The sequence below is a fragment of the Gavia stellata genome, chromosome 2 (genome assembly GCF_030936135.1).
Source record: "Gavia stellata isolate bGavSte3 chromosome 2, bGavSte3.hap2, whole genome shotgun sequence".
In the NCBI taxonomy this organism is placed as follows: domain Eukaryota; kingdom Metazoa; phylum Chordata; class Aves; order Gaviiformes; family Gaviidae; genus Gavia; species Gavia stellata.
The window spans coordinates 34,253,040-34,325,128 of NC_082595.1; the positions used below are offsets into that span (position 1 = coordinate 34,253,040).

At 40.9% G+C, this 72,089-nt stretch overlaps 3 protein-coding genes across 3 annotated transcripts in view; 2 read left to right on the forward strand and 1 right to left on the reverse strand.

Annotated features, from left to right (window-relative positions):
- UNC93A (unc-93 homolog A) overlaps window positions 1–7,908 on the forward strand; it is an 18,784-nt gene extending 10,876 nt beyond the window's left edge. The window contains exons 6-8 of the mRNA XM_009808724.2: window positions 197–332; window positions 1,940–2,071; window positions 7,643–7,908. Of these exons, the coding sequence (XP_009807026.1) occupies window positions 197–332; window positions 1,940–2,071; window positions 7,643–7,908 (534 nt within the window). The remainder of the gene's footprint in view (window positions 1–196; window positions 333–1,939; window positions 2,072–7,642) is intronic.
- Window positions 7,909–16,267: 8,359 nt separating this feature from the next.
- TTLL2 (tubulin tyrosine ligase like 2) lies at window positions 16,268–17,926 on the forward strand. The gene has a single exon (XM_009814073.2). The coding sequence runs from the start codon at window positions 16,268–16,270 to the stop codon at window positions 17,924–17,926; it is 1,659 nt and encodes a 552-aa protein (XP_009812375.2).
- Window positions 17,927–21,577: 3,651 nt separating this feature from the next.
- LOC104258867 (centromere protein J) lies at window positions 21,578–60,043 on the reverse strand. The gene is given in 20 exon segments (XM_059828003.1): window positions 21,578–21,767; window positions 22,553–22,673; window positions 23,039–23,123; window positions 23,834–23,974; window positions 26,444–26,542; window positions 27,385–27,539; window positions 27,801–27,905; window positions 28,350–28,461; window positions 29,286–29,444; window positions 35,886–36,032; window positions 37,755–37,970; window positions 41,285–41,450; window positions 45,968–46,091; window positions 47,267–48,689; window positions 49,575–49,683; window positions 51,455–51,596; window positions 53,023–53,268; window positions 54,703–54,775; window positions 57,057–57,248; window positions 59,591–60,043. Coding segments are annotated over 20 exon segments (4,458 nt in total).
- Between the last annotated feature and the right edge of the window lie 12,046 nt (window positions 60,044–72,089).

Here is a 72,089-nt window from a genome sequence, read left to right on the forward strand (position 1 = left end):
GGGAACTGGGTTAGGAATATCGCTGGTGAAGGCCAACTATGTCAGTACACCAGAGACTTGTCAGCAAACTCTGTAACTGTGCTCCTTTGTTCTCATCCATGCTGGCTGTTTACCGAATACTCAGGCTAAGACCCTTGATCCTTAGCTGCATATTTTCACTGAAGAAAATGTGTCACTACTGTCTCTTCTCTTCTAGACGTATGTGACCTGTGCCCTGGGGATACATTACATTGGTTATGTGATGATCTGCTTTTCAGCTGTAAATTCCCTCTGCTCTCTGCTCTTTGGAAAGATCTCTCAGTTCACGGGTAGAAAACTTCTATTTGCATTAGGTACGTAAAGGTCACTTGGAAGGACTGATCACCACATGTAATATATCAAACCCAGTGCTCCCCCCCTTTGCATGCACTACAAAGGGAGAGCTCGCTATCAGCTATCAATTAAAACCAAAGTCAGTCTTGAGGCAACTTCATTCATGAGAAGAGAGGCTGTATTGTATAACCACTGTATTGAGGTCATTGCCTTGCATCACTTTGCTGGTGGTGTAGTTCACCCTGCTTTTGAGGGTGCTATCTACTCAGAAAGTGCCCTACAGCTTTGATGCTTTATAGGTCTAATGCAACCAGTGATAAATGATCTTACAATATAGATGTTGAGGCCTACACTACACCTGAGACGGATTTCTCCACTGGGGTGAAACCTCCTCACCTTTATGGAGCAAAAGCAACTGAGAACCTCACAAGATACACTGTTGATTTGAGTCTCAGGGGACAGTGAACTTGGAAATTTAAGCAACCAGTCTGGGAATTTCAGGAAAATTTTTAAAGGTTGGCCTGCTGTCCTTTCCACTACTTGTTCTATAGGGAGAAAAATAAAAGAAAGTCATATGCCAGCATGTCAGGCTAGAATAAATTGAGGGCTTGTGTATGGAACTGTAACTTTCAGGTTGCCATGAGAAGAGATTTGTATATGTAAGAACATTTCCCTCTCCAGAGAACACTGTTCCAATAAGTAACAGAGTAATGGAGGCAGAAAAATACCAAGAAATATTTCAATTGTGTCCCTGTATCCACTAAGCTATTCATACTGAAGTGTACTAATACCTTACTTCCACTACACAGTAACCGGTGTTATTAGAAATGTCACTGACTGAGTCAATGTGCATCTAGACATTCCAGGCATTTCCTCCAATGGAAATTTTAAACCTGAGCAAAGAGGAAGAAATTTAGAGTCCTTTATGCTACAGTCACTAGTTCAGAGATTCTTCTGTATGTGTCTATCCTAGGTGTACGTCTCACTCTACGAAACTAATTCTAGATTTTAAAAACCACATAATAATAATATTGATATTGATATTATTATTATTAAAACCCTATAGTGTTAGTAATGCAAGACCTCTGAACCTCTCAGTTCTGTTTTTGTACTCAGCCTGTGACGGTGGGTCTTTGGGGGGAGGAATCAGTGACTCATTTACAAACCACTTTTAAAAAGAAAGACAAAAAGTCACCAGTCCCTCTACATAACCTTAGCTGTCTCCTCTGGCCCTGAAAGGAAATTTATGTTTAAGGACTAGGTAAGGAGAGCGGAAGGGTGCTTCCCCCCGCTTCCCACATGCCTCACATGATGACTGCAAGTCTTTCAGCAGACCCTTCTCCTATTCAGTGGCAGTTCTTGTCCTTTGGGCTAACAGCCATATCAATGCCAAGGATTTCTCAGCTCAGGACACTGCTCAGAATTATTAATTGAAGACTGTCAAAGGACTGCATTGTCTTGTATTTCATGTGATATCAACTCAGTCAGTGCAAATATCAGTGAACCAGCAAGATTTTAAGATTGCCTTGTGCTCTAGTTGGGGGAAGAATTTGAAAGTGCTATCTACCACTATCTGTCCTGTTTGTAATTGTATTTCTATTTCTCTTCTTTCTTTCTAAATCAACAGCCACAGTTACAAACACCGCCTGCATAATAGCACTACTGCTCTGGAAACCTCATCCTAAGCAGCTTGCTGTGTTTTTCATATTCCCCGCTCTTTGGGGCCTATCTGATGCCATTTGGCAGACACAAACTAATGGTAAGTCCTGGCGATAATGAAATGTATTCCCTTGAGATACAAAAATCTGCAGGTTTGTATTTATAAGAAAAGGCATGCATAAAAATGATAATGGGTTTAAGACAGCATCTAAAAGAAATATGTTAGCTCACTGGAAAGTAGAAGAAATAAGAAAGTAAAATACTCATTAAACAAATTTTTCCAAGATGAAGAGAGAAGAACACTGCAGAAGATGATGCTGGATATTCAGAATAAATATTCTGGAGGAGTATAAGTATTTCGAAGGAAATTAGAAAACTAAGAAGAATGATACATTTAGTCTGTCTTTTGCAATAAAGGAGAGCACTCTGGATAAAAAAATCAAGTCAAAGCTCAGCAACAAAAGAAGGAGCAAATTGGCTGTTAGGAGTTATTAGAAAAAAATTGAAGGAGAAAACCACAGAGACCAACATCATGCAACCAAGTAAATCCATGCAGTTCTGATTTGTTCCATTTCAAAAATCATAATCCAGTGTGATAAGGCATAAGAAGGCAATAAAAATGAGCAGAGTCATGCGAGACTTGCACTTGAAAGAAGACTAACAAACTAGAACACTTCAGCCTAGACAAGTGATAGGTAAGGAAAGCAGTCAGTAAGATAATTAATAGTATGGAGAAAGTGATTAGAAATCCACTATTTCTCTTAACAACAGAACTAGTGGCACTAAATAAAGTTATTAGGCAGCAAGTTTTATAGAAATAAAAAGAAATGCTTTTTTTACGCAATGCATAATCGAAGTATGGAATTCATTGCCAAAAATGTAAATGTTTTTAAGCTGGAATTACATCACTTCAGGGGAAAATGGTCTTGGGGGCTATTAAAGCCTGGTTGTCCAGAGGAAATCTCCAACTCACAAAGTCCCTACGTCTTTGATTGCCAGAGTCAGGAGGGCAATAGCGGGGCAAAGATCACTGTATACTTGCCTTATTTCTTACACTCTTATCCTGGGAGTCTGTTACTGGAAGTATACTGCTGGACTTGCTATCTGATGCATTATGGTTGTTCTTATAATCTTTTATGTTCTTCGGCTTTGTGATACAGTGCAATTATTATGTACTGACAGTTCAGATAATGAGCTGATACAAACTGGCTTCCGTAAGGGATTATTTAAATTTATCTCTTAATCAAAACTAGAGGAAGTTCAGTCTCTTATAGAGACTAAAGACAGACTCTAAAATGCTGGAGAGGGCAAAAAAGAGCTATAGTCTGTGATGACTTGAAGTCCAGTCTGCTCATGACTGTCAGTCACACTCTTTTTAAATCAATGCCATAGTCTGTGTCAGTAAGACAGTTAAATGCTCTCCCATCTGCTCCCATATTTTGCCTCTTATTTTATTAATATTGTTTTCCTCTGTCTCAAGTTCATATTTGGCAGATGCCACAAGAATGTACATGTGACAGAGCTAGTTCATCTGGGTCCACATCAGGTTATGTGTCTTGGCCTCCCTCCCTCTGGTCCTTCTGGTTGCTTCAGTAGCTTAGATGATTTCACCCACTAAATTACCATGTTCCTCTGAGAGAGCCGAAGGGAAAACACCAGTCCTTTGCCCGGCACTGACAGTGATCTCCTTTCAAGCACATGTAGAGTCCCCACCTCTACACACAAGGAAGTGACCAACCAGACTTCTTCTCTGTTCCTCCACCAGGTCCACCTCATATCCCTTAGAGGACAGCTCACACATACATCAAGGAATACCCTCTCATCTTCTTTCATCCCAACCCACGGCCTTGTGCCTTTGGTACAATTTTAAATCAGTGCTCTCATTATTCACATTCATGGAAGGACAACATCAGTGAGGATTTGCTCTCTCTGAAGTAAAGCTGTTCATTTGTTTCCTGCTTCCTCAGCCACAGTCTTCCTCATTGTTCATCAGGCTTCTTCCCAACACTCTTGAGAGCTGTATCTTAGTCTTCTACTGGGATAAGGGACCTGCCCTTTATCCTGTTTTCTCTCTTTTCCAGAAACCCTTGCCTTTTTTCAGAATCACAGCAGGGTTGAGGTTGGAAGGGACCTCTGGATGTCACCTGGTCCAACCCCCTTGCTCAAGCAGGGCCACCCAGGCAGACCCAGTTACTCAGGACCGTGTCCAGTCAGCTTTTGACTATCTCCGGAGAGGAAGACTCCACCCCCTCCCTGGGCAACCTGTGCCAGTGTTCAGTCACCCTCACAGTGAAAAAGTTTTTCCAGATGTTCAGAGGAAACCTCCCGTGTTTCAGGTTGTGCCCATCACCTCTTGTCCACTTTTCTTGGACACCACTGAAAAAAGCCTGGCTCCATCATCTTTTCACCCTCTTTTCATGGATTAACATACATTTCAGATGGCCTTTGAGAAGGACATCTCCTCAGTAAGGTCCCTGCATGCCTGACCTGATGCCCTTGTTAGGAAAAAAGGGGTAAGTACAGAGGACCTAAGTGTCAGAGAAGGTGGCTGGGAAGTGACTGCAGTTCCTAACCCCCAGATGAGGCATAGATGGTGGACAACACTTCATGCTTATTTGATGCTGAGTGAGCTCTGCAGGGCTGTGACAAGACTGACCTCTATTACAGCACTGTAACAGGTCATCTCCATTCCCAGATTCCTGCAGGATACTTGTGAAAATGTCATGTTGGTGTTATCTGGGAAAAAACCAAATGTTCCTTATGCTTGCACAGTATCTTTTTTTGCCTGTACTTTCTTCAGCTATTCCACAGCTCCCAGTTATAAAATTATACAGAGTTTGCTGTGTCACATTGTCACACTGAAGCACCGAGTGATGACATGAAACCTTAATGGAGAGGTGCAGTGACATTACCCCATAATGCTGCATCCCAGAACAGGATCTTTAGTTTGACATGTGCATTTAGGACTAAATCTCTTCTCCCTTTCATCAGTTTTATACAGATATACATCACATGAGAAATTCCCAGCTCCAAAGGCTATGAGGTGAGATAAGACCTCTAAAACAGCATTGGGGACTAAGGTCTGTGGTCCTTCCTTTGGCAAGCTCCCATGACTGCTGCTTGGGCCACAGCAGATTAACCATGGAATAAATACAATGCCATTGTGCTACATACTTAAGGTATTCTATGGTAATCAAAGATGGCTTACTTTGTCCTGCTGTGGATAGCTAATACTGGAGTTCCCCCTAGAGGATGTATAGGCTCACAGTAGATCAGTCACTTCATCATATAAAGGTTTCCTAACATGTCTGCGTATGTGTGTGGACACTCTCCTTTGTTTCCAATGAAAGCTGCCTCATTTCAGAGTGTCTAGTGCCCTCTCTTATCTAACCTGAACACAGATGCTATTATTACCCCCCGGCAATAACTGCACTTGGGGCATAACAATTGTGTAGCACAGACCTATCGGATAGACTGCAGTAAAATAAAGTTCTTTCCAGGCTGACATGCGTCTTTAGAAAGGATGTGAATCAGTCTGGAAAGTTTATAAACCTGGACTCAAATACTTTCCAGCAGTCCTGTTATATACCCATGCCTACTAGTACCAGGGGAAGGAGTGGGAAAACGGGCAGTGGTAAACAGGGGGGATCATTTCCATGGAAGTGAGCTGCAAGAATTCAGACCTAGCAGCCTCTCCACTCAGCCAGCCCAGCAGGTCCTGCTAAAGCTTCAGCCAGGCAACTTGTGCCACACTGCACTTGACAGTGTTTGTGATAAGGACAAATGTTTAGGTTTGAGGAAAGAACACTATTGTGCTCCTATGTACCTGCTAGCTAATACCACATATGCATCCTGGAAACAAGAACTTTCCTGCCAAGTCACCCCTTCCTATAGCTGAAGCTTGGACTAGATCCTCACTCAATTCTCCCATTGTTTTGACTGAAAAAGAAAGCTTCAAAATAGCAAGGGAAAACAGGTACAAGCTGAAAGCCAGAATCCTTACACATAGAGTTGTCGTGGCATCAGAAACCTTCCTATATTAAACTCTCCTCACTAACCCCTTTCCAGAAGATAGCACAGGGAATATCAGCAAAGTTATATGAACAACTTGTACTTGTTCATTTATTAGGCAAAACTATGAAGGATTATCAAATAATTCACACTACACTCAGCCAGATTAATGAACTAAGTACATCTTGTGATGCACTTGTCCAGATTTTCCATCATGTCTAAATTGAAACATTCAGTAAATGTCCTCTTATAGTCATCAGGATGCTGTAAGGTTTTACATACATATGATGTCTCCCTGCTTCTTAACAAAACTGAAGGGTTAGTTGAGCCTACCCAGACTTCTAGGGAACTTTGTACTCCTCTGTGCCTTTTGGGTGAATGTGCATATTTCAAACATATGTGTTGTTAGATAGAGAAGTGGATGAGAAGAGTCAAGGTTCATGATATTCCTCCCCTTCCCTCCCTGCACACCACAGCTGAGTCAGTGGAAACGCCTGCTTCTTTTGTCATCTCACTGATGCTAGCTCAGCACCCAGAGGAAAGCAAGGTCGCTCCCCTTCCCTGTGTGCCTGACTAGTCAGACCTGGAGGCTGACTTCCTGACTCCCAGTTGTGGGTGTGCAGCTGACTGAACTCAGTGGGAGCTTTCCAGTGAACATGACTGCATTAGGATGATCAGTTTAACTAACTCTCTAAGTCAAGCATGTTTTCCAGTTGCTGCCCAGAGGTTCTGTATGCATCAAGGATATTATTTTGCCAACCCATCCAGGAGCTGAAAATTTGAAAACCCGTTTATCTCAGAGAGCCAAATTTCCTCTGCATATTAAATCTGAGCCCAGTTGTAGCGCTCTCTTCCACTTTCTGATTTAAGTGTTCTGGGTCAGTTTGTTTCTCTTAACTTGGCAAGTATGAATAGCACACATTACTACCATCGGCAACACAGTGCAAGCTTCACCTGGGGGCTCCCTGAGGCCAAGTTGTGGTGAAAACAAGGGACATGCATTTTACATGAACAGTCTCTGCATGTTCTTAGGTGGGTGAAACAAATGGTTTGAAGAACAGGTAGACAGTGCATGCAGGGTCCATGCAGGTTGCCCCCAAAAGTGGTGAAGGGTGGCAGCAGGGAGGTCTCTGGTTCTTTGATCCTTTCTACCCCACACTGAAAGAGCAACTTGGTCCCTAAGGACTATGTTGTCCCTAGACAAAAGCGCCTGTTCGGTGAAAGCCTGTAAGGACTTGGTATAACCTTCTCAATAGTTATACATGGAGAGTCTACAGTGTCGAGGGCCACTTCTGGCCATCTCCTCTTCCTCCTTACTTACTTGCTCATCAGTGCAAGAACTTTCCTTTTTGTTGCTGATATAGTTTGAAAAATAAACTTCCTGCCATCTCACTTCAATAGAGCCCATCGTTTCTTCCTTTCTCCCATTTTCTTTCCCTTTTTCTCTGATATTCTCTATTTTGCCTTTTTTTGCTCTGTTATTTCACGTATAACAATTCACAGGAGCACAAAAGTGTTTTAAGACAAAGCTTGTCTTTTCCTTTCTCTGACATTTATGAGGCAGGGTCTATCTTCCCCATTGTGGTCTGGTTTTTCCCTTTGCAGAAAATACATGGTTACAGACTTAATCTTCACAAGCCGTGCCTCTCCTTCCTTCTAGGACTCTATGGCTTTTTGTTTGAGAAACACAAGGAGGCTGCCTTTGCCAATTACCGCCTCTGGGAATCACTTGGATTTGTCATCGCCTTTGGTTACAGCACCAAATTGCAAGTCTACATCAAACTGTACATTTTATTGTCTGTGCTTGTGTTGTCTATGGTGACGTATGGAGCGGTTGAATACCTCGAAGCTAAGAGCTCCCCTGGGACACCTACTGCTACGAAGAAGGAAAATGTAGGACACCTCACACAGGAAACACCCATGTAATCCAACAGGGTCAGAGTGATGCAGGCAAAGCAAACTGGCCAGCTCCTACAGGCATGTCTCCAAGGGTGTTCCAATGTGTACTGTCTCCAGTGCTAAAAGATGCTAAAGGAATAGATTTCAAGGCTAGTACAATGCAAATGTCTTAGGACTAAAAATCTCTTTTGACATCTCAGCTTTATAAGGGAGGATTATCTGACTTCACCCTTTCATATGCATGACCAACTAAATGTTTTCTCTTTTTTTTAATTAATAAAGTCTTAATAAATGTAAACAAGACTTTTAAAGTTCTCACATTCTTGTATATGTGGATCAGAACTAGTACCATAGCTTTACAATCAAACCTGAAAAGCCCGCATGCGAAATCAGAAGATGACAGCAACTGGGGTTGCTCAGCTGATTGCAGACAACACACATCATTTCATGGAACCACAAATTACAAAGATTTATATTGGTTTTATCCTGTATTCTTTAACACTGGCTGTAAATAACATCAAGCTATAAACTGGCTATATCTACAGTTCATATCTGAACACCACAAAATCCACTAACTGCTGAGTCCACCAACTTGTCTTAGGTCAGCAGACAACTGTGTTTCTGCCCATGTCATCCCTCTATCCCAGCACTCTTTCCCTTTTGGTTTGTCTTTCTCCAATTTTCCCATCACCACTTACAGCAGCTTTCTCCCAAAAGAGATGCCTTCCACATGACCAAATACTTCAGTCATGATGAACTTTCCCCACTTAGCCATTCACAGACAGAGCTGTTTTCAAGATAAGCAGCCAGGGCATGTTGGGGAATGCAGCCATGAAGAGGATGCAGATAACAGTGCCAGTCACAGAGTGAGAAGGAGAAAAGGAGAATGGGCCTATGCTGTAATATTTTCTTGAGACCTGTATGCATCTAGCAGTGGCTCAGATGAGGATTCCCCTCATCTCATTTCAACTTCTGTTTAGTTTTATCCATACTATATTGTTAATACAGCTTTGGATTTTTGTGGTTTCACTGCAAGGAGAGGATTGCTACAGTGCAATTACTGGGCAGCATCCCTACATCTTGATGAAAAAGCACTGTACAGATATCATGATCATTACTGGTAATGACACTATGATCAGATCCTCTGTGTGAGGCAGACAGCATAAAAGAAATTGAAGACAAATGCTGTTCATCTCCAAGATTAGTGCTGCCCCTGGAAATAAACTACATGCTTAGTTAAGTTGCTGCATGCCATGGAGCTAACATTTGAAACTACTTCTTCTCATTTCCTAACCATAACAGGAGGATGAGGCACTGTATGGTGTGACAACCTGGTAGAAATCAATAATACAATTTATGTGGGAAAAAATCCCCGAATTATTAGGGCTTTTAAATAACAGCACCTTTCATACTACTTTAGTATCTCTCTAACATTTCTCGTTCCCAAGCAACTGGACTCTCCTGCAGACTTCACTTGTGTTGCTTCATGACTTTTCATATAAACTTTTTTTCCAGGTCTCATACAATTAAGTAGAGTACATTATGTCCTGCAGAAAAGAAGGCGACAGGTGGGCTGCCTCACAGATCCACCTTTCTTTTGTGCCTTTGCCCTGTCAGCTCAAAGGCATGCCGTTAATCTCTGTTGGAAATACAAATGGCAAAAATATTGTGGCTGCAGAATCCTGACGAGCTCCCAGCTGCCCAGAGATTTCAGATGGATTTGCTAGGCTGCTGCTGATTCTCACTCTGCCCTGCTTCCATCTAATATAGAAACTTGATTTCAGCTTGATAACAGGCAGTGAAACACATCTCCGAATCCTCCTCTGTCTTCCCAAGCAACCACTAGGCACGCTGAGGTCCTGCTTTCCAGGAAGTGGCTGGACACCTGCTTGCTGATGAGAACTAGTGAATGAATTCTTTATTTTGCTTTGCTTGCACAGACAGTTTTGCTTCACCTATTAAACTGTCTTTATTTTAACCCATGAGTTTTATCACTTTTGCTCTTCTTATTCTCTCCCCATCCAGTTGGTGGGGGGAGTGAGTGAGCAACTAGGCGGGTGCTTTTTTGGTGACTAAGGTCAACCCAGCACACCTCCTTAATTGTTTTGTACTCTGTGTGCCCAGTATTTGTCTGCAGTAAAATTCAGCAATGGCATCCCAGCAAATGGGTCGCCACTCCACAGATTCGAGCTGAAACTGTGAGGAGCTACCAAGGAGCAAGAAAAAGGTGCTCTGGCCTTGGAGAAAACCTCAGCATCACTGACACAGAGTCAGCATGGGAGACAGGACCTTGTGGCCTGTGTTTTGGGGAGCTGTTTTCCACTCTTGAATTTGTCACAGAACTTTACTGTAGTCATTTTCCCAATTGCAAAATAAGGGAAAAACAACTCTTCCACCCCACAGGTAGCGTGAGGAAAAACTCCATTACCTTGGGAACGAAAGCCACAGCTACACATGGCGATGCAGTGAACATGCTTACCCCTGGGACAGAGTGAGGATAAAGGTGCCCACCTGTCTTGGACATGATCTAAACAGAAATTGCCATTCAGGATATCATTATGCATGGACAGTACACAGTTATAAAATTTATGTGGTTTTGTTTACTATAAAGGCAGTAGTGATTTTGCAGCATAGCATATCAAACAAACTTCAGACAGAAGTTCAGCTAGGAACACCTCTTCACTGAAATGCAAGAAAAAAAAAGATGGTTGAGGTCGCTGTGGTGTGAGGCCTCTGCCCTTTCACGGCCAAGGAAGACTCCACAAGCCCTGCTTCAGTCTAGCAGGCAGCAGGCAGCACAGGTCTGTCTGTGCTGAGGCCTCAACCAGCAGCAGGGTGCAGGTAGACTCACCCTTCTTCACCCCATGTTTTACTGCCATATAAGCTCTTATCTCACCCACAGCAACAACAGTGTTCATCCTGCAATGAAACGACAGCTTTTATCAGTCTGACTCTGACTATGTGAGGTTAACGAGAGCAGGTGTAGCCATCTCGATGGACACTAGCTTTGGGGTTTGAAGTTGTAGCCAGATGAATCCCTCCCCAGTCATGTGCCTGAAACCTTCAAGAGCTATAAACCTGGCAATGGGTAATAATCCTGCTAATGCTCATCTACTGAATGCCCTGTGTTCCCTGCTATCCTCAGTCCTGAACTGTGGTTCCCTAGAGGTACAGGAAGAGAGTGAGGCCTTCACACAAGAGAACCATGAGACAATGCAGGTAATGAGGACACCGAGTGAGGAGCCACCAACGCCAGACAGGAGGAGAGGCCCTGAGAAAGGACAGCCGAGCCATTTCTTCCAGAGGCTTCAGGGACTGATGCTGGGTCACACACCAATCTCTGTTGAGGACATAGGGGTTGGGGAACCTGTGGATTACGGCATTCATCTGCAACGTCAGATAGTCAGGTTCAAGTAATTAATATTGATACATTAAGTAATTGCTTTCATGAGGCACATAGCATCATGGTGTCTTACGGCATGAGCCAAAGGTCCAAGCAGCTGGAAGGTCTCAGATGCACGCGCAGGAGGTGGGAGGTGTGCAGGGGCCCAACTGGCATCTGCAGCTCCCAGGACACCTACGCCTCTGCCTGTGCATGGCCCCGTGAAGCTGGCTCCCTCCATGAGGCCTGCGAGGATGGAGGTCTATCCTGGGCAGGTGGTGGGGCTGAGCCGGCACGCTCTGACCCTCGAGGGAGAAGAGAGCACTGTGAAAAAAGGCAGCGGGTAAGGAGCGACACAGGAGAAGGGGGAGCTGCAGGTGACGGGTCTTCTCCCTTCTGGGCACCCTGGGTGTGCGTCTTCCCTGGGAGGCTCGGGTGAAAGGGCTGTGGGCGGTTAAAGCAGCGAACAGCCCCAGCCCCTGCAAGGGAGGAGCCGGGGCAGCCGAGGTGAACTCTGCCGAGACCCGCCGCCTGGGCTGCCGGCCTCGGCCTGAGGGAGGGCCCGCCTCCGCCCTTCCCCATCGCCAAGCAACGGCCCGCGGCCGCCCGCCGGCGCTTCCCCCGGCGCCAGCAGGCCCCGCAGCTCCCCGCGCCCGCCCGCCCGCCTCGGCTGGCTACTGCGGCCGGGGGTGGGCCGGGGCAGGCGGCGGGGCAGGCAGCGGGCCGGGCAGCGGCAGGCCCCGCCGGGCCCAGGTACGATGTGCGGCCGGGGGGGCTCAGCCGGGCCCCGACCCCAGCGTAGCCAGCGACTACGGCTTTGAATACTAATGCTTTTGCTAATATGAGCGCGACGTGCACCAGTTCGGCCTTGCTCCAGTGACTGCAAGGACGTTTGTTTGATGCTGGTGGCAGTACCTTACCGCTGACAGACTGCCTGCCATTAGAGCGCCCGAGGGTGTTCTTCCAGAGGAGGCCCCTGCGGGTGAGCAGCCCTGTGCCCTGACTGCAGCCCTACCCAGTCATCCCAAGAGTCGAGGCAGGAAGCTGCGTAGGCTGGGACAGACGGGGTGAACCTGGACGGTGTACCAGACAGAAACCATCACCTCAAGAAATAATTAAAATGGTTATTTCTGAAACTAAATCCCAAGGCAGGCAGCTTCCAGATCCATGTTACGATCTGTCACCCTGAGGAATTAAAGACTTGGTAGGAAAGACCTCCACTCAGTCTGCTGAGTTTAATTAGACAGAGACATTCTGCATTAACTCGGCAAACAAACACTTTTAACACCTAACCATTAAGGATCGTATTTCCTCCTGTAGGTGTAAAACCGAGCAACTGGCACGAGTGAACTGCTGGAATCAACCATGGCCAGCACGAAGCCCAAGCTCACCTGAACGCTTCCCCGGGGATGCCGACATCGGGTCTGCTGCCGCGGCATCGGCACAACTGCGCAGCCCTGGAGCCATGAGATTGGAGAAGTCAACGTCCTGCTGTCCTCAGGGGGAAGGTCTCTGCTTCTGGGTGCTAGCTGGCAACAGCAGTAGGTAGGTGTTAAACTTGAGTGTGGTCAGACCGCTGTAGCATTTTTTGTGTTGTGGAAGAATATCTGCAAACACACAGGTGGGTTTCCAAGTTATTAAGGAATGGGCTGAACACAGAGCCCTCTGGGAATGCAGGCTAATGAGGAGATGGGCCTTCATCTGGGCACACGTTTATACAGAATAAAGTGAGTGAAATTTGTGTTCATTCATTTAGACCAATGCCCTATCCTAGAGTTACTGTTTCATAATTGCACTTCAAGAGTTTCTGCTTATATGATATGACTTCCTTAAAAGCAGGTAGGTGTTCTTTGTTAGTTAAAATGTTTTATTTTCTTTCCACTTAATTACCAGGGAATTTGAAGCTGACATTTCTTATATCTAGGCTTGGTGAGCCAATTTCCTGTAAACTACTCCCTGAACGCCAGAGGTATGAAGGATGTTCCATTAATACAAGCTGACATGAACAAACCACCAAAGAAGGCTTCATTGTTCAGACATTACTAACAACTTAATTTATGATTACCTAGTGGAGACCGTGATGGCACAGTTTACCACGCACTGGATTCACGTACAACAGTGCCTTTCACTGAAACACTGCTACTAGCAATGCTGAGCAGTGCAGAAAAGACAAAGCTAACTGCAATCTGTATGTTGACTCATCCAAAGGCTTACCATGGCTGCTTTCAATTGCATCATTTTTTTCTTAATTTATTAATCTTTGCCCAAGGATTTGAACCAGCTACTATAAAACTTGTTTAGTTTTCTATATATTTTGTCATGTGACATAGTGCTGTTTAATGGGCAGACAGAAAAGAGAACTCCCAGGAAAGAAAGTGGAAGCAAAGGTAACAAATATTTCCTGGGACCACCACGTTAGGTTTGTGTGCAAGCTCAGCAGAAAGCCCCTAACTTCCTGGGGTCTGAAAAGAAGCACTGATTGCAAGAGACACAGCAAGACCACTTTCCCTTTCATGGTATTTTATGTAAGTCCTATTACATCATGACCACACTTTAGTACCTACTTACCATGTTTCTCTCCTGTTCCCTATAAATCCCTCACCCGAGGAAGGCTCTCACTAAGGAGAATTCAACTGCAGTCTGTACAGGGAGGGATCTCTGATCTCTAAGGGGATTCAGAGAAATAATCCTAGTGCAGTTTAGATCTTGCTCCCTTCTAACACTACCTTAATCCTGAGATTGAAGGGTACTGCAAGTCTGACTGTAAAACATCACTGTATATATTAATGTACATACTAGTATTGGTATATAGAATGGCATATTACTTTGGAATATAGAAAGTCATCGTATGCAGAAATTCAAATTTTGGCCACAATCTCAGCCCATTAATGAGGCCTAAGTTCCCCTTCCAATAGGAGCCTCATTCCTCACATCCTGGACCAAAGCTTGCTTCAAATCTCTTCATTTTTGGGCAATGATTCCCTCATTACAGGATATAAGATGGTCCAGGGCTATTTTTAAGCTACACACTACAGTCCTATGGTAAAGTAGCCATATACTTCTAACACCACTGCCCTGCTTCCCAGCCTTGCTGAAACACCTCCCAGACCCTTCTCTAAAACCCTCCTCCCATCAAGCCCCTGTTGAGACTTTCCTGGTTTTGCTCTCTGCATTGTAACACACCTGTTACAGACTCCACAACACTGGTTGTAGAGGAGCTCTGTGACTAGTTTGTGGTTACCCCTCAGAGCCTGTTAGCAGCAGCAGAATGCTTTGAAGAGCCAAGACGTAGGTGCATCATACAAGAGAGTCAACAAATGTCAGAGTGGAGAAAGAAACTATGTTTTTTCATCCTGCAAGAATTTTTGAATTGTTTTTCACATTCAAATAAAATAATGAGAATCGTAAACTGTTTTGTGACTTGCAAAACTTTTGAATTATGTTAGCTTACATTTTGATAATGGTAAAGCATTTTGTTTCACATTTGGGCTTTTAGTTTTAAAACTGAATTAGCATTTAAAGTCTTTCTGAACCATTGTCTTTTAAAAAAATGAAAATAGGATATTCTGACAATTTCAAAACAAAATTCAAACGAAATAAAAAAGATGGTAAAAGATTACTTTTGTTCCCTGGAAAAAAGCTTTTCATTTCAAAAAATTGTAATTTTTCCACAGGAAAAAAGCATCCCTGTCCAACTCCACTACACATTTCATTGAGTACTTCCAGGTGTGACATGTTCCCTTGGTTTCTGTAGTTTGGAAGGCAGAGGCTACTCATTTTGGAGTCTAAACTCAACCTGAAAAGAAAGAGCAAGGATGTCACTCCGGTAATAGTATGTGAAGGAGTCTTGTCTAGCTTCTGTCCTGCCCGCTTTGTATTTCGTTTGCTTGCTACTTCCTGAGAGAAGGTGGAGGTTGGTATGTTAATGCTGTGTCAGAATGATCCTCAGCACAAACACTCTTCTCTTGTCCAAGACACTCTCTGTTCCAAACATGGAGTCTAATCCTCACGGAGCAGCTCTGTAGGGTTTCAGGAAATTAAAACTGAGAGAAACAGCAACACACTCAAATCTACAGGTCCATGGGACTTTCTGTCTGTTATGCCAGCCAGTAGGACAGGTGTTTTAGTTTGAGTCTTGTATATATTGAACTAGCTGGGGAGGGAAGAGCACACTTCAAGTACTGTTTATATGAGAATTGCTATGCCCAAAATAACTCAAAATACATTTCTTACCATAAAAATAGACAGGGACCATCATCTACTTCCACTATAGATAGTGGGAAATAGTCTTTTATTCAGAATCTATGTACATTTCTGTGGAACATTATTTTCTTGAGACAAAAGTGATGAGACAAGAATGTGCCCTGCTCTTCAGGAACTAGGGAGAACCTCACTGGAGGAGTAGCAGAAGATTATCAGTGAGTTAAATCAGCATATGTCAGAAGAGGAAAAGAGCATTGGAATCAATAGGCATTTTCCTACTGTCTACCATCAGTTTTGCATCAGGCTTTATAGTCTTAACCAAGAGAGTTTGCTCAGAGCAGGGCAACATGCTAAGTTTGCAGAATGTCTCAGTAATGCAGCAATACAAAGTAAGTCTAACTAGGCAAAGTTACAGCCATTAGGCTGAAGGCAGTTGCAAAAAACCAAAAAAATCTAAGTATCCAAGAATTACAAAAGCTTTGGGACAACTAGTGCAGTAGTAAGCTACCTCAAAGAAAAAGTAAATAAAGTGTGGAGACATATAACTTTGCAGCAATGCTTTGTGCTGTCTTAGCACCTATCTGGAATTGATGTCCTTTCTATATCTTTCAGCTTAAACACAGCCTTGTCTTCTCAATCATGGACCATAGAAACACACGGGGGTGACATACTTTGAGAATACATTGGGAGTGACAGGTATTAAGAATACAGTGAAGGTGATGACTGCTAGCACAATCTGTGGCATTAATTTTGTTGTTTCCTTCCTGATGATTCTGTTTTCTTTCAGCTAGTAAGGTGGAAATGATGGCAGATGACTATGATACAAGAGCTGTCTTGAGGCCTTTGGTGTTCCGTCTCCATGAGAATGTCCCTGCAATAGTCCGTGAGGTTTTACTGGAACGTGGCTGGACTGAATTTGACAAAAAGGAGCAAGATGATGCAGACTGGAACCTGTACTGGCGGAACTCACCTTTCCGCATGACAGACCACCACAGCATTAAACCATGGCAGAGGCTCAACCACTACCCAGAAGCTGTCCAGATCACCAGAAAAGACTATTTGGCAAGGCATCTGAAACGTATGAAAGGAGCATATGGATCAGCTCTGTATGAATTTAGTCCAGTGGCATTCATCATGCCCAATGACTATGTCAAATTTATAGCAGAATACAGCAAGGAGGGACAGTCAGTAGGCAGAAAACCTAGCTACTGGATTTGCAAGCCTGTGGACCTCTCCCGTGGAAGGGGCATACTCATTTTCCAAGACATTAAAGACTTAGTATATGACTGTACAGTCGTTGTGCAGAAGTACATTAGCAACCCTTTGCTCATTTCAGGGTATAAACTGGATCTGCGCCTTTATGTGTGTGTCACCAGTTTTTGCCCCCTCACCATTTACATTTACGAAGAAGGACTGGTGAGGTTTGCCACTGAAAAGTTTGACCTTGGTTCTCTGGACAATGTCTATGCCCATCTAACAAACACCAGCATCAACAAATACGGACCTTCATATAAAAAATACAAAGAAGGGATTGGCTGTGGCTGCAAATGGACATTGAGCAAATTTCGTTCTTACCTTCGAATATTTGGGGTTGATGACATGCTCCTCTGGCAGAGGATCAATAACATAGTGATTCTCACCCTGCTCGCTGTAACCCCCTTACCAATGGCTTCCAATTGCTTTGAGCTCTTTGGCTTTGACATCCTGATTGATGACAAATTCAAGCCGTGGCTTTTAGAAGTCAACTACAGTCCGGCCTTGTGTTTAGACTGTTCCATTGATGACACTGTGAAAAGAAAACTTCTTCATGATATTGTTGAACTGCTGAACTACAAGCAGATTGACACTTTCAGGCAAAACCAAGTGACCGGGACAAAGGCTGACAGAAGGCCAGTGCCCTGGAGCACAGCTGGTGAGACCGCGACTGAAGAGACTCCTGGCTTGCTCACTTGCAGAAAAGTGGCTAAATGTACTTCTGCTTCTTCAGTACAACCTGCCCTGCAGGCTGCAAGAGGATCAGTTCGTAAGGTGGCTACCCTGACCAAGAAAACTGCCAGAGCACATCCAAGAAAAACACTGACTTCCCAGCTGCGGGAGAGGATGAACATGCCAAAAATACTCTCCCAAGCAAAAGCTGAAGCTAAAAATAAACAACTGCCAGGAGTCGGGCATTCTCCACACAAGTCTGCCCAACTCAGCCGCTGGTTACCTACACCTGACTTCTGCAACTACAAGTTAACCACACGCCCCTATTTCCTCTCTGATAAAGATCAGAGGCCTATCCCCCAGGTGGGAGATTTTGTCCTTATTTTTCCTTTCAATGAAGCTGCACTTCAAGCTTCCAGGCATGGGACAGATGTAAAGAGCATCATAAAGGAAATAAACAAATTAGTGAGCAAACAGTTACCATCAAAACAGCAGAACACAAAGAAAAGGGCAGGCTATTTAACTTCTGTGTAACTTCATGATGTTAGGTTATATAGACATATCATAAATGACAACTTTAGCTGGAAGGAGGTAGATGTACACTGAAATTGTGTTAGAAAGAGAGATATCTCAAACAATACACAATTTAAAAAATGTGATTTAGCAATTACCATGAGAGATTATTTTTTAAAATTAAAGTCCTGACTAATTTTTTAAAGTAATTCTTGCAATATTAAAGTAATCCCAGAATAAAAATGCAGAACTGCATTTCTCAAAACAGCCTCAGAAATGCCAGTCTTTTTTTTAATTATTTTTCTCAGTGATCTTTACTTCTTTTCTTTTCCTAACAAAGGGGTCTTTATGACTTGAAAAACTAGTCACTTTACACCAGGAAGCATTCAACATGCACTCAGTTTGCAAGGGTGCAGGTAATATGAATGACACAAAACTATTATGTTTTTGAAGAATCCAGTGAGCTTCCTGACATTCATTTCCAGAAATTAATTTTGCATTGTATGAAACAACAGTATGAAATAACTTTCATTTTATGACCAAAAGGTTTCTGTAGAAATTCTTACGGAAAGTAATTTTTAAAATATCTATAGACGGCTCCAGTGTTTTGTTTCAGATAAACTCTTCATAAAGATATAATTAGGATTCCCAAGGTAACAGAGATATTTGTTATCAGAGCGCAGAATATAAACTGCAAATACCACATTTAGAAGACTGGATCAAACCTCTCTCTCGCAGACTCTGCATTAGCCACTTGATGGGTACAGTGGTTAGGCAGCTTTGTTTTGCTTGCAATAAAACTGCTGATCGGCTGTGCATGGAAAAATACTAACGCTGAACTGAAGCATTTGAGATGATGGTCAAAATACTACCCTTCCCTTGTACATCTTTGCTGCCCCCAGCTGTTTGAATGGAAGTAACACTGTTCAGAAGTCACAGCGTATTCTAAATTTTAATCAAAACTGAGGCCAAATACTGGCCGTAGCATGCTTCAGCTAATGCCAGAAAACCTGTGGAAATATGAGAAGTGGGGTTTCCCAACTGTGTTCCATCTCCCTCAAGGATTCATAAAAATTTGTTCACTATAAACCATCTAGGACAAAACCCATAGTAAAGTAGGTATATATATTGCTACAGTTTAAGTACATATGCAGTCACACTTAATTTGGATTATTGGTGTTCCTACAACTGTAGCTGGTAGAGCCATTACTGGTTCTGGTTAACTAATGCGAGTGGAAGGTGGAGGAGATAGGGTGTGAGAATCAGCCTGTGAAAAATAATGTGGCATATGTCATAACTGGTCTGCGAAGGACTCCCAGTTACAACATGCCTGACAGAGCTTGTAATTTATGTAGGTGTTTTTCTGTCTCCTCCTTTTCAAACAAAATTTGTGCCCCTTATTTCAATAATCCCTTTTCTATTATACTGTAAAATATCACTTGAAAAACATGTCTTGGTAAAAAAGGTGGCCAGATACGGGTTGGCAAAAGTACTGTGAAATCGTCAATAGTCTCACCCTTTGATTTCACCAGTGGAAGGTTTGCCATTGATTTCCCAGAAAGTAGAACCAGGCCCATACTTACATACCTTTACAACATCCCTGTAAGCAGGTGCTAACAAGGTGAGTGCATGCGTCAGCAAGGTAAATGCATACGTCAGCAAGGTGTTTGCACACATGCATCGCTGCATGTGTAGTTTTAGAGACTGGATTGCACATATCCCGTACATGTTACACCTGTGCATGACCGTAAGCCGAATTATTCCAGAATCAAAATGCTTCCTGCAAGTGCAGTCAAGAGTGTTTAATGAAGGAAGGAGCAAGCAGCATACAAAGAAAATTGTTCCTTATTTAATTTACAATTAGAAGGGATTATATACACAGGTTACTGAATGGCAAACAGCGATTTAAGGCTAAAAGCTGCAAACAAAGCCTGTTTTCTGTATTATTATAGAAACAAAGAGAATGTCAGTATATTAACTGGAGAACAGGGACCTTTTGTTAAAAGGAATTCTTAGGAATAAAAACAGTGGCCCTTTAGAAAACATTAGTATCACATGTAGTTTCCCAGCCAAACTGAAAACATTAATCCCATTCACTTTTTTCATGATGCTTAATTGAGAAAAAAAATCAACATAGGTTTGTTTTGGTCAGCATAAGGTGGCACTGAACTGAAATTTGTAGTGAAACACATGGAAAAGAATGATATTTTGTATTTCTTTTAATTAGAGTTTCCTTTTATAAAACACAAAATATATTAAATATTTCAGTAGTGAAAAGCACAGGTTTATAAATTGTTCCTTTGTTAGACAGGAGTAAAGGAAAAACAATGCAATTTTATTATCACACCAGCCAACATCAAACAGTATGAATGTCCACAGCATCATACTGAAATTCATAAACTGAAGCATGTATATGATCAATATTAGCAATGCTTCTTGCTCTATTCAATCTATTTCTTCCAAAGATGCTCTGTAATTTGAATGGTGATTTGTCGATAGTCTGACCCACTGGAAACTGAAGAGAAGAGCAATTCCATAATCTTGCAATTATTTTGCACTTAGGTGTGAGAAAAGGCTAAAGCAGCATGCTGTGAAAGAGTGTTTGTTACTACAGGAATTTGAAGGGCATAAGGAGATAATTGGTCTTCTCAGTCAATGGGCAGGTAATGAGCTGAGCTCTACAGGGGAAATGCTTCGGTGCTCTGGAAGAATTCAAGGCAGATGATGGACAGGCAGTCTACAGGGAAGGCAGTTGAAAGCAGCAGCAGATAAATGATTAATCCCCACGGGTATAAAGTGCCATCCAATAAGCCTTAAAGCTGGAGAGATTCACTGACCAGAAATATTTTTGCACTACTGGAAGAATAAAGGCAGTAGTGGGAAAGGTTAATGCAAAAACAGAGCAACACAGAGAAGGTCTGAGGAAAGACTGCTGGAGGAAGAAGAAAGGGCTGTTTCATCCAGAAAAATGACGAGGGTGGAATAAACATTACATTATGTCTTCAAATGCACGAGACAGAGTTCTTAGGTTATGATTACATAATTATTGAATAATTTAGGTTGGAAGGGACATCCAGAGCTGTGACTGTTCACTCAACTCCTGCTCAGGTTTTGGTCTAACGTACAGCTCATGATAAGGCCTGATACGTACTGGGTTCTTCTGCTCCGAAGAACCCAACCAAACTGAAAACATTTATCACTTCCACATTTTTTGCCATGGTTACCTGAGAAAAAAAAAAAAAACACGTGGATTCGTTTTAGTCATCATAAGGCAGCATTGAACTGAAATTCAGAAAGCTTTGTAGATGTGAGGTTCTTACACTATGCTCCTTAATTGTAGTCACTTTTGTAACTAACTAGCAGAAAAACAAGGGAAATTGTGATCGGTATGATGAAACAAACACTTTGATGATAAGAAGTATTATGGGCATTTATTTTAATGTTACATACACAAAGAGGGCATGACTGCATCTCCTTCAAGTCTCACTCAAGAGACATTTCATTCAGGTAAGGTTATTCCAAACTAAGCATCAGTCACTGAGCTAAAGTAAATTTCAGCCCTACAGATCTATCCATTCATTTTCACAAGGCTTAAATCTTCCTAACAGTTATGACCTGCCAAGAAAATGGGTTGAGCTACTTACGTACAGTGCAGCCCTTTGAGGGGAGGAATCACTTCTTATCTAGGATGATATTACCCTCCTCATCTTTGATTCGAACTCGTCCAGTGGAGTACTTGGTTTCCTGTCTGCCATTGCAGTACACCGTTTTTACAGTGCCATCCGGGTACTCCCGCCTCTTGAACCGCACAGTGTGAATCTCCTTTTGGCCGTTACTGAATACCACTGTTTTATCTCCATTCCTGAAAGAAATAGCAATGAATGAAGTGATGAGAAGGCACTGTCTGTTATTAACCTATCTCATTTGAGCTGTCTAATGTGACACAATGAAAGTGGAAAATAATGTCAAGTGGAAACTTTCTCAGCTAGGTTATAATTCACCTCAGAATTTACATGGAATGGCATTAAAGATTTGATCTCACAATAAGATTTCAATACAAAGGTACTTCCATACATAGTATCATACCTAATGGATGGTGAGATTTGCATTTTACATGACTTCTTCATGCAGGGATCTCAAGGCATTTTGCAAGCAAGAAATCTATTTTACAATAGGATCCTCCCTAAGCCCAGAAGAGGCATGTGTAAGAAAGTCCTATTGTGGTTTTTCTTCATTTTATGTGGAGAAATAGAGAGATAATATATGAAAAGCCTTGCCCAAGATCAGAAAGGGAGCCAAAAAACTAGCAATAGAGCTCAGGAGTCCTCTTCCTGAGTCCTTTAATACCCACATTGTTAATACAGACAACTGCAGATCTCCCAGCAACCCTGGCTAGTGTAAAGTTACATGGAACTAAATGAGCAATATTTCACAGTCACTTTGCCAGTGACGAACAGTCACCTATCATCTAAGTAGAAGTGAACCATTTTCAGTGCCTCATTGTAGCAAAACCCTCATTATCACACAAGTCCTTTCTCCTTTCATCTGGAAATTTCCCAGCCCTGCAGAATCCAGCCACAGTTTTAAATGTCAGTATCATTGTACCTGTGTCCAATGCCTGGTTTCTGTCATTGACATGAGACTTACTTTTCTACTTTTACTACTGTACCATCTGGGAAAAAAGTTTCCTTGAATCCGTCACTATAGAGGCATTTCACTGTGTGATCTGGGAACACGATTTCTTGAGTGCCATCAGGATAATGTTTTTCTGTGGAAAAGAAGATGTAAAAAGTCTGTCTAGTATTCTTTCATGTTGCTTTACACAGAGCTAGATCAAATTTTTTTTGGACATTGTACTGAGGATGGAAATGATATCCAGCATACTGCTAAAGAAATTAAAGAATCAGATAATCAGATAATCAAAATTAGAAGAGATGCATTTACATCCCATTATTATCTTTGCTTTGTAGGAGGAAACTGAGCAGTAAAGTGATTGAACATACTGGAAGTGAAATGCAAAGACAATGCAAAACAAGAAGAAAATACTCAATCTGCTGGAGTCAGAACCAGACGACACTTTCGTAATAGAAACCTTCCTGCAAATATAGTTCACATCTATGAACTCTTGCATACCTATCTGATTATTAGGGAACTGCAGCACCTCCAGGCCATCTGGATAAGCAGTGTGGGTTGTCTGTGCATCTGCATAATAATAAATCTGGAAGGAGAGTGAAGTGTTTGCAGCATGTTCACAATATTTGCATAAGCAGATTCAACCATAACAATGTGCTTAAAAATAAGCCATCTTAAAAAAGTCATTTCAAGGTAATTTTCTGCATCTGCCATCCATAAAAGTAGCTATGTTTGCATTACTGTTCCTTCCTCTCATTCACCCCCCTCCTCATGGCTGTCTAGATGATGCTCCTTTCATCTCTGTAGCATACAAGAGAACAGTGCACGCATGAGAGTCATCTTCCCACCTCTTTGCTTTGGCTCCCACCCATGCACTATTAATTTGAAATAGTCCCACTACTGCCAAGGCCTCACTCATTTCCATTCTAGATCACATTATTATTAACTATTTATATTTACATAATGCCAAAAGGGAAGAGCCCCCTGTGCTACCTACCCTACAAATGTGTAAAAACCAGTGCTGGCTTCAGATGGCTGCCCCTGCCCTTTACCTTCTTTCAGTTTCCTTTAATCTGCTTGGCCAACTACCCATTTGTTCCTTCTTTGACTGTTACCTTTGTCTCTTTTCACTTTTGTCCTTGTAGATGAAGCAGTTGCACCGGTCAGGGTAGGTAAACCAACACCCTTCCTCATCAATTTCTCCCAGAATTGATAGATCCAAGATAAATGATAGGACCTTGTTCAAAAATCACTTAATCATTTTATTTTCCTTAAAGAAAAAAAAATTGTACACACCACTCTCTGATCTGGCATGATCTTCTTTACATCTCCATTGAAAAAGCTAATTGTTGTCATCCTTTTATCAGCACTGATCTCCTTTTTAGTACCATTGCGGAAAGTGATGATTCGACGTCCATCAGTAAGCACCTCTTCTACCTTCAAACACATAGAGCATCTAACGTAAATGAAGTCAAAGGAAATTAATAACATTGCACTGCCTTCCAATTAAATTGGAGCTTGAAGTAAGTTATGCTATGCCTTTGTATTTCAAAAGCTATCTCTGCAGCACAGGTACATTATTTTTGCCTCATTTGTGTGTAAAAGAGGCCCAAAGTAATTTTCTTTTCACAAAATGAGCTTCTAGCACTCGGCCCAAGTTCCCACCCCACCACCTTGCTTTTCTGTTAAGAGAGGTAAGGCACACAGCCCTGTGGCAATAGGGAAGCCATTCAGGTTTTTCCTTGACCAACTTCAGTGAGTGACTGTCTGTACTCATTTCACATACGCTTGTACACCTTCCACACAAGTCACTCAGGAGACCCCAGTTCTGGACTGTGTGAACCAAAATGATTGAACTTGATGTATTAACACAGACTGCTGACATACGTTAACAACCATCTTATTCCAAGTAACATAACCCTGCATGGACATTCAGTACTACAGAATTAAATGTAGCTGCATGCAGAGATCTGCAAATTGCTCAAGAGTTCTTAAGAACAGGGAGCAATAAGGTCATCATTGTGCTCTTCTACAAACAATACAATGGTCAAAGAAGACTTCATACCCAGCATAGCCTCAGGTTAATCAATTTTCCTGGAATTACTATGGTAGCTGGTTCTGTTCAGCATATATCAAATCCCATAATGTAATTCCTTTGGTGAAGTCCAAAGAAGTCAACAACCAGAAGATGCACTATAGCTCTGCCATATGGTTCCAATTTTATCAGACTCTCCACAAAAAAGGAATACCTCCCAACAGAAAAAAAAAAAAAAAGGAATAAATATGCTTGGGGGAAGAGAAATGTGGTATTTCCCCAAACAGGCATTGTAATGATTACTGAGGGCAAGAGTTCAGTTTTTAGAAACTATTTTATTTAAACATTACTAGTTAGTAATGGAAAGATGTTTTTACACCTACTTATGACAAAAGGCATTGCTACAAGAAGTCCACATAGTTTAAATGAGAGCTAATATCTCTTTCTAAAGTCATCAAATCCCATTTTGACCTCTCTCTCTAGTTGTACAAGGAACTCCAGCCCACCACTCTATTTTATGAATAAAATTCAGTGGTAAAAATGTCAGAGTGAACTTTTTTCACAATTCTTTTTCTTTTGAGGATCAAAACAACAGATATTGCATTTGCTACTTCTACAAGAGGGAATTGTGATTGGTAGAAGCTTTCATAGAGTCCATCTCAGCATTAGCTATAAAAGAATTGGCATCTCAATCCAGTATTCCCTGAACAACTGTTACATTGCAAAAGCCATTTCTATGACTGCTCACGGTTTCATTAATCAACATCTGTATTGGCAGGGTGAGAAGAGAAGCCCAGAACTGAACAGACACAGAAACTGAGTTACTGTCTTAACTTTATCTAGCCGAAAACCTTATCCAGAATTGACAACTCAGTCAATTATCAAGGGAATGTTTTAACAGGATAAGTCTTCTTGGAGCAGTGTAATTGAAGACACATCTGGGACTGAGTTCAGATTTGGCCTGGATGAGCAGTGACAGTGTTGGAAAGACTGCTTGTCTATCAGGAGTGAAACTAGCACCAGTTCACCTGGTCAGCTTGCTGACAACCTTTCCCAACAGCAACACACCAGATTTCCACTGCATAGACTCATCTACAGAATCAGCCTTTCAATGAGGTGCTGGTCACATGGTGACATGGCCACTCAGGAACGAACTATCCAGTTTTGTAGCAAGGAGTGCAGGGACACAATGGGAAGCCAGCAGGAATTGCCCACTTATCCCCTCCTGGAAGACAGGGACTTCCAGGAAAGGGATGAAACCAGCTGCCAAGCTGAGCTATGGGCCTCAGGACAAAGGGCAGCTGGAAGCAATCTCTAGATGCAGCTGGGGAATCGCTGGGGATTTTGACAGGTTGCTTCAGCAAACTGGACAGGCTGCATCAAGCCCAACTCCACTGATGCTACTCCAGGTGTGGCCAGCTGTGTGTAATGAAAGACTCCTCCCACAAGTGGTGTCCAGCTGGCACAGCTCACTGCTATTAGATTCACTTCCAAGGAAAGAAAAGAATGGCCTTTAATCTTGCACTACAAAACACCATCACTACCCCACTAGGACATTTTCATTTCTAATGGTAGGCATATTATTCCTCCCAGCCCACAAATCAGGTAGCTGAAACAAAAAAGACTTGGTGAATTCATAGAGCAAATCCATGTGGGAGAGAAGAAAATAATTTGGTTACTTGATTTCCAGCCCATCAGCTATAGATATTTCCTACCATTCATGGTGTGAACTTTACACTTCAGCTCTCTTAAGGAACAGACAGTTAATTGGAGACATAATTGCCTCTGGCTACTTGAAGCAGTGATTCCCATCTATACTGCAGTCCTGTTGGTGATCTCTTCAAGTATTTTTGCAACCTATTTTATCTCACCTTTCCATCACGATACTCTATTTTTTGCTGCACCTCTTCCTCACTTTTTCTTCTTTCTTGATGTAACACTGAACTTCTAGATAATACTGATTTTGGAGGCTATATTATGAAAACATCACAGTCAGTGTTATATAAACAGAAATGTTTTAAACATATTTTCATTAGTTTTAATCAACTGTGCAAAAAACATATTTACTTTCACACACACAGAGGAAAGCTGCCCTTCTTTCTGTCATTGCCTTGCATTTGTAATGAATTTTGATCTTTTAGTCATAAGTAGAAATGTTGCACATTAATTCCAATTAACTTCAGTTTGCAAAGAAAAGATAGCAGAGAAAGTCCAACAATGAGGGGACACCTTCTGGTGAAACTACAGTATAGGAAATGGAGAGAATAAACACAAGAACAAAGAACAGAACTATCTCTGAATATTGGGTTACTGATTTGCAAAGAAAGGTACCTGTGTTAGCTAGATCCGCTCTTCCAAAACAAATTACATGGTTCTTAGCTGTAGGTAATGCTAACTATATAACTAAGGGCTATTAAGGATGTTACACGTCCAATTTACCGTTACAATGAGTGCTCTTTGCACTGTCTGGCAGCATAAAGGAGCCTTAAGTTAATTGACATCTGGCACATAGCATCCAGAACAGTTACTAACTAATGTTGATTACAGTTTGAAGATGTGATGTATTTTGAACTGTGGGATCCAAAGGAACAGGGAGTACTGCTCCCCACAGTGCAATGATACGCTCCAGCAAAAAGCTGTAAACGCAGTGCTTGAAGTTGCCAGATCCATCCCTAAAGCTCTGTGTCCACTGCATCACATAGGAAATGGGAATGGAAGATTTTCTTTCTCTTGTTGTGTTTTATTTCAGTTCACAAATGGAAAGAAGACAGTTGCTGATCATATAAGAGCCAGCACAATAAGTTGCTCAAACCTTTGCTTCAGCATCCAGAAAAGTAGAACAGTCTGTATGTACTTTGTTGTCATATGTAGTTATGCCAATTCTCCTGTGCGTGGTCACAAAAGCCACTTTATTCTGAGGTTTTAGTGATTTTTCTGTCTTTTTAAGATTAAGAGTCTCTTCTTCTTGAGCCAAAATTAAAATGTTTACTAGCAACAAATCTATTAATGTCCAACAGTTGTGCAGGAATATCTTGATAAAGAAATCTACTATATTATTTGTAAGTCATTGCAATATTGTTTTAAAGACTGAACTTATCATGAGTAGCGGCAAGAAAATAAAGCCAGGAGAGTATTGTTCACAGCTAAATGGGAGTTAGCATGCTGTATATGAAAACTAAGATCACAGACTCACTGAATTATTTTATAGGGTTACATGGTGAAATACCTCTGTTTCTTCATTGTTACTGCAGAGTGCAAAGCTGCAAGTGCTGTTGCTGTGGTTATGTGACAGGGGCATGTCTTCTGAGCTATCTGAAATGGGCAAAGGCCTGCCTATGAGAAAAAGCAAAGTAAAAGGGGTAATTGAAAGCCTATGAAAATTGCTGAATCACATGTTTCTGTATTTATCTCAGAAGGTTTTTTAAAGATGCTAGCTCTCAGCTTCTTGTAACACATTGCTTCTTATACTGGTAATATATACTTGCTAACAGCTTGCCCATCCTCCTGAAGGTGCTTTGTCCTGGACCAAAGTGAAGTGCAGATCACATCTATTCTCCACCTTCTGGGCTTCCACGACAACAAACTCAATGAGTAAATGGCAGGCAACAGCACAATCTCTTTTTCCTGTCTTGTCAAATATAAATTTTATAATTCTTCCAAGAATCATAGGAGAGTTTTAGTGACAACACATTGCCTGTCAGCCAAGAGCTGCGGACCAGTGTCTCCAAGTCATTTGCAGACCACTCTAAGCAGGCAGAAGGTTCCCACAAATCTTACCTTTTACACAGGAAGATGAGTTAGGTTCCTTAAAATCATTCAGATGCGAGACAGCTCCAGGTGATTTCCTATCATCTGTTCTTCTCCCAGTAGGAGAGGGTTGAGGTACAACCTGAAGCAAAATGGAGAGGCCCTGACATACAGTCATGCTTCTCTGTGACATGGGATCTATCAGTGACATGGCTGGAGTGCACTTCCCCTTCCTAGGAGTTTTGCTGGCTGTCCGCACAACCAGCTTGCTGATATGGTGCAGGTGCCTAATCTTGGTTCAGACTGTTGTGAAGAAAGAGATGTGGGTGAAAGGGCTGGAAGAAGCTGGAGACAGGGCCCCTCCCCTCCTTTTCTTGGGAGCTGCATTTCAGCTGTGGCTCTCCCACTGGGTCCTTGTTGGGTTGCATTGCACCTATGCCTGTGCCTGGCAGTGCACCGCATTGATCCAAAGCCCAGCCCTGACCCATGGGCTGACGTCCTGGTGTAACCCCAGACCTGCCTCGTCACTATGGGCTTTGACGATTGGGATTCTGGCCTGACCCTGACTCCCATCCCCAGCCTGCCCTCCTCCTCCTTGGCTGGGGCAGTGGGATGGGCCCTGCCCTGCCAGACCCCCTGGGGAGCCCCTGATGCTCCCAGCTCCTTGCCCCCAGGGACCCACTGGCCCATGCGATGCCCCAATACTTGGGGCATGTGATCACCTCTGAACTTTTTCTGAGAGCAGGGTGGGCAGGTTTCAAAGGATTCACCCATGCTCTGGCCTGCAGGTGCCCCAATAGCTCAATGTACATACAGTCTCTAAGACAATTTCTGGCAACCCCCCCCAGTACCAGGGAAAGAAGACCAAGCAATAACTATGTGGGGATCATGATCCCGATCCAGCTTCTGAACAATACTGTAAAAAGAAAATAAAGGCAGTCTAAATAGTCCTTGCTACTGGCTTACTTTTTCTGGTTCAAAAGGTGTCAGTCTTCCCTGATGAGGTGTTCTCCTGCCAGTCGGTGTTGTGTTTCTGACAAGGGAGCAGTTGGATGGTTTCTTTTCTTGATGTTCCTTTGTCACTGTTCTCAAAGGATCAGCCCTTTGCACAGAGCTTTTTATTGCCTAAAAGGTTTTAATACATTTGTATTAAGTTGATATAAACATCTTCAAACAGCGTTAAAAATCCTTCTACAACAGGTTCATCATCAAGTGTTTAAAACTTCTAGGAAAATATTTATTTTTTTATGTGAGCAGACACACACACACATATTTTATACATAATTCTCTATTTGGGGTCTTATTTTGCTTCCCACATTTCTCTCTACGTGGACAATGATGCAAGTCAAGGGCAATCATAGGCCATAGTGCAAGGCCAAGAGCTGCTTTCAGGGTCTCATCCCTCAGTCCAACCACCCTGCCACCAACAGTAAAGATATCCTTCCCTGGAATACCACAACTGAGCTGACCCCAGTAAAATATACTGCATGACAGTTCGTTTTTACTTGCCAGATGTCCACCCTTTTTACATTTTGCCCTCATACCTCTCCATCAATCAAGGCTGACACAAGCCTTGTAGGACCCTAAGACAGATGTGAGCCACAGAAGGGAAATGAAATGTGAACAGTTTCAAACAAACTGTAGCAGATATTTAGACTGGAAAGGTCACAGTTGTTCAAAAGCACTTCCCCATTTTTTCTTGGAGACCTAAGATGAGAGCACAGAGGAAAAACACAATATTCCTGTGTGACCACCATGAGATATATGGGATTTACACAATGACTGCCAGGTTGGCAGCTGCAAAGAAAACATTTTGTTGGTATGACAGGAAAACTGAGGTTGCACTCTTGCCCAGTCAAAACTTTGAAGGTACTGAACCTCACGTAGAAATGCCTGGCAGTATGAGACAAAGGCATAGTCTCACTGCCCGCATTGCTGAAGTCGTCCCAGAAATGGCAAGGGGTGATGTCTGTGTCTGTCAGAACTGATAGCAGAAGAATATCTAATTCATTGAGCTGGTGAATGACTAGGAGTGAGCACATGATGGCCAGAAACAAAGAAACAGTCAAAAAACCCATGGAAATGGTACCAGGTACTCTGATTTTGAAATGTCTTGCACACTGGAGAGTAGCCACTTGGGAAGGTGAGTGCAAGCAGTCCATGTAAAGAATATATTTGCCATCAGCTTCATTTGCCCAAGTGCATGAGCTATTGCTCAAGGGACATGGGACTAGCAAAGCACAAACACGGGAAGACTGCACAATTCCTTCTCTGGCAACAGTCACTATGACCATTTTTTTGATGGCTGTAAAATTCTCTCCATTTGATCAATGAAATTTAGGGGATCTGTTATAGTTGTGGATAGCAATCTCTTATTTATATTAATAAATCACATTACAATTTAATGGATGTGCTTACAAGGAAGGAGCCAAGAAGAAAACATATTGCAACACCAGAAAGTTGTAGAATTGTAAAAGGCTAATTATTTTCCTCCAAGCATAAAACAGTTCTGAGCAGGACATAGGCAATGGATTAGCTCTTTCAGACAAGGACACTAAAAGGTATAGAAATTAATAGAATTCATTGTTAAAGGAATATGATTTCTTTTTTAAATTTGGAGATGTTTTCTGCAGGCAGATTCTGTGTATATGCCTGAGATCTCCAAATATAATCATGATTTTAAATACAAGTGAGTAGGCAAACTGTCAAAATATGCCTGTGACTTCAGCTCGAGACAAGTGGTATAGTACTAAAGACCTTTAAAACTATTTTTGATGAAGAGATATTATCTCAGAAATTGCAGACTGATAGAAGGAAACAGCTCCTAAACCATAATTTTATTGCTGAAGATCTCAAGACCGAAACTACCAAGTGATTTAAGAGAACTTGAAAAGCCATTTTCACAGTGCAGTTTCACAGCAGATCCAGCAAATCTCAGCCCAGATTGCTGGAGTCCCACTCCTCTTCCTCTGTCCCCAACCAGATGTTTCCAGTCTCTCCTTTACGTGGCACCAGCAAGCACAGGGGGATTGACCTGGCTTAGCAAGTAGAATCAGGCAAAAATGAGCTGCTTTTTTCTGCCTGCTTCATTTTGAGACAGCTCACCATCATCAGAAAGTGCCAACAGGGCCACAGCAGCTCAAATATTCATCAGCTTCAGCCAGACACTGAATTGTGACAGCATTTTTTTTTGCTGTGATGTATTATAGAAAGAACGTTGCAATTAAAGCTTTTAAAGAACTACCTACGTAAGACTTGTAAATAGAAAATACTTTATGGCAAGTGTTTTAACACACAGCTGCCTAGAAAGCCTATTTTAGAAAAGGAGGCCTCATGAGCTATCTAAAAGCCACCTTTGAAAAGGATGTTCAGAAGTCAACATTTACTGAGGTAATGCAATGGGTGATGCCTTAGCCAAGGGACAGAGACCTGTATAGGCCTTAAAATTATGACAAGAAGAAGCAAACGCTCATGCTTTTTGACTTAAAAAACTAAAGAGCTCATGAAGTGGGGTGTATTGGACTGCAAAAGTGAAGGAGCAAGATGAAGCCAGATAGAAAGAAGGGGTGTTTCCAAGAACATTGTGAGGATGGTTCACTATGTATCTAAAGAACAACCAATTCAGTTGAGGGAGCCTCCATGCAGACTGGTGTTAGTAAAGGTACTCCAGCGTGCTACATTTACCATTGTAAAAGCTGCTGATTTAATTTTTCATGCATCACATAGATTACACATTTTAAAATTATACACTAACGTACCTATTTTTAAATCAATAACGTCAGAGTAATCAAGACAGGCTTAGTGAATTATATGTGGTCTGTGTTTTGAGACAGATGGATGTCATTCTAAGAGATTGTTTCATAAATCATAGCAATCACTGTAACCCAGGCAACCGCTGCAATTCAGCTCTACACTTTTTTAGAGACCCAAGTACTCAGTAGTTGGGTTAATCACAAATTATGAGGTTCTTGATAAAGATTCTCTCAATTCCAGCACTTCCATAAAGAAAGTCATCAAATTATCTCAATAAATCTTTTTTCTTTTCTTCATTGGAAACACATGGATAGCCAGTAAATGCAGAGACCCTTGATACAAAGGGGTTGCAGGAGGAGGAAATGGCCTCCCAACATGTACAAGGTAGATCAATTGTTCCCCATCTCCACTGAAAACAGAATAAAAATTAATCAGCTGATCAACTGATGACAACAAAAGAGATGGAGTTGAGGAAGCAGCAGAAGATGCCAGCTCATTTTGGATCTTTCTCATGGGAGCTAGCGAAGCACAGATTAAATAAGCGTCAGTGACACTGATCCTGCTCTTGGCAAAAAGAGGGGCCAGGTGACCTCTCAAGGTTCCTCCAGTCCTACAGATCTATGCTATCAGGCAGGCAGTGGAGAGCAGGAGGACGTGGTGTTACTCAGGGCCCACCTAGACCAGAGAAACTTTAAAAATATGATGTTCTCCTTGATCCTCATGCTCAACAATAATCCTTTAAATTTTCTAATGAGCTTTTTCCTCCCAGATGTTAATACTTACAGTTCTTTGTCATTCTGATACAAATCAAATTGTTCTGGAAATCTCTCATTTGTCAATTCCCATAAATAAGTATCTCTTATAACCTTCAAATATCACAGTTTGTGTCCTGTAGAATTTGCATTCCTACTAAGATCAAAAAGCTGAGAAAAAGCAACAAATACTCATGGATAAAGCAGTGAAAATGCAAATGCTACAAAAGTCTGTCTATATTTTCCCAGAACTCATACTTCCCTGCTTCAGAGTTAGTAAATGGTCAGGAAGAACATTCATAAACAAGGAAATAACACGCTCAAAGGTCATCAAAATCTCTTGCAAGATTAGACAGCAAAATCCATCTAATAAGATTGGAAGTAAGCACATTTGACCTTGGTTGAAACCTTTCCAACAAAAACATTAAGAAATATTATCAGTATACCTTTCAGTAGAACTTCCCCCCATGTGAATGAATATATCTTTTCTCATAGAAATCACTAACATCTATCCATAGTTGCATGTCTGGCAGGAAACTGGCAACTCATTCCTGCCAAATGTATAATGCAATGCGTTCAGAAATCAGCTTGTTTGGAGAAAGTTCATATTAATAAATATTAATAATAAATAAATATTAGCCATTTTGGCCAACTTGTACATCTTTCAAGCCATATTCTGAAAGAGTCACTAATGATATGCTGTTAAAATGGACATTTCTCTTGTCTTACTAAAGCACAGCTTGAAGTGGCCACTTCCTCACCAACTACATCATGCTACAGAACAAAGAGAAATCGTTATTAATGAAAGTATTATTGGCAACCAGAATATGTCTTTTTCAGAGATGTAGAACATCTCTCAGATGTGGGGTTTTTTATAAAATTATGTCTTCCAAAAATCTGTGTCTTTAACCTGTACTGATCATTATTCAGACTTGCTCCCCGATTGTTTTTGTACATATCCTCAAATTCTATTAGCTTTGTCAGATATTAAGTGTTGTTTTGCCTTCTTGATTACAGCTGATGAAACTCACCAGTCCTAGCTAACTTTCACTTAAATATCTTATACAGGTATACACATGTCCCTGTGGCATGCATCTCTAGTTCTGTTACTCAAGGTTATCCCATTCACTTTGATGTATTCCCATGCACAGTTTCTCAGTTCTGGATGGAAACAGCAGGAGAGTTTGTTTTATCTATATCCAAAATTTAGGATTATCCAGATTCGCAGAATCTTTGAGGGAAAGCATCCACCTGCTAGCAAGACAGCTCAAATGCAAGGAAACACAAGTGAGTCACCATGTTCAGATCTATCACTACAACATGGATTTTGGGCTTCTGTTTAATGTTCTATTTACCTGAGCCTTCAATTCTAGATTCAAATAGTCAGCAGTCACTCTATTCACTGCAAGGCCTTATTCTGCCATCAGATCAGATAAAGAATGTGTGTCTCTGTCAAACATTTCAAAGTTCACTCAGGACATGTGGGCACTATGCCCACCAGTCTAGCTCATGCTTGTACTGGATTCCAGTTGGATTGGATCCAAAACTGACTGAATAGTGAAAGTTCAGATAACGGCGAGCCCAAAAGTCTTCTGTCCTCAACTTTCCCTTTCTCAAAACTGTTGCTGAAGCCACAATTTTTTTTGCACATGGCTGTGTGCCACAGGAGGAAAACGAACTCAATGGGTCTTAGGGAGTCTTTACATAGAATAAATGTTTCTGGTTTTTCCTCATTTTGCAAGAGTGCTTGAGATGTTCAGATGAAACAAACTCTTTCATAACTTGAAAATTTCCAGGGTAAGCTACCAAAAATAGCTTTTTGACTTTACTGGCTGCTTTAACTGCAGATAGTATATCCCACATTACTTGTCTGGCTTATAATTCTGTCCACCACAGCACAGAGGAATGGAGAGATCCCAGCTGTAGGAAGGACTGGGGAGAGCCGACATTGGTATAGAACAAACAAAACAATTTCCTGCAGCTAAACCCTCCACCTTCTGACTCGTAAATGTCATATATTGCTTAGAAATATATCCAGTCTTGAAGGCAGGCACATAATATCTGCATCCTCTTTGAAGCTACTATTTCACACATGACTGATTCTGCTCTTTTAAGCATATTCAGTTTAGAGTTGTTCTTATCATTATCTCTTTTCATATCCAGCACCATGCAGAATTCACTAAAGCCACTGTCTAGTGACTTTCAAGCCACACACTGTCATGATCACTAGAGTGGAATAGGTGCCTCCTTTCTCATCTGACATGTTTTACATTTGATTTCAGTTCCTGAACAGGCAGAGAGGGCAGTGTGTTAGCTAATCTGAGCTAAGTTTTGCTTTGGCCAATGCAGTCAGGAGATTAGTTTCCAGTAGGCAGGAGGAATTTCAGAGAGACTGTTCACTTGAACAAAGCACAGATTTCAGCTAGATGTGCGCAAAAGAAAGGGGGCTTGTAATAATCAAGATGCTCATAATAAGAAGCAAGAAATACAAAGCCAAGAGAAAGAAAAGCACGACAAGGTATTTAGATATCTATATATTCTAAACAGCGAGATGTGTAAGAAACGTGGTAAGCTGGCTGTGGAGGAGCAGTCATAGAGACACCAGAAACAAGCATCTCACTTGACATACTGAGTTAACTTGTCACAGCTTGTAAAAAGCTAAGTTATTTTCCCTCTGACTTTTTCAGGCAGAAGTCCACTAGTGCTTATTGGCAAGTAAGGCCTCTAATGTCAAAATACTGGGTTTATGGTTTGCTGAAGCAAGGTATGACGGTTCCCCATAAAACCAATCTGTGAAGTAGCAGGTACAATGAATTCAGAGCATATCTGCAAACAACAGGCAATTCAGTTAGGTCTGGAAAAGGAAAAAAGTTTTGTCTCTTGCTACTGCAGGAAAACTACAAGCAAAGTTAAGCTGAATCACAGCACAAGCCCACTGCAAGAAAACATGACCTGCTTATACAGAGACTTTCATTTGCACAAGTTTTGATTCCAAAGAACATTTTCTTAAATAAATACTTGAAACTGTGGAAGAGTGACTGCTGGCAATAGGAATGCATACTTTGCCATTCACATCTCTGAAGAAGTGTTTCTGCAAAGATGTCTTTGGCCCCACATGAGAGATGCTGTGGCTCTTGTGATTATCCCTCCGTGATCTTTCTTCTTGTTTGGATGAAGATGCTGTCTCTCGCAGAATAGCTTCTGCAACCTAATGGAGAATTTGTTATAAATATATAATTTAAGTTCAAGTCACAGCTAGTAGGATTAAACAAGCCATCTGGTTTTCTGTTGTAATAAAATGATGATATTTAAACACAGTGAATGAAATTCCACATTTTGGTTCTGCTAGGGACTGAAACGCCCTGGTATCAGACACAACAATCTTTGTATATGGCATCCTAGCATCTTTATATGCAGCATCCTAATATTACTCTCACACAACAAAAATCTTAAGTGGCTTGAGCAGTAGTTCTACACCACCAAATGGTCCAAAGCAGTAGAAATAATACAGAAATCTGGCCTACAACAGAAATCAATTAGCTTTTTCTTATCCTTGCTTTTATTGGAATTTTTTCATTCTGTACATGTGACTCTAATCTTTTTTTCTGACCTTCGCAATCTATAAAAGGATGAGTCATATGAACAGGTAGGTTTGGAAAAATTAAAAATAAAGTGAAATGTAACTTGAAATGACATTTTCAATGGAACTTAATAGTGTTGGGTTAAAAATCTCATTAACAAGTACATTAAAATCAAATAAAAAGAGACACCAAAACTTCTTCACTCCATAAAGCAAAGGACAGGTTAATTGGTCATTCTAACATCTTTTAAAGATACATTACTAGAAATTAGATTTGCAAATTAGGGAAATACGTAGGAGTAAATGGCTCAATTTTATTTTCTCCTAGGTTAAGCAACTCTGTGGAAGAGTAGGATTCATCTCACCAGACTGCACCATCTAGAAGATAATTATCTGTTCTAGTCGTCTTGACACACATAGGATGGAATTGATCCCTCTATAAAGACACATATTTTTCTCCCTTGAATACATAGGGAGATTAAATGACCCACTCAAACCAAACTTATGTCTTTTGAATTCTAGTTGGAACTGTTTAATTTCACCAAGACTTGCTGTCTCCTATGTAAGAAGTGGGCAACAGCATTCTTGTCCCTTCCTTTAACTCCATTAAAGGAAGTTATATAGTAAGGTAGCAAGTAACCCTGCAAGTGTATTAAACAAATGGGATACTGAATGAGAAAGGGCAATAGAGTCTGTTAACCTATAATTAAACCTATTTGATTTCAGGAGATCACCAGAGGCATTTACACTAGCCAGCTATATTTTCCTCCCTGATTGTCTTTCCTGCTCCACCCCATTGTAACTCCTGTTCAGGAGTCCAACTGGTGCCTTTGTAAGGCAGGCCACTGGCAGTGTTTTCTTCCCAGAAAGTTCACAGCACAAAATAAGAACTGAAATGAGATTTAATAAAAGGTCCCACTATATCTATTGCCAGAAACCAGCCTGCATCTGGCTGAACAGCTGTTTTATTGAAAAGGTTAATGGCATTATATACATAAATACTAAAATAAATTTCAGGAGGCTTTAGTTGTCTAATTTAGGCACTAAATGTAAATTAGTTATTTAGACTCTCTCCCTAGTTAGTGGAGGGAGATATCTGCCCTGATATAAGTGTCTAAGATAGGTTGGCTGAGTTACCTGTAGAGGTACACACCTCATGGATAACTAAGGCTAAGTGGAAGAGGACCACACAAAAAGTGTATTTTAACATGGCTTACTACAGAGATGATTTCCCCCCCTTCAGGCTAAACATGGCAGAAATGGAGGAAGAGTATTCACACATGCCAGCTCCAAAGAAAAACTACACTTGAATTTTTCAGACAGTATTAAACAGATAATATCTTCCAGTACCAGGGTCGCTGATTTTCTGTCCATGAAATTCACAGCTTCTGAGATTTTTTCTGCTTTCATTCTCTGACGTTCTGAAACTCTGAGCTCATCTTGAAGCTCCATGTTCTGCCTGGTCAGCATCTCAACCTGGTCCCTCAGCTTGCCATAGGCAGCATGCCAGCAGGACTCATTTCTTTTGAACTCCTCCTGCAGTCCCGCAATCTGCTGTTTTAATATCTACCAGTAGAAAAAAAGTGTGCCATGTCATTGCCTGCTCTGGACTAGGCATGCCCACCTTATACACCCAGAAAGAAACATGAAGTCTTTTGTTCTGCTTAAAGGTCTACAGTATAAAGGTCTTCAATATAAAGGTCTGCAATATAAAAAGAACACATTTGAAATTATTTCTTACTAAAAAAAAAAAACCAAACCACAAACAAACCACAAACTCTTATATTTAAAACAGAAGAAGAAAAAACAGAGAAGTCCTTGCTGTGTGAAGGAAAAGCAGGAAATGCAAACTAATCATGCAAACAAACCATTAAGTGTGGATGTTTGCAAAAAAAGGCAAGGATGCAAGGTATATTTTAATGGCAAAAATGTCAGTTCATCAGATCTTCTTGCAGTGACAAGGGCACGTGATTAATTAAATGGTCCTTACAAACAGCAGGGGATTGCAAAGACATAATTTTCAACTGAGTTCAGGAAAATGAAAGTAGAGAAATTTGGTGCATATTGGAGAGGAATTTTTCATATACATGCACCTCCATTATTTTTCCCTACTCCTTTCTCCTTCCCTCACCCATGCTGATGCTGACACTGAGTCCTCTTCCTTCAAAGCACTCATGCTGGATACTGCAAATGCAATGTTGGTGGAGTTAAGCTAGAAATGAGCAGTTTGCTCTGTAGTCAACCAATCGTCACGTGCAATCCTTTCCTACTTTCTCTTCACTTGTGGATCTGGCCTCTTGTGTCCTCATCACCATCCTTTCTTTGCTGTGAGCTGCCTGGTCAGAATTTCACACATCCTTTGGCCACTTTCAAGAAGAAGCAGACTTCTGAACTTGGGAATCACACAGATAAGTGTCTCAGAAAGTGTTTAGGAATTGTTTTCTGGAAAACTAACTTTTTGAGCCTGCACTCATTTTGTTATCAGGTGGAAACAAAAGATTGCAACAATTCTATCAAACTTCATCTCTAGGGCTAGACCTAGTCAGGAAACACAATTATTCCCTGACAGAAATTGTAACAATTTTTTTTAAATCCCAGGTGGAAATAAAGCTGATGTTTCAAAATACTGTGCAGAGAAGATATTAAAATTATTTTAATTCAAAATACTAAAATAACCTCAATGAAACAGTTAATAATTTCCTGTTGTATATATTACCTCTAGAGAAATATGGAACATGAGCAGAGAAAACATTCACTATGTGTATGGTACAAAAACATGTATTTCAAAAATGTACAAATGAAAAATAAAGACAGTATAGGAAGTTTGAACGCAGTACTATCTTGCCAGTTTCATTTGTTCTGAAACTTTTCTGGTCAAGAAATATATGTCAAATATATCAGTTTGGTTTAGACATTCTTTTGCAGCGGAACATTGTTGCAGACATTTCTGAGCATTACCATTGCCTACTCTTTTATCTTATAAAAATATAGCTTTTAGCTGCCCTTGTCTCCTTTATCACTGTCTCACATGTCTCAAAATTTTTTTCTTCTCTTTATCAGTGACTCTTTAGAAAATTACTTAAAGTTATATTATGTCTAACTATTTTCAATAGGGGTAATAGCCACAGATATTCAGAAATTACTTTATTACTAAGGAGGCTGAAATAGAGGATTCAAACAGATAGAATCCGCTAAAGGAACTTAGGAGAAACCACAGCATTCTCCTGGAGAAACTGACTGCTCATGGCTTGGACAGGCACACTCTTCGCTGGGTAAAAAACCAGCTGGATGGCCGGGCCCAAAGGGTTGTGGAGAATGGAGTTCAATCCAGTTGGCAGCCAGTCACAAGTGGTGTTGCCCAGGGCTCAGTACTGGTGCCGGTCTTGTTTAATATCTTTATTGATGATCTGGATGAGGGGATCGAGTGCTCCCTCAGCAAGTTTGCAGACAACGCCAAGTTAGGCGGGAGTGTTGATCTGCTCGAGGGTCGGAAGGCTCTGCAGAGGGATCTGGACAGGCTGGATCAATGGACCCAGGCCAATTGGATGAGGTTCAACAAGGCCAAGTGCCGGGTCCCACACTTGGGTCACAACAACCCCGTGCAACACTACAGGCTTGGGGATGAGTGGCTGGAGAGATGCCCCACAGAAAAGGACCTGGGGGTGTTGGTCGACAGCTGGCTGAAGATGAGCCAGCAGTGTGCCCAGGTGGCCAAGAAGGCCAAGGGCATCCTGGCCTGTATCAGAAACAGTGTGGCCAGCAGGACTAGGGAGGTGATCGTGCCCCTGTACTCGGCACTGCTGAGGCCGCACCTCGAATACTGTGTTCAGTTTTGAGCCCCTCACTACAAGAAGGACATTGAGGTGCTGGAGCGTGTCCAGAGAAGGGCGACGAAGCTGGTGAGGGGTCTGGAGCACAAGTCTTATGAGGAGCAGCTGAGGGAACTGGGGTTGTTGAGTCTGGAGAAGAGGAGGCTGAGGGGAGACCTCATCGCTCTCTACAACTACCTGAAAGGAGGTTGCAGAGAGGTGGGTGTTGGTCTCTTCTCCCAAGTGACAAGTGATAGGACAAGAGGAAATGGCCTCAAGTTGCACCAGGGGAGGTTTAGATTGGATATTGGGAAAAGCTTCTTCACTGAAAGGATTGTCAGACATTGGGACAGGCTGCCCAGGGAGGTGGTTGAGTCACCATCTCTGGAGGTATTTAAGAGACATGTGGATGAGGTGCTTAGGGACGTGGTTTAGTGGTGGACTTAGCAGTGTTAGGTTAACGGTTGGACTTGATGATCTTAAAGGTTTTTTTCAACCTAAATGATTCGATGATTCTAATAAATGACTCAGGGATGTTATTAGGCATGTTAGGTTGTTAAATACACAGCTAGATATCATCAAAATAACTCAAAGCCAAAGGTCTGGATAGCTTAAAGAAAAAACCCAATGAACTCCTAGCTTATGGATGAGAATAGAGAATGATAGCAAATAACTCTGTGCCACTGGCACAATGGCTCTTTATATCAAAAAGATGTAAAGCCCTCTATGACAGGAGTTGGAAATTTTTCAAGAGCCAGCTCTGATCTGGTAAAACCAGTACAAGGAAGTACAAGGAACATGGGAACTTCCCAACCTTCCTTACGAAATAGAAAGTGCAACCTATCTTTTTTCTTACATAAAGAACGTGGGATCTACATTTAAAACAAAAATCAAAGCAATGTCCTATTAACATGAAAAATCTTCACTGTACACACAACTATCCTCAAGAAGTAGCATGAATAATTGGCTATCTGTGTCAAATGGAAGGATTCAGGTACTACCATAAGATGCCTGCATGGAAGGATATTAACTGGTAAGAACTGCATATTTATTCTACAGAACACAGCTTACTTGTATTTCTTCTGATTTCACATTTTCTCCAGTGACTCTAGCTGTTCCTTTGAACTTGCTATGGGTAATTTTTTCTTTCTGCAGTGGGTGAATTTTGTCTCTATTGTTTTCCAAAGGGTGAGTCAGCCCCTGGCTCCTGATAGTCTTGAGCTGGTCCATTCGTGTTCTGTTCAGAAGGTAAACGAAGAGTATGAAGTTAGCATAAAGACTATAACAAAGGACTGCCTTTAGATGTACCTTCTTTGGGCATGATTTTTGGAGGCCTTGGCCATGTCCCATATATGCTGATACTGCTGGGAGTGGCAACAAGTTATCAGCACTTGTCAAAATTGAGATCCTTCTTCACTGGAAACACTCATGCATGCGTTCAGCTTCAGAGTTTATTCTATTGAGCAAATGGAACAATTCTCATGGAAATTTTCTGACAATGCAATGACCATGAACTTAGAGGCTTTTAAACACATTTTCTGTTCAGAGACATAGATAGCTAAATTAGGGCAGACCTGCAGAAGACACAGCTTATTCCCTGGCGTTGCATATATGAAGCACTTCATCATGCAAGGCTGGGGACTGAGCTGTATTTCCAGCAGCCCAGTCATTCCTACAAATGAGAACAGCCTTGGCCTGAATGAAAGGGGATAAAGTACTTTACTTCCCATAAGTAAATATACTCCAAGAGTTAAATGTAGGAGCTCAGCACCCAGAAGAGATTTTTCCTTTTAACTCAATGTCTCAAGGCATGAGTGGTCTGGAAGTGCACTTAAAATCTCAGAAAGAGGGGAAGAGTAAAAATCTTTACATATCCTCAAATGGAGTATACTTGTATGATTATGATCCAGCTGCTTAGTTAATTTTTAATACGATATTAAATTATTTGTTAGCTTCCTGCTTCAGCTCACTTCATGACCTACAGCCACCATCTGGTCATCACTATTACTCAAAAATCAACAAGAGCTACAGGAGGCAGCCATGACCTCATGTTTTCCTCCCAGTAATGGAGTTTAGCACTTCAGTAGCAAAATATGAAAGTTCTCTAAGAGATAAACAAACTCCCCATATCCTGCTACTCTTTACAATTCATTACCTAATTTTTATTTTTTGGTTGTTTTCTATCCTAAATAAGCCTATCTAAAGTTCTGGTTAAAGACATGCTAAAAAAAGTCTCATCAATAGCCAAGAGAAGTATTAATTCTCCTCACATTAATACAGTTAAATTAGCAAATAGAGCCCCTGAGTGATTATTTCCAGCCTACCACTGCTCCATATCCAGACCAGTTGCCCTGAAATACAATATACTAGAACAAAAGCGAGATGCAAGAGCTATATATAACATCTTCCACTGAAGACTGAACAGTACTGTCTTAAATTTCTTGCACCCTTGTGTTGGTTTTAGCTGAGGTAAAGTTAATTTTCTTCATAGTAGCTAGTATGGGGCTACATTTTGGATTTGTGCTGGAAACAATGTTGATAATACAGGGATGTTTTCAATATTGCTGAGCAGTGCTTACACAGAGTCAAGGCCTTTTCTGCTTCTCACACCACCCCACCAGCGAGTAGGCTGGGGGTACACAAGAAGTTGGGAGGGGACACAGCCGGGACAGCTGACCCCAACTGACCAAAGGGATATTCCATACCATATGACGTCATGCTCAGCATATAAAGCTGGGAGAAGGAGAAGGAAGGGGGGGACGTTTGGAGTTATGGCGTTTGTCTTCCCAACTAACTGTTAATGCGTGATGGAGCCCTGCTTTCCTGGAGATGGCTGAACACCTGCCTGCCCATGGGAAGTAGTGAATGAATTCCTTATTGTGCTTTGCTTGCACGTGCGGCTTTTGCTTTACCTATTAAACTGTCTTTATCTCAACCCATGAGTTTTCTCACTTTTATTCTTCCAATTCTCTCCCCCATCCCACGAGTGAGATGTGAGCGAGCAGCCTTGTGGTGCTTAGTTACTGGCTGGGGTTAAACCACAACCCTGTAAAATAAAATCCAGGTAGCTCTTCCTTCCAGCAGCTCAGCTGTTATCAACCTCTTCAGAATTGCACAAGAGTTACATCTGTACAAATAAACTAATCAGAGCTGGAGCATGAACCCAAGCGTGCAATTGCCCAGAGTGCCATATTGCTAGTATGACCTCTGGTCTTGGCATCAGCCATCCAGCACTGTACTAGGCAATGCTGGGCAAGGTTTGGAGGTTAGCACAGGCCAGGGATCATGTCCATCAGACAACTTGGATGCAGCCACCCTAGTCTGCAGGGTAAGACAGGTTAGTCATATGGAGGTGTTATGCTGTTCCTCTTTGCTTCAAGGCTAGAAAACAGACCCTGGGCTGAGGAAATGTAATAACCAAGGATGCCAGGAGCACACACAATACTTCTTTGGAGCCTCAGACAATCAGTTCATACCCTAGCTATAAGTTGCAAATGGGAGCTAGGTGCAGCTCACAGATATAAAATATAGAAAAAAAGGCTAAGTACTTTGTGCTAACTCAAATTCTTGCATGAGTCCCAGGCATACCTCTGCATGAGGCACATTGCAGCAGGATGGCTGTGAGGCAAAAACATACATGAAGCAAAGGTCTTTTTCCAAGAAAAAGCCTTTTAGCGAAATGCAGATGAGAAAAAACCCCCAAAACTGCTGGCTACTGCTGTTGGTCCAGAAAGACTGCAGATTCAATACTCCAAGGAAATTATGTATTAAAAATGGCAAACAAGTTGTCCTTGTTGAAGGAAGAAGGAAATGACCATCATTAAGTCCCCTGGTGTCAAAAGTAACTACCTCAGTGCTGCAAGGGTGGAGCCACAGGCTGGTGCCTTGAGCACTCTCCAGGCTCTGTTAGGCACCAGGTACACACAACACACTACATCCCAACTGTTTTCACCCTCTTGCCTACATTATTTGTGCCTGCAAAGGTCTAAAACCAAAGTGCTTGGAAACAAAAGAATGGGTAGGCTGGGCAGGTCCAGGCATGGTGTTCTGCTCTCAAAAGGTTTTTTTGTCATTGCTTCCAGGGAGCACAAGTTGTCAGCATGGCCCAAGTGAAATACTATCAGTGTAGTGGCCATCCTGTGTTCCTAATAGGCTTACTGGTTTAAAAATACAAATCAGATTCTCAGATTGCATAAATCAGCACAGGGCCAATGCAGTCAAGGAAGAGAAGCTGCCTTTCATAATTAGTTTTAGCTCATAAATTACAAAAAGTGAGTGAAAAGATGCACACATTGTACTAGGCAGGTACTTTTGGATAAACATATGTGTGAAAATGCTAGGGGCTACTATGGCTAATGATATGAATAAATCCACAGAAAACTCTCTTAAAAACCTGCACTATTATGAAAAAATCAAAACCATGTCATCTGTGAGGCAGCACTGTCAGCAGGCAGAGAATGCAGTGCTGGCAGAGAGTGTGCTGCAGTAGTTCTGCACTAATACATCCCTCCACAGCCAAAATTTACACCAGTAAAAGTAAAAGCAGCACCTAATTTCATTAGTAGTTTTATGAACTGCCAAATCCCACAAATATTCACCTCTGGAACACCTATCACAGTCAGCTGGCAATCATCTTCCAATATGTTTGCAAGATCACAAACAAGAAGGATCTTTAATGAAATAATTTATTTTTAAGACATTTAAAGTATTTTGCTAAAAGACAGCTATAGGAGGAAATCATACAAACTGGTAAATGTAATTCAGAAATATCCTTTGGCACTAATCCCACGGTCTTTGAAATCAAAAGGAATGAACAACCAGATATGAAAAATAAATTCTTAGTTTGCATTATATTTTAAAAATCAAAAAAAAAAAATTATGCTTATTTGGCACCTGTTAAGAACTAGGCTTGAAATGTAAAAAGGAAAAGAATCTCTCTTGTGTTTACAGTAGATGGTACCTAGTAATTTCTAACAGATTTCATCACATTAAAAAATATATATTTGATTTGATTGTAAGCATGCTAAATTTTCATTAGCATTTCATTATGCAATTTTCATCGCATAACCTGTAATTAGTTACACTTGTGATGGCACTTCCGTTCCAAACCCCACAGTTTCAAAACTAATTTCTTGCAGGGATTTTGTGGTAGGGAATTACTTCACTTCTATGAAGAAGTAAAACAAAACAAAATCAAAACAATTTTCAGCATTTAATAATTACAAATTACAAAAGCAACTCTCTTGAATTTGCAAGTTCTTCATCTATATGGTACCAAATGCATCCTCAGTCTAGTCTGAAGATAGGTATTTCTGAAATAACAATGCTGTTGGCATTGACATATGCTATGCACTTTTTGTTAACTTTGGAAACATGGGCTACCCTGAAGTGAACGTGATATAAGAAGTTTATCTTTTACTCCATCAGAGGCCTGATCCCATAACATAAATTATCCTGAGTTGTTACTGATTTCAGTGTAATCTGAAGATGTTCAGCAACTTATAAAAAGTATTTGGCATTACTCAGCTTTAAGACTCAAATGGCACCAGTGTTTTCAGAGTTGGTCCCCTTCAGTTAGGCACTTTACTTTTTATCTAGGCAGCTAAATAAGTGTTTCAGTTCTGAAACAATATAGATGCAGTTGAAAAGAGGCTAGCTAATAAGTATGAATTTAGCAGCCTGATTTTAAGGATCCTAAAGGAAATATTGCTCTTACTGCACACACAAATCAATTTCTGGTTTATACAGATTTACCTGTGAAAATGCCTTGCTTTCTCCTGTTCTTCTTTCACCCCAGTCAGTGTAGGGGTTCCTCCGTGATATACACCACTCTCTAATCCTCTGGTAAAGATGTTCTGTGTTTCTTCTATAAAGACATCTATGTTAGTACACAGAACTTTGTGAATATTTATGAACCCTCTCTATATATTTAAAACCACAGACTGCATAAGCGCGCTAAGCTTTATTGCTTAATCTATCAAACAGAATTAACGTATCTTTGCCTAATGATGCAAGTATCCTGTTCCCAGCATAGTTCTTAGTAGTGCAATCCAAGCCCTACAAATCACAATGAGTGAAGACGAATTTGGGGATATATCAGTGTTAGTAGCTGAATTCCTTTTCAGGAATGTGAATGCCACATGATAGTTCAACCTTACTTTGAAAGTAACTTTCAAAGAGGCCTCAGGAACCCTTTTTAACAACAGTCTGACATGGAGTAGAGTATGCTTAGCAAGTTGCAACAGAGCAATTGAGAGCCATCAGAAGTGAGTATTTCTGCCCTGGCAATCACTGCAGGTAGGACAACTGATTTTGACTGATCCTACACAAAGGGAGGGCCAATGGGTTTGGGATGAAGAGTCAATGTGGGGAAAGTCCTTCAGGGGAAAATAAGAGAGAAGAAAAGTCAAGAACCAGTTTAATAAAAAGGACTAAATCCTGCTCAAGCAGGATACCATTTCATTGCCAGAAGTAAGATCACTGGGCCAAAAACCTAGAAAGATAGGTTGTCCAAAGAACTGGGGCCGCATTCAGGACAAACTGAGTGAAGATGTTCTTAGGAAATCATCATTTTCCACTGATGTGAGGCTCTCTGTGTCTTAGGAACAAAACACGCAAATTTGAGAAATTATTTTCCCCACCTTTTTTAAAGTCACGCTATCTCTGAGGAGGGTAAATAGAAAATGTGAAATTCTCACTGTCAGGGGGTCAGTGGGAGGAACATAGCTTAGGAGCTACAGGGAACTCTAGCACTGACTCCAGGGATTCACTGAACCTCTCACCCGTCTCATGGGGTCAAAAGTCTGCACCTGCAAGTGCACCTTAAGAAACAGACTTAGGAAAAATGGCTAGTGATGATGGAGAGCCAAGCATAACAAGGGGCTTGCAGATATATGTTTCCCCTCTTCTCTTTTTTTTCCGGTTTAGGACTGAGAAATACTGACAGAGGTGGGCATATACCTAGGGAGCACAGGCAGAATGAGTCATAAATCCAAGAGAAATTTTTTCCCCATATGGAAAATAAATCTAAATAAAAACTCAGGTAATTCTTACGTCATGTGTCTGTAAACTTTTTTTTCTGTGGTTCCTCCACTGCAGGGGTTTCTTTAATCTTGAAAGCAAGAATCTTACCAGGCACTGTTGAGGATGGCAGCTGTAGGCTTTTAACATCCCTGGCCCTGTTCTCATTCTTTGATTCAGGCTCACACTCTCTCCTTTTCGATCTTGTGAGATGAAATAGGGGCTGCTGAAGAGAAGAGCAAGCCTTGCTCCCTTTCAGCCTGACAGCCCCAGTACTGGAATCACTGCTGCTTGTGCTGCAGGAGAGACCTTGTTGTCTTGAGATCACTTGAGTATCTTGTTTCCTTGGGGGTGATCTGCTGTACTTTGTAACAGACATTTTTTCAGTTCCACTGGGGTCATCACTAGCATAATCATCATCCGAGAGATCCAAATGTCTGTCAGTGTGATCTACTCCCTGAGGCCCATGCTGAGAGGGATACTGAACATGGTGAGATTTGGGTTCATCATCACTGTTGGAAGATAAGCAGCTTGACTCACAGGACAAAGATGCAACATGCCATGTCGAGGTAGCTGTCCCCTTCCTTTGCCACTCCTGCTTCAAGGCTGAGGATGAACTTCCCTTCTCCACAGTATCAGGTGAGCTATGTGTAATTTTCACTATCTTATCATTGACCATCTTAAAACCAGTACGGATTTGTCTTTTGCTTTCTGAGCTCTGGCTCCCTGAAACAAGTTCCTGTGGGTGTACCTGAACCCACTTCTGACCCTGTGTGAATGTGGGCCCTGCACTGCACTCTGCCTCCTTGGTGCAATCTGTTTCTAAATCCTGAAGTGGAGAATGCTTTTGCAGGACTTCCAAGGGGGTTTTTGCTCCCTCTGTGAGATGACCCTTCAGAGGCTGATCCATCCTACCTAGGTCTTTTTGCAGGGTGCCCTCCACAGGTCTCCCATCAGTTCTGCCTGCTTGCCCTAGAGAATCCATATAATGAGTTTCCCTTTCCTCACCTATTTGTAGTTTCATTTCTGTTACTGTTTCAGGACATGGTTGCAGGATTTCAGGCTGCCTTCTCTGCGGTGAGTCAACAGGATTTTCCTTTGCATCTTCATTTCTCCCAATCACTTCTTTCTCTTCTGCACTTTGCTCAACTACTTTTGCTTCACAGTCAGTCTGAGCCTTTATCTCCCACTCAACTAAAGCACAGTCTGCTTTTTTTTTATGTCCATCCATCTGCATGGAGCTACTGACCTGCAGATTTAACTGAGAGCATTCCCCTGGCTGCAGTATGCCTGCATCCACTTGGCCAGGCTGGGAGAAATGACCCCAGCAGTCCAAACCAGCTCTTCTGGAATGTTTGCTGTCTTCTTTAAGAGGCTTCTGTTTATTTCTTTTGAGCCTTGACATACCTTCTTTTCGTTTCAGAAAAGCCTTCCGAGGTGTTACTTTTTCCTTGCTCTGAAAAAACCACCAAAAATCCTGACAATCACAGTCTGAGAATCATTCTCCAGAAAGGAAGATATTTATAATAATTGAAAAAACTGAGACACCAGAAGTCTTAAAGACACTGGCTATGCATAACTGAGTACATAAGTAAAAGCCCTGAGACTACAGGGAAGGTACAAAAACTTTTAGAAGCAGTCGCTACATGATGCCTCCATTAACTCATTAGTAGAGTCAGATGGTTAAGAGGGTTTATATGACAGAAGATGAGAAAAGTTCTGTTTTTCTTTGTTTTTAAAGGAAATTTGAGTGTTATTTACAATGTGACATAGAAATATATAAATGCATCAGTTTGATATGTTATTTTGCCAGGGAGACATAGAAAAAATTCCTGAGTAATGAAATGTGCATCTTCAAAGTCAACAAACTTAACAAAATGCTGAGTCTGACACCTAGAGGTGTCAGACAAAAACTCATCTGAAACTGCACATAAGGCAAAAAGCAGAACAGTAGTACTGTACTTGGCCCTTGTACGAAAACTGTATTTGGAAATGCCCCCATTCTTGCATTAGTGGCACATGAGAGACTGCATGGACCATTTATTATGAAATAAACTAACAGAATCAACTTTGAGGTCTAATTTAGCTAAGTGTGTTGAGACTCGGGCACAAACTATGACCCAGAAAGTATGTGGAAAGAGAAGAATCCAGTGGGAAGCAGTGAGGAACATGACTGACTGAGTAATACAGGTTTTTTATTTTTGGGAAAAATCTTCCAATATCACATAAAAGAACAGTGGAAAAATGTGCTGCCATGCAATGAGCCGAAACAGACCCCACACAATACCAAAGTCCATGAGAACTTGTCAAAAACAAAGGGAAGGCACCAATGGCAAAGTACCTGCTGCTCCTTCTGCTGTTTTTCTCTGAGATGATTTTCTACTTTAAGTTGTTCTTCAACAAATTCTTCAGAAGTCTTCTGTCTTATACCAATTACTGGTGTGATTGACCTAGGCAAAGAACAAGAAGGTACTTATTTGTAAGGTTCTTCAGTTAGTTTTCTTTCGATAATTCTCATGGAACTGATGTTGAGTTTAGAACTGAAAAGTTCTCTGCAATTTTTTTTAAAATGTGAAGCATGTTAGTAAAAAGCCCACTATTATGTGACATCTAAGTCTCACTTTAAAACATGCTGTCTAGATAGACTAAACATTAATTATGCTTTTAGCAAGTAACATTTATTGGCTGGTATCAGTCTCTCCTTAAAAATAGAAAATAGTCAAAAGGAAAAATATTTCAGGCATTTTCTCCAGACTAGAGCTGGTTACAGTCACAAAGAACTCACTATCTCTCTGACAGAGTGGTTTGAATTAGCTGGTGAAGAGTGATAAAGGAGAAAAATAATGTCTGTAATGTTGTGGACGGACAAATTGAATGCTGACTCAAAATGAAACACAATGCAGCATACATGAACATGTCTTATTTCATCGGAAATGTGCTTAGAGCCTTAATTTAGTTACTTACTAATAATTTCTACTGAATCTTAAAAAATCCTGGGTTTAATAGAGGTACTGGTTATGCATCGCATTACTGTTCTTTCTATAACCCACCTCCACCTAACACCACTGTACCAGTTAATCTTTTCATTTGTTAGTCTGGCTCTCACTGTTACCATGCATCATGGTCTAATAGGATTAGATTTGTAGAGCAAAACTGTTGTAGCTGAGATCTCAACATTAGGCAATACGCATTTCAGGGAAGTTTACTTCAAACCAACTATAGCCTGGTCCCATATAGAAAATGTTACAAAGAGCTGGAGTACATTCTGTGCTTTAGTTTCATCCAGTTCATGCTAAGACCACAATGTGAACCAAAGCACAACAAGTGGGGGTGACTGGGAGACAGACTTCAGAATCTCACTGCTGATTCAAAAAGGCATATATGGACAGGCCCACTTGCCCAGAGGTGTTTATGGTCCTGCCACCTCTTCCCAGCCTTCTGCTCTGAAGGTCCCTGTCTTCCTTCTCTGCCCAACTCCCACATGGTTAATGCACCAAAACACACTCATGACAATTACTCTCAATCTGTACTTGCCTAGAAGTTTGCTGCTTCTCTTTTATACTTGATGGAAGGCTCGGTGTGCCGAAAAGCTGCAACTTCTATCTGCATCAGCTGAGGAAAGGTAACAAGTCTACGAGCATTTCTTCCATCACTAATACCAACCTACCCATTCTTGCCTAGCCATGAGCATCCCCTCAGTATGCTGGTACAACTCCTTTTGCAATGCAGTGATGAACCAGATCAGAGAACTGATCCAAGTTAAAAGTTACATTTCTCCTCTCTCCGGATAATTTTAACAAGGATTACTTCGCTGACCTGTTCACTACATAGGCACATAAAAATAGCTGAAGAGGCAGATCAAGGACAAGACTGAATGAGCTACTCAGACTGATGCTGCCATCACAAACTGATGGCCACTGCAGAAGAAATGAGGGCATAACAAAAGATGTTACCTCTCCCTGCCAACTTTCGTCTTACTTCTATCCTTTGAAGATCATAGTTGCAAAACCAGTTAATTTAAATTGGCTAAACCAGCATCCTATTATGTAGAAGTAGATCAACTGCCAGTCCCTAGACCTGTCCAATCTCTGCCCATGCATACCTACCACTCTCAAGCAAAGGAAAGAGCCTTTGTGTTGCAAATATAACACATACAGTATGTGTACAATCAAGGAAAATATGCTTTTGTTGCTTGACTGACTGATTAAGATCATTTCTCACCTGTCTTCTATGTTTCCAGTCTTCATCTTCCACTCTATGCCAAAGGGAGATGGAGGAATCTCCTCCTTTACTTGTTCTCTTTGTTCTTCTTTGACAGCAGAAAAAGTTTCAGGGAAACTCCTTTCTTTGAATTGACTGTTATCTAAGCAGCAGGAAAAAGGTCAATGAAAACAAAGCCTTTATAGAATGAATAAATGAAAAATAAACATCGTAAAATAAATTAGAAGTGTTTGTGTTTTCAATAAGATAGGCAAGATTTTGATTTTCGAAAACACTTTATGGAATACAATTTAATTAAGTAGGTGGAAAGATGCAACCCATGAAAAAAAGAGGTTTCTGATCCTCAAGTCTAGTTGCTGGAAATAAGGAAAGGGAAAATGGTATGATTTGTACTCTTGCCTCTAGAAATTCGTAATGCTTGGTTAATGTGTTCACTGCAAAACATTGCAGTGGAGACACTTTGCTAGACAGTACTGAACTACTAATGTGTGTGTAATTATGTGACCTGCAAGCCAGCTCATTAAACAGTTTAACAAGCAGTATTTGTACAAGAGACTTTCTAACTGGGCGTTTTCTTTTCTATTTTACAAAAGTGCAAATTTGTACATCTTCCTATTGAAGCTTACTGGCTATGTTCACTACAACAAGAAGGCTCCCACTTCAATTAATCTTTTTTCTACGTGTCAGCTAATGGAGACAAGTTAGGCTTGTCAACTGGAGCAAAAAGCCTTTACTGGCTTATTCATACTACATACTGTTGCTGTAGGCAGGAACTATATCGCTCACTTCGTCACATTAATGCACCCAGTGCTACTGAAGTCCTTTGCAACGTACTGAAAGGACTTTCTGGTCCAACAACAAGAATAAAAAAGCTTTACATCCTGTCTCACAGCATCACACACAGGTCTTGCTATAAAAGTTGAAAGGAATTCAGGATTCAGGTCTGATTTACATCCTCTTCCCCTTTAAGCGGTTTCATTCCCACTTGTTTTTGTTCTCATTCCCCCCATTTTGAAATCAACTTTTGATTTCTTGCAAATCACTTTCTTCTTCCTCACCCTTTGGTATCTTCCCACAGAAGACAAGCCTGGCAAAGTGTAGCAAAGAGAAGACGCCAAGTAGCAGCTTACATTGGTTTTCCTCCAGACGATGAGGCTCCATATCGATGTGAGAAACACCAAGATTGCTGACGAAGAGCAAGCCCTCTTAGTTAAAGAAACACCTTCTCTTGCCTTTGGAAGCTATATCCACTTCCTACTTTTTATGCTTCTCCCCCTAAATATAACATACTCCCTACTTCATATAACTTAGATTTTCCTATTTAATGCTCTATTTATATCTACAAGGCCCAATTTCTCTGTCAGTATGAGAGGCAGGATGATTGTCATTCAAAAAGTAAAAAAAAATCAAGTTTAAAATACTTTAAAAGCTTTTATAACAAGCCACCATAAGAATAAAGTACCTTCCCCTGACCTGCAATAAAATCAGTAACAATCACTAGCAATGGCAAAAATTCACAGGATTTGCACAACAGCCTTAGCTTCAGATTTCCAGTACCTTTTACTCACCTGAATCTGAAAGCTGCACGTGCTCTCCTGAGATTTCTGAACTGCTCTCATTTGGCATGAACAGCGGCGATCTGCTTTGCCAAGCAGAGCGCCTTGCCAAGGGAGAGGTCTGTGAGCACTCTGGGCTGTCAACTTGGGAAGAATTTTCTGATGGGAACCGAACAGGAATGAAAGTAGCTGGAAAGCATGGAAGGGGTGGCATCGTGGCTACTAGGTGGGAAGGTATCCCAGGAGAAACAGAAAAGCCTAAAAATAATTACCAGAGAAGAAAAATTAGAGAAACTTAAGACAAATACTTTGCACCAAACTAGAAATCTCTTGCTAAACTGGTATTGCACAAAACCAATATTGTTTTCATGTTCCCTGGTTGTTTGCATGTTCAGAGTGAAATAATAAAATTCTGCTTTTGTTATTTTATTTAAATTGTAAAACATGCTTGCTGCAACCATCAGTCGTAACCAAAATTATCATATGCTACAGGGATGCTGAATGAAAGAGAATTTACAAAGTACTCCTGAGCACGTAAAACACACATTTCCCCTAGGACTCCTGAAGTCCCTTAGCAAGTGAAAGTTAAGAATTGCAAAGTGTCTCTGAGGCACTACTCCTCAATACAAAAGAGGGGAAGGTTTTCCTTTTAGCTCTGGATGTCTGGTTACACATTTTATTAGAAGACTTCCAAGTGGAAAACACGTAAGCAGTTCTGCATAGGGACCAGAGGCCAGGCTCACTACTTCCAGGAAAGAAACCCCTTTATATGGTTACAAAATTAGGCTTGCTTTTTATTTTCTTTCTCCACATCATGATTCCTTTCTGTCCTGCGACCTGACTTCAACAAGAAGAATAGAGAGTGCCTGTGATTGAAATTGCCTCACCCCCCAGGTAAGGCATTTTTTGGAAGAAGGCTCATCTGTGGATTCAAATCCTGTCTGGCACCAACTCAAAAAAAAGCCCAAATGTCTACTTCTGGACAGCAGCTAGCAGGTGGGCAGAGCCACTTCTGTCTGTGTTACCATGAGACATTAAAATGACAACCTGTAGTTCAATGAGGTTTTGATTTTACTGTCGGTCACTGTATTATTTCTTTAAATGCATGGCAATATTAAAGCAACTACCTTTATCATAATAAGATAAATCGTAGTCCAGGTAGTTCTTCATATTTTACCTCTTTAAAGCTCAATGGGACCAGATTATGCAATGTCTTTTGCTACCCTCAACCTACAGTGCCTCCACTAACAAATGAGAACTTTCAGTGCAGATTTTGGTCAGCTTTTCATTCAAGTAACCATTTTGTCCATGGCTTTATGTGTTAGCTAAATGTATCTGGGTATGTAAATACACCCAAACAGCATCCTATAAATATATTTCTTACTGTGTGAGCTTGGTCTTGAGCTCATGATACTAACTGTACTTGCTTTCTTCAGAAATGCGCCAAGTGATTTACAGCACTGGGGCAGGGGGAAGAGGAGTTTGCATGATGAAGCGTAGCAGGACCCAAAGCACTTTCCTTCTGACACTGTTCAGTCCTTCCTGAGAACCTGAAGAAAGTGGTGCAGCCTAACTGTTCTGCTCGCAGTGAACCAGTGGAAGTAACAAGTATCTTGCTAACTGCGGCATTTGGGCAACAATAATTGCTCTGTGGATGTTCTGCTTTGATTAGAAAACTTGGAAGCCACAAACCGTGTGCTTCTTCAACCTGGCCATTGCAGACAGCTTGCTGAGCATTTGCCTGCCATTTCAACCACGCTTTTCCCTGAGGCAAAAAACACAGGATCATGAAGATTTCATTTACTCAGCCATAATCTTCTTTCTGTCTTTTTCTCAAGCTGTCTCCCTAGTATACAGCACTGGCTCTTGACAGCTACTTAGTAGTGGCATAGCTCCATCAGGAAAATTGGCACAATGAGAGCCAGGCCTGCTGGTATCACTGCTGGTGTGTCTTGGCTTCTGGCTGTGGTGTCGATGGTTGAGATCCTGCTTACCCTCCCCAACCAAAAAAACTGATTGTCACACAGCATCAAGTTTGAAAATAAGACCTTCAAACAGACGTGACACCGTGTTCTTTCTCAAGTTTCTTGTTCCCTTCAGTCTCATATTGCTGTGCATTGCTGGCATCATCAGGAAGCTCAGAAAGGTCCCTACAACATAAGCAGACAACCTAAGCTGCAGAAAGTCAGCCTTTTGATGGTCACTGGGGGTGGTGTTTGACCCTTGCTTCCTACCTGGTGCATATACCCCAGTGTCTGCCTACTGCTTGAGTACATACTCTGTAGCTCTGACAGCCATACAGCTTTTCAAGTTGCAGTTAACATGTTTGATGTCAGTATCTGCTGCACTGTAACAGTGTGATGGATCCGGTCGTCCGTTGTTTGTCCAACCCAACTTTTTGTCATTCGTACAGAAGGTTCTCTGACCCCATGCAGCTGAGAGGGAATGAAGCAAAGCCCCAGAGCTCAAGTATTCTTAAAAGACCCTGACACTTGAAGCCAGCAGAGACCATTTGTTGTATTTATACAGATCTAATTATGCATGCATATACACAGGTTTAAAAGACTGGGTTATTTTCTTTCATTTCATTACATTGGGAGCAGAGGGAAGTTAAAAGCCTGCAAGCATTTTTCTGGCCAATGTTGTTCAATTCCACTTTTCTAAACCCTTTTATTTTGTTGGCTAATAACTGCTATTATATACATCAGCGAGATAGATGAAACTTGCTAAAATTTCAATTTCTTCTATGGCAACAATAATGTAAGGTCATGTTTCCCTAAAGCCAACTACCAAGTGCCAAATCCCAGAGTTTCCATTGTAGATGGGGGGAGGAAGGTAAGAGACCATAAATCCTTGGTGTTTTTATTATTACCATTAACTCTGCCTAAAGTAATGCCTATTGTTTTGAGTGGACCTTTGCAAGCAGATGTTGCTCATATAGTAACTGAAGTAGAATTTTGATCATAAATGATTCCGTCCAAACTGGTCAAACTATGTGTGCTGTGAAGTATTTTTATACATGCATGGAGGGATAGCAAAAGACGTCTGTCTTTAACTGAGAGGACTTCCTCACACTATGTATGGTTAGAACATGGGAAGAAAGTTTTGAAAAAGACCCCATCAGGCTACACTGAACTCTAGCATGCAAGGTGCTATCACCTCATTCTCCTAACTATCCTCTGAGATCTTAGCAGAATGAGACTCTTGCGGCTCCTCACCTGGGCAAAGAAGCTTGAAATTAGACTCAGAAAACTGTTGCCAGATCAATGCACAGATGCAGGCAGGGGATACCTTAGCCTACTTAGGCTCCTACCACATGGGTTAGGTGAAACTGCCTCCCCAGCAGGTTATCTGCAGAGCAGCAGCAATCCAAGGATCACCTGGCCTTCCTATGCCCTTAGGGATTCTCCCTACCTGATGTTATCCACAAGCAGCCCTGCGAAAGCCAGGCCAATGCTGTCACAAGTCTACAGGATTTCCCTAAATTCTTCTTTCACCATGGGGTCACACACTGAGGAGAATGCGCTACTACTTTGAACAGGGTGGGAAGTGGTGGGGGTGGGGGGAGGGTGTCCTCTTTTTCTACTTGCTGAGCAGATGGCATTTTCTGGCAATGCAACTGCTAAAATGAAGCTGTTCAAGGACTTGTATCATGCTTTGAGGATCAGGCTGTACTATTAAAGGTAAGAGTCTATTAACACAAGCATGGTGTGTTGACTTTCTTCCTCATCTTTTTTCTATGTAAAAGCTGTAACTTTCATATATAGATACAGAAAAAAGGATATTTGATCTTTTCTGTAATGCTCACCACTATACTATAATTTTCTGCAGTACCATTCAAATCTATACTTCAATAGAAGTCTGTACAGGAGGTCTGTTATTAAACGTAAAGGACTCTTCCTCATGGTTCTGGAATTTTAATATACAAAAGTGGAAAGAAGTGTTTTCTGGGGTTTACAGCTTGTATGTAATGTGTCTAAAGAAATGAATGGTTTAGCCCAACTGCCAGAGGAAGAGTCCCCAGACACTGAAAACAACTATCAAACATTCTCTTTCTTTAAGGAACTGCCATATTTCACTGCTGGAGTGCAAGCATCAGCGTCTGAGGGTGCTGCAGCATCAGGAGGGATTCCTTGAGTACCTGGGTTGTAAAGTGCAATGATTTTCTGCTGTTCAGCCACCAGCCTTTGTAGCTGCTCCATCTGCTGCCTCATCACCTGGTCCTGCTGCCCTGGAGTCTGAAAATATCATTAAAATATACTATCAAACTACATTTCTGGATGGTTTTTAATCAGAAAGAATCTGGACTTTGGGGGTAAGTATTTCTTAAAATGTGTATTACTTTTAATAAATAATGTTGAAATTTGTTTTTAAAAGTCTTTTGCCATTTTATAACTCAAAGAGTACACTGACACTGTGCAAGCAGTATCTACTCAGCCTCACATCAGCCGGCATTTTCTTCTGGTCTATGTGCTGGGATTTCCTTCCCACAGAAGCTAAAGCACAAAAGGGAGAGAAGTGTCCATCCGTGTTTCGCACTAAGAAGGTGTTAGAACAGCATCAGAGCAGATGATACCCTCAGGTCAGGCTTCACTGTAAAACTTCAAAATGTGCCAGGGTCCAACATTTCATTGTTTGTTGAACTGTCTGATAAATGGAAATTACCAGTATCATTGATGAAAAGCAGCTTTCAAAAGTCAGTATCCACAGAGCACAGATGCAATTAGGAGGAAATGTGAGCGCGGTCTGAAATTAAGGACGAAAGGATAGAAGAATAAGTCCAATCTTTGCCTCCACAGAAATCTTCACTGACATGGAGAAAGGACTGACTCTGTCTCTAACTAAATTGCTGACACAGTTCCTCAGTCCTTCTGCAGGCCAGGCACTCTCCATTGCCTCCCTGCAGGTACACACCTATCCAACTTGCCTTGGCCTGCTGAGTTTCCCAGTTTATCTTTATTTGACTCCTTCTCCCACTCATCTGTTTCTTCTGTCCTGTCCACTGGGAAGAACTACCACAGATCAGCAGTGCAAGAGATAGGTCTTTTTTTCTCTCTTTTTTTTTAATTTTTATTTATTGTGAGGTACCAGATCTGTTCCAGAACTAAAACTTACAGCATAAAGACACCCTCAGGTTGTTGTGTCTGGAGCTTCCCAGCAGACTGCCTGGAAGCATCATTTTTACTCTACTGCCTCTCTGTCTGGTTTCACTCAAAAAGCACCATGTAACAAAGCAAACCCCAAGTTCACTTTTTCTTTACCAGAATCTTTGAGAATATTTCAAGTAATTCACATAGTCAAATGCCAGAAGCCACCAAAGAACAAAGAATGCCCAAGACCCAGTATCAGATTTTACGACCAGCTGTTGACAGTTTATGATATAACAGGGTGCATTCTGGTCATTAAACTTAATGATCTGGTTTATGTCATCCAAGAAAAGAAGTAGCAGACTCCTGGGACTCACAAGAAGCTATCTTCAACTGCAGCCTTACCTATCTTAATACTTTCCCAGCAACCAAGGAATAACACGTTTCCTGTCCCTATATGTAAAGTACTAAAATCTTTGTTAGAATGAGTGCTGAAGGTGGTGAGGACTCCTGACTGGCTCTTCAGTATCCCCTTGAGAAGGGCAGTGGGGAACTGATCCCACGGGAGCCTCAACATCCCACTTAGCAGTCCTCAGCCACAGGAAATTTAGATGGTCAAGGAACCACTGCACTGGCACAGCTCACCTGCAAATCTCCTGACATATGACTGAAGAACAAGTTTTCCCAGCTGTCTGTTGTGCAGAGGTGGTACCAACAGTGTCAAGAAAAGAAGCCCTGAGGTGAGGTGGGCTCAAGGCAAGAACCAGAGGATGCAGCCTTGTTAGCACAGGTACTTCTGATTTTGACATCATCAAAAAATGTTAAAATGATGATAGACTTCCAGTGGAGAAAGTGTTGAGAACTGCCAGCATAGACACATACTAAATAATAAATTCAACTGCATTGGAAACGTAACAGTTTCTTTAAAATAAGCAAATAAGGCACTGTATTGTTTACTACCTTATGAGAAGCACATAGAGCAATCAGTGGAAGAGATACTGTGGAGTTACTCCTGTCTGTCACTTTGTCAAAACTAAGAATAGGAAAAAGTCAGAAATGGAAAAAAGATAAAAAAGGAGATGGAGCATGAGAAGAGGACTGATAGAAAGACATATGGAAATAAGAACATGAACATGCCCCACAACCATTACACACATGAGAACATGGAGTGAGAACATGCAATCTTTTTTGCCAGGAGGAGGGAGGTAGAGATAACTATCGAACAAGAGGAACAAGAGAAAAATTGATTAATTGTCTCTTGGGAAAAGCGCTTCATTGCATGGATGCATTAGAGCTACAGTATCAGACACAGGGTTATGATGCACTTCCCAGTGCTTGCCCAAAGCTTCCTACCTATAGGTAAGTATAGGTATAGGTATAGGACCTACCTGTATACCTATAGACAGACACAAAATTTACCAGCCCTTTCTTCCTGAAGAGGCTATGCAACTATCAGAAATATACAATTCAGTGATTATTTAAAGCAAACTAACCTGTTTCATGTTTTTGTAGGTGGGAGCACAATGATTCATCACAGGCTCTGAGGCAGGGAGCAGAGGAGGAGTGAACATTTCCAAGGTGCCACTTGCATGACGAATTCCAGCCTGGGTTACACTGGAAGCCAACTTCTGAGGAAGAAAATCAGAACTGGCCAAATAATATAATTGACTGGCATGCTGAAAAGCTTGATTGTGGCCCAAGTTATCCGTTGAGACATTACTGTTGCCCATCGTACTGCTGGCTTCTGAACCACATAAAAGTGGACACTGCTTGCTGGAGGAGTCACTCGTTTTGTCAACCCAACCCGGAGATAAAGAAGGCATGGCCTTCTCAATTATTATATTGGAAGATGGTACCACGCTTGCCAGATCACTGACAGCCTGCTGTGACATATGGTCTTTCTCCTTAAAAGCATCTTCTCCCATGCTCTGCTTTCCAGAATCCATGTTAGGGATGTGCAATAAAAGCCACCATGAACAAATGTGTCATACTGACATAGTAAATCCTGTGGTTTGTCTTCTTTCTTTTTTTTTTCATCCAAGAGACTATTTTAGCCCAGGCTGAATGTAGAGTATCTTCCAACTTCAGAAACTGTAAAACATACATATATATATTTATAACATATATAACATTATATACTGTTAGGATACATGCAATACAAAAAGCTTATACCATCACAATATTTCTGCCAGCTAAAATGGCTTAGATGTACTGCCTGCTCTCTCACTATTAAATCCTGAAGTCTCAGACAAGCAGGAACAGATGTAAGATTCTATTACAACAAAAAACAAAACCCATTCACCACTAGAAGCATTTGCCAAAGTGTCCTGACCTTGTCTTTCAGCTAAATCTTCAGCCTTTAAATTAAGAGAAAGTGCTTAATGTCCAAAGATGACTGCAGAAAGCAGGGAATGGAGGTAACAGGAAGAAACAAGAGAAAATAAATGTCATGTAAAAAAAAAAAACAAACAAAACATCACTAGAAAACCACGTGATGTTTAAGTAGCTCAGAAGAATGTTTATTTCAAAAAAATAGAATAACACTGCTACAGCTTGCATCCCTTCTCCCTGAGACTGGTATGGCTGAGACAACTGCGCAACACAAACATTCTGCTTCCCCTCTTTAGGCACTTGGCTCCAGTCCTTCCGAGGCAGGAGCCAGGCATTTGCTACTTACCTTAAAAAATTGGGGTGAGGGAGTATATTTCAGCAGCTGAAGCTAGTGAGCTCCCCCATCTCGTCTGCTATGGGAGGATTCAAAGGTAGTTTATTTGCACTCTTTGAGAAATGTGGAGTCTCCAAGAACTTCAGTTGCCCGCAAGAAAATGATTTTACGCCTTCTTCCTACTTTAAGGTAAGTGGTTTGCACAAGATGTGTACACACCCTACCAGGTTCAATATCTACTTTGACAGATCCATCATGTGTAGCTAGGAAACATTATGTTGTTTGCAGGCTTAAACTTGCTTGGGAATAATCTACAGTTCTGCTGGAAACATTTTGGAAATCTACAAATCTAAAACAACAGAAGACCAGGCTGTCTGGGCAGATGCTTGTACACTAAAAAAAGAACGCTACAGAATGGATCCTCAATAGGAGTGAAAAAAAAAGGAAACCAGTCTAGTGAAGACAGAGGACTGGACAGGGACAGATCAGAAAGGATAGGCTAAGAAATAACATTTAAAGAAAACAGAACAGCCCATGACCCTATATTGCAATTCCCTCCAAAGCCTAAGAGGCAAAACCAAATTCCTGAGTCTCCCCATTCCTCTGCTGTCAACAGCAGTATTGGTTGTATCCTGGTATTGCACAGGGTATGATAATTTGCTTCTCCTACAGAGCCCCACTTCAGGTCGAACTCAAGTGGAGCTAAAAGTTCCAACCTGGCAGTGATTTGTCCGAGTACAACGCTATACGCAAGTTCGTTGGGGGTTTTTTTGTTCAACTTTTTTTTTAAACCTAGGAAACAACACATACCCACAAAAATCACTTAGCTATTCATAGGGTACAAAGTTCAAATGCTAAGCAGTTATCAGCTGCCAGCATGAAGGTTACTCTCAGTAGTAAGGGGCAATACAAAGGTTGTTGGTGGCCTGTCCCCCTGACATCACCTTCGGCAGCAGGTGCATGGGGACTCCATGTCCTGGTCATCCTTTCTCCAAAACACAGATGAAAGCAATATAGTCTGAAGACTAAGAATGGTGGAATCTGGAAACAAGTGACATTTTCCAAGAGTGTCTCCACATACCTCGCTTTAGGCACCACACCCACTGCACAGCAGGTAAGGAGTTATGAAGAACTGGATTTTGTAAGGAAACCTCCCTGACATCATTAGCAAGGAAAAGATATTCCAACCTTGACACTGATAATGAGGTCTCTGAGTGACTAACTTGACAGTGTCGGCTTTTATCCCATTAAAAATAGAAAGACATTCCAATAACTGTCCATCACAGTGGATCTTCTTCATCAGTTTAATATATGTAATCTCAGAAAGGCAGGGGAGTGTATCCTTAATGTATGACATTTCATAGGTAAGAAATAATTTGTTTATAAAAGTCAACACTGCTCAGGCTCATAGCTGACTTTAGTTTGGATAAGAAACGGAACACTAAAACTTGCTCTATCATGAACCTTTTCAATGTTTGCTTTCTCATTGTTGTAGATTGCCAGGGAATTAGTGAGTAAACAGAAGCTCTCACCCACAGCCCTGATCCCTGCGGTTCTTCCTGGACTGCACCACTCAAAGCTACACAAAGCCTTCCCCTCTCCAGGCAACACAGTAGTTCCTCAGTAAATATGGCCAAAGCAGTCAAAACTACTCCATGTGAGGTAGAAATACCTTTGCACAGAGCACCTTGGCAGGCGGCAGGAGCAAACAAGGAAGCGCGGTAGAGGCTGACGAAGCCCTCTTCCCATAGCACTGTCTGAAAGACTTTTGGGAGAAGAGTTTTCCTAAACCCAGAAGCAGTTCCCCAAGTGTCTCCCGACTGGAGATAGAAATGAGAAGTTGTTATTTGCAAATTTTCCTTTTGCTTTTTTAAATCGTGTTATTAAGAGTGGAGCAACAGCCATGAACTTGATACATATAGATAAACAGAACAAGGAGACATAAATGAGTGGTGATAATTTTCTTTTAAGCAGCACAGTATATAAAATATTCAACAAGCATAGAAGTGCTGAATTTATCCTACACTCACTGCATTCTTCCAAATCTGATGAATTTTTTATTATTCTATGTCTGCACTGCTTTGGTACCTAACAATCCCAGGTACAGATCTTGATCCTTCTCTGCTGTGAATGGTACAACCCCCTAACAAAATGACACTTTATTTTATAATCTGCTCATGCAAATAAGTATGCAGCTGCCTCATGGGTTATATTGGGCTTCTGTAAACATGAACATGCAGTATAAAAAACAACAATAACATAAAAAGGATGAAGTTTGTGCATTAATTCCCATTAACTTCTGTATGCTTTGGGACATGTCTAAACTGATAGAATGAAAAATATCATACCTCCGTACAAAAAATCCATTAATTTTTTTCTTTTAGAAGTACTGAATAATTTCCAAAAATACTTATCTAGCCAATGAATTTTATAGGGGAAAACAGAGCTATCAGTAGTACCAGAGCAATATCTAACTCTTCACACCTCAGAGTGATTCAAGAGAATAGCCAGACTGGTATCAAGCTAAACAAAATGGACTTTCCGGGTAGTTGCTAGTGATATTTAGGATTTAATCATAATGTTCAAGTCTTTTGTTGTTAGAGATGTGCTGACAAATGCATTTAGCAGGTGTATTGGGTGATCATGGTTTTTTAAGTTGTTAATGGGTTTGTGGTTATGTTTATATTTGCTTATTTTTCATTATACTTTGAGATCTATTCTTCTTATGCAATATGCAATTGTTTGATGATGTAACAGGAAATCATACATCTATTTAAGGTGAGGAACATACATTTATTTGTATTAAGTTGTTACTTGTTCCATACGACCACAATGGCTGGTGCATTTGAAAGCTGCTATTTGACAACTGATAAAACTCATTACTGTGATCACTGACATCAAACAGTGGCAAATTATTTCTAATCTATGGCAGTTCCACAAATGTTGTCTCAGTATTTGCTACTGGAGCATTGGTCATGCTACTGAAGTCAAGAGGAGCAGAGCTAAAGCCCTTCCTGTGCGGTGGAGCAACGCTGCTCCTCATCCCCAGCTGCAAGCAGCTCAGCTGAACCCCGGCCTGCCGCCTCTGCCTTGGCAATATTTTCCTGTGAAGTCTGTGTGCCTTAACACTGGCTTTTCTAGCATTGTCCCTTCTTTCTCCAAGTGGTTGCCAGGCCTCCTCCTGGCAAGACTCTGCCAGCCGCCTCACTAGCAAGCTATAGTCTTTAAAAGCAGCTGAAACATAGAGCATAGACTCATTTTTCTCTTTTTATTTTTTTAAATCTCTCCTTTTCATTCAAGTGCTGGCAACATGGGCAGCCACCTGCCCCAAACAGCCTGCGCTGCAGTGTGGAAGCATGTAGCAGCAATGCAACCTCCATGCTCAGCTTTTTGGTACTTGCTTCTATTTTTTTTGGATAAGCAGTTTCAGACCAAGCTCATGACTTACTTCCCCCAGGACCTAGCTGCAACAGCATAAGGTGAGGGCTTGCTCTTCCTGAATCAGTAACTTGTTTGTGTGATTTGTTTACTAGTTTTGCGTGTACACTACTAGCAACTTAGTATCCACAATTCAGTGTAATAATCTAGTTGACATGAGTTGCTCTCATTTAAGTACAGCTCATTTACTGTCTACCATTTAGGATACACCAGGGTGCTTGAATTGCGTGTAATTTATCTTGGCCTCTGTAAAGACTCCCCAGGAGAGATTTCTCTTGCCTTGCACATTGCTCTCTCAAGTTTCTCTACAGCAGAATTATTGTCACAGTTGAAAACTTTCGTATCAGTTTGGGTTTGGGGGTTTTTTTCTTTCTCATTTGTACACCATGACATATGGAAAAAGACCTCTGTTAAATGTAAGATGTTTTAGCTACCTGTTAAATACAATCAACATTCTGAAAATGCATCTCAAAGGCATCTTAATAATTCTTCTCTCCTTCTTTTTTCTTTAGATACCCTGGGTATAAAATAGATGGGAATTACACAGCAGAAGCTCTGCAAGGCTGCACGTGAAACAACAGACTAGAAAGGGCCACCAGTGCCATGTGGCCAGCAGCTCTTCCAGCCAACAAAGTGGCAACCCCTGCTTCCCTGCTCACTGCTCCCCCTGGAGAACTTAGAGTGAGAAGAGGGAATGGGAGATAAATCAGATGAGGAAAGAAAGAAGCACTGAAACAGTTTGGCTTGCTCAGGAGTGCTGTACACTGCTGGAGCAGAGTAAAAGTCACTGGAGAAAGAACATCCATTTAGTGGTCACCTCCCTTCACACTACAGGTTCCTAGGTTTCTTCTCCTGCCTACTGCAAGTCTGACTCAGGTAGTACTACAGAGATGTAAAATAAGAAACAAACAGCACCGCAAAAGAATGGAAAGGATGAACAAATTAAAAGAAAAAAAGGCAAAATGTCAGAGAAGAGACCTGTGACTGGGGAACAGATATTACTTATATTACTGAGACCCAGCTGTCTCCCTTAAATTTTGGCAGATAAGAGACTTGGAGGAAGGCACAAGGTTGTGGTTTCTGTTTCATGCAACTAAAGCCAGAATCATGTATGTAACAAACTAAATCAACATAGTTCCAGAAAGAACTGTCTTTCCAATATGGAAATGTTATTGTTCAACTTTCGTCTTTTTTTCCAAGTTTCTTCCCAGGTACTCACCTCTTGCCCCACCTCCTCACACATATCTGCACTATACAGTTTATTGCCCTGCCTGTTGATTTGTTCTCAGTCACACTGAAAAAGTACTTGAAAAAATACAGCTATAGGCAGCAGAAGCTGAACTAAAGAGAAATCATATTGCCTATGAACACATCACATAGCTTCTCTCTGTCAATGATGTGAAAGCCAGCTGCACTTCAGTGCCTTTCACTTGCCCCAACAAAAAGACTAGGCTGGAATTGAAAGCAAATGTGGAAGGTGGTCACAAATTCCATGAAGCTAAACAAGATAGGTCAACATGTCCTAATAAAGGTTTCTCTGGAAATGCAAAAGTATCCTGCAGTTTTTCTTATGGTCTCATGTTATATATATGCTACATTTCTCTCACTGCCCATTTCTTATCCAAGCCTCTGATACCAACCCTCTGTCCCACAGCGGGGTTGTGACTCGGCATCCATGGGACTAACATGGTGAGATGTTGGCAGTCCTCTCGTAGCCAAAAACATTCATATACAAGACAAAAAGATAATGGGAGCAAATATAATGGGAGCAAAACTCAGTCCAAAATGACCTGTAGTCTACCCTGCTGTACAGTTAGTCAGGGGCTGTCTAGCAGAGGAGGTGATCCCAAAGTCTTGGGAAGCAGACAAATAGGAAGCAGCAGGAACACTTAGGACACAAAGACCTCTGACAAGCATTTTAAGGCACAAAAAAGCCGGATGAACGTGAGACCTGAAAGTTCACAAACTAGGAAGCATTACATAAGTGTATTAATATATACATAATATATAAATAATATATAAATACATGTATACAAACATATACATAAATACACTTCTTGGTTACACGGCATTTATGAGGAAGCTGTCAGAACCAAGTACAAGTAAATCTGGAGAGAAAGCTCTACGTATAAAGACATTTGCCTCTGCAAGGGACTGCAACAAGGTCAGTGCAATCCTTTTCAATAGTTCTGCTTAATCCCTGGCAATTAAGGATATGCAGAATTTTCTGGGTGGAACTAGGATCAATTTACCTGTTGGCAAGTGCAGCAAAAACAGTACCTCCCTAAGACAAAGCAAGTAGGCATGGGCAACTCACTATAATTTAGCTCAAAAATAGAATAGTAATTAAAAGCAGCTTGAGAATGGATTTCAAACTTCCTCTCCTGTTGTTCATTTCTATAAATTAATCCCTAGACAGAAGAGGAATTCACCAAATAGCTCCCAGCAAGTGAGCTTGAAATTCTGAAATGGGCGTGTGATGCTTTTTCCCTTGTATTATCTTTTGCTGTGTCTTAGAAGAAGAGAGGTTTGCAGGTAGAGTAAAAAAGGGCCAGAGTTTAATTCTCTGCAGACACTGGTATCTGCTACGAAGCAAAAAAAGATCTCTATTAACTGGAGAATACCCCCTACCCGAGAGCGAAAGCTCAAGTAAATGGTACTGTGTACTGATATAAACGGGTACATATTCTCCATTACACAAAGACAGCTCAAGCCCACAACAATGAAAAAAGGTCTGGCTTTGGGAAAAAGGTGAACTGTGTGACTGCGCTGTGCTCTGTAATATGTCTCTGTTCATTCAAGTTGCAAAGAAGCTTTGATTACATCTACAAAGTAATAACATCTATTTAAGGTCTGACATTCCTGTGCATCCTTTGTGATGTAAAATGAGAAAAAAAAAGGTAATACAGAAACGGCATTACACTTTCAAACAATTTGTATGGGTTTTAACCACTAGAGGGAAACCTTACACTATTCTGAGTGAGCAAACAGACTAAAACAAATCTAAGCACACAGATGGTTTTTAAAAATGTAGCAACCAATATAATTTTACACCTAAAAGAAATGCATGGTCTCTGAAGTAATCTTAAGGGATTCTCAGGATAGTATCAGTGCCTCACAACATGTCGTGATTTTAAATGTGAAATTTCAAAAATCCATAATCCATGAACAGTGGCTTTTTTTTTTATACCTTACTGGCTACTAAACTCAGACTGATCAAAAGCCTAAACAGTTTCTAAATACACCCAAACCTCCAAACTCGGGTCAAGAAGAGAGTAACTATGATCTGCAAACAGTTTTTAAATTGGAACACTTCTAGATTTCTGACCTAGGTGATACCACATAGTTGGCTTGGTCAGTTTATACTGTGATACCCACTTTTCCAGCTGGAATTATCAACCCACCTTGAGCCAAATCAACAAGAGGGGGACTTTGCCAGTGGAGCTACACTGGATATAACAGACTATAACTGCAATAACGTGGATACAGCTTACACCAACAAAATTGACTTTCTGCCAGTTACCACTAACCCCTATTTCCTTTGCGAGGCAGACTTCCATGGGCAGTATTATTTTGACAGCTGGGCCTTTGGCTCTTCGTTAATTAAGGATATTTTAAAATCTCACTGTAAGTTCATTTCATGCATAATTCTTCCAGATAAGCTTCCCAACCCAAACATGATGCATCTGATACCGGCAGTCACTACCCAGGAATCTGGGAGCATAAACCACTCTGCAACCAGAACCCTGTAAATATGAGTGTGTCTCAGCTGATGTCAGATCCTATAACAGCTGATGTTTCCATTTAGCATTTTCCCCAGGAGATTTTTCTGATGCCTGGTTCTATGGGATATTAAGATCCCTGGGAAGAGTCATATCCCAACATATGCTAAAAACATTGCCCAGTATGTTTGTAGCTGTCAGATCCTATATCCTGCGCTGTCATGTGGTAGCTTTTGTTTATCCTTTCAGTCCACTCGGATGCTTTGGCTCCCATCCTGAGGCAAGAAGGATATGAACTAGTCCATGTCTAACAAGATTCCTGTGTGCTCCAGTTATCTGCTGGAGATACTCGAGACTTTATCAGGCACTCTGGAGTATCCAAGTTTGCCTACGTCTTAGGCATGTTAGCTGCCTTTGTAGGAGGAAGCAGATTTTGAGGAATACTCATTTCTGATAACTGCATTCCCAAAGGTTCTCTTGCGGGGTAGAAGTCGGCAGAGAAGCTGGAATCAAGGAGGTTTCCTAAAAACCTGGTTTTATAGCCCTGACAATAAATACTAATTTTTCTCAGGTGGTCAAAGGCAGTGACAAGAAAGCTCACAGACTGTTCACAACCACAGTGTCCAGGCACAACCCTTCAAAGAGCTGTTGGGTTTGTGGTTTGCTGTGAGGGCCTTTACAAAGCTCGAAGAATGTCTCTGGCTTGGATTTTGTGCTTCAGTCCAGATTTGTTCCTTTATTTGCCTTTATTTTACCTCTTTCTCCCTTTTTCCTTAAAACCAGTTACTTTAGCTTTTGCTATGAATGCATAAAATTTACATAAAACTCATGTGAACATTTCTGCAATGAAGCAGTATTTGGGAGTAATTTTTACACAAAAAAATATTTTTACTTAAAAGCCAAACAAATAAAAAAACCCACCTTAATTCACTGCATTCACCACCAAATAACCGTTACCTTATCAGAGATCACACATTATATAATAAAGCAGCAAAATACAGAACTTTTTTACATTCTCAGCCAATAATTTCATTCTACCTGTGCTGTATCAAAACTTGGTCTTCACTTAAATCCCTTGAGCATTTTTACTCTTAGTGAATATTACAAATTGCTCTGGCTGCCAGACTCTGAAATGCATAAAATGAAATTGTCCTTCAATATTCTCCCATAATGCAATCAGCTGGGAAGCCAGAAAGAGAAGTTTCAGACAAGAGAAATGCAGTTCCTGTGGCACTACACATGCTTATTTTCCCTCCTCATGGAACTATACTGTATCATTAAATCATATAACTTTGTGAATTGAAAATACACAGATATAGACAAGAAATTAACTTTTACAGACTGAGCAAGGATTGAATTTAGTGGGCAAAGCCCCTTTGTTTTCAGTAATCTTCTAAGTGAGACAGTGACAAAGTGCAAATCAGTACCTATGACAATCTGTTGATACAGATTTTCAGAACTGCAACAGTATAAAACTAGTATAATGCAGAGAAGAATCTTCTAAATGTGTAGTTACACACAGTAAAACCAACAGACATTCAGATGCTAACACACCAGCCGTTAGAAAAAACCACTATCTTAAAAAGGATCTGACTTACTAAGAAAAATCTGATGCCCGGTTAATATAAAGATGGTTGGTGTTCTCCGTATTACAGTTTTCCAAATAGAAGATAAGATAGCTAAGCAACCTGCTTATTTCAGTCAGTAGAGTCATAAAACAGATGGTTAAGTCTGATCATTGAGACCTCTGGAGATTGTCTAGTCCAGCCCCCTCCTTCAAGAAGGGTAAATATGTGTGCATAATGTATGTTGCATTATCCATTAAAAAGTCTAAGTCATACATAGTTTTAATCTGTAAGTATATCAAATAGATACCTTTATAATAAATAATACAGTGCTATTTTCAAAGATCTGTTAGCATGTGTAACTGGGGATTTCTTATTTTATTTCTATGTTCTTCTTTTCTTATTGTGTTAGCTCTAATAAAATAGCATTTTGAATTCTACCTTACAGAGTCTGAGTGCCTTTCTTACTGCAATCGTAACAAACCATGTTTACATTCTTCTTTTCCTACACTTTGCACGATTTTCTGGGATTATTTTGGGGCATAGCTTGATATTTGCTAAGATTTTAAAAGTTACCTCTCTTTGAGAGGTCACTGGTGCCCCTCAGCTGAGTCACGATAACTTTCAATAAGCTGAAAGCCCAGCTCATACATGTGAATAAAACACTGCTAAAAGGTGCGAGCAGAACTCAGAGTCAGGTACAAAGTCTTACCTAAGAATATGAGGCTTGTAAAAAGGCATTCAGGGCAAGGAGTTTCTTACACAGTTGTTTTGGCAGGAAATATTTGTCCATAAATGCCCTCAGAGAATGTAGCAATGGTTAAATAACTTGATGCCTTTGTAATGGAAGAAACACAGTGGTCATAAAATGAAATCCCATATTTAAAAAAAAATCCAGAAGAGCAACATATTTTTGAATGTTTTGTAAGTAAAACCAGCAAAAATACTTGTTGTGGAATTGTACAATAAGCACACAGCCTAGCCCTTCATAATTCTTGAGACTTCAATGAGGCATAGCCGCACCTGATTTTGCACAAGAGCTGCTCTTGCCCCTCCAGACATCGCCATCCCAGTTGCCAGTGAACGTTTCATGGCAAAGTAAAACCTTACCATTATCGAACACATTAAGATCCGATAAAAACACTTAAAGATTGAAAGGAGAAAAACTACTCTATTTTCAGAGAAAATGGGGCTCTTCACATTCTTCCTCCTTCACTGACAATCAGCAGCAACAACCCTCTAGGAAGGGGTTTACTGGCGGAGAGAACAGGCAACGATCTCATGCAATTTCAGTTCAGCCACAAACCTTAGGTTTGAGGAAAGCAACAAGTAAATCTTATAATGCACATATATTATTCATTATATAGTTATAATATACAATCATATCATTATATTATAAGGCTAAACTAGGTGATTAAAAGCATGTCTTTGGGCCTAAAATCTATAAAGATGTAAGAGACAGAAAGTCAGTTTAGGATAATCTGAGCATGAATATTTTAAATGTGGTTCAGGTTCAAATAAGCAAGCATTTTAGATAACATTTCACACAAAAATCAAGTGAGTGGAATTAGCTATCATTGAGTTTTTATGTCCAATATTTTGCAACTTTAGTTACAATTTTATGCAAGTTAACAAGTTTCTGCAGTGTTGTAATATTACTACAAAACAATAATTTGTACCCTTATGGAAATAAATACAAAGAACAGAAAAAGTGAAAAGGAATTTAGTCTTCCAGTAAAAGCAATAAAGCCATCTTAAAACCGTGATTTCTATGGCTTTCTTCAACAACATATTTTAAAGTCAAATTACAAAACAACAAGTATTTATAGAAAACTTGAGAGGGAAGAAAACTGTTGAGAGCAACAGCCCTTAGAAATATTTTGTAATGAATGCAGCTGCGTGCAGCCTAAGACAAGAACAAGAGAGGGTAATGAAGACAAAGTAGAAAACGTTTCCTGCATTGATAAGTCTGTTAAAAAATCCTGGTTTTATGAAAATCCCGGAGTGTAATACTTTCATTAACAAACACTGTGTTCATGCCAAATTAACTACAATGTGAAAGGTACACCAGGTTCTTCAATCTCTGTTTTGACTACTTGCATCCCTGCTATACTGTCCTTTATTACTAGCAGTTGCTTCTGAAGTGTAAAACCAACATATATTTCCACTGGTCTGAAAATGACATAAACTGGAAAAAGCCTCTGAAAACAGTACTATTTTTACCACTGTTGTTATGAGCTGAATCCGTTTTGAATCTGAATCAGAAAAATAAATACAAAGGTGTTTACATTTTTCTATTAAAATTTTATGAGGCAGATGATTGCAATACATTATAATTCACCTAGGATACATTAATAAGACTATTTTAACTTTCATAAATGGATCCTTCTTAGAAATCACACCATCTGCCATAAATACACATCATTCATGCATTCTAAAAAACAGTACATTTTCTGTATCTTAGTATTCCTTTTTCTCTTCCATTCTGTATTTTTGTAATGGAATACAGAACCTAAGAATTGTTTTTATAAAAACATACATGATAGTAGCAAAAAATAATAACAAATTACGTGGACTAGAAGCAATACTTGATCTGATACCT

Bases quoted from the DNA above. Each gene is read 5' to 3' on its own strand.
- TTLL2 (XM_009814073.2), top strand. From the start codon at position 16,268: ATGATGGCAGATGACTATGATACAAGAGCTGTCTTGAGGCCTTTGGTG.